The sequence below is a fragment of the Haliotis rubra genome, unplaced genomic scaffold (genome assembly GCF_003918875.1).
Source record: "Haliotis rubra isolate DU_JTF1 unplaced genomic scaffold, ASM391887v1 Scf552, whole genome shotgun sequence".
Lineage (NCBI taxonomy): Eukaryota > Metazoa > Mollusca > Gastropoda > Lepetellida > Haliotidae > Haliotis > Haliotis rubra.
Genome location: NW_025767249.1, coordinates 275,935 through 348,023, shown reverse-complemented (window position 1 = coordinate 348,023; position 72,089 = coordinate 275,935). Strand labels below are relative to the sequence as shown.

Sequence of the window (72,089 nt, the reverse complement as noted above, 5' to 3'; positions counted from 1 at the left end):
AAGACGGTTTGTAACAACATATAAAGTAATGACCCTCAATGTTGCATTACCGCATCAGTGTCAATATATACTGTAAGCCATTAAAAACGCAATTGGTATTTGTTGTCCTGAAACTTACAAAAGTTCTATTGAAGATTTTTCGTGCGATACAGAGGATGTAGGGATAAAAGGCTGTTATTCTGGCCCATTTCGAGTTCGAGTCCCGGAGCATTCCTCTCACATGAACTTTGATACTTAAAACTGAACCTTTGACATTTCTCGTAAACACAACCACATTCATGAAACACGTTGTGCACATGCATTACCTGCACCCAGGCCCTGTAAAAGCACAAGGAATTGTGGAACTCAATCACTTTGAGAAAATGCCACACTTGACACAAGACGAAAGGAATCAGGTTATCGGTATGGTCAGCCAAGGTGCTTCAGATGTGATGATTGCCAGGCACTTTAATGTGCATCGATCCACTGTAAGTCGACTCGGACAACGTTTTCGGGCTACCGGAAGTGTTGCTGATCGTCCGCGACCTGGTGCACCACCCGTGATAACAGCTCGACAAAACCGCAATATCCGAGTTTCACACTTGCGAAATCGGTTCCAAACAGCTGATGATTACGCAAGGAGGACAATTGGGAAAAGTCAACGTCATTTCAGCGCCCAAAAGGTGCAAGGACGCCTTGCTGCCTTCAACATCCGGTGTCGTCACCCGTACCGTGGTCCAACCTTATTGCATCGCCACAGACTTGCCAGACAGCGAAGGGCAGCAAATGGGGCCAATCATGGCAACATGACATGGCCAGATGTAATTTTTTTCAGATGAATCAAGGTTTAACTTATCCTTTGCAGATGGACGTCAACAGATTTATCGACGTAAAGGAGGAAGACTTGCGCCAAACTGTGTCCTTGAACATGATCGTTTTCGAGGGGGTGGTGTCATGATCAGACCACAAACCATCAGAGGCTGCAGACCATCCAACAGCTGTTCCTGAGAAATGTGTGTCTTTCAATGCCCAAATGACTGCGAGCATGTCTTGCAGCGCACGGTGGACACACATGATATTGACTGCAAGTGACCCCTCCTTTGTGTGATGTCGTTGTTGCGTCACTGATGTTGTTGTTGACTGGACATTTTCAGATGAAATTATTCACAGATGTTCACTTAAAACATATCTGCCAGTTAGGTTTATATATGTTGAAATTAGTGTGAGTAAAGAAAGTATGAATGTCAGATTGCATTTTTAATGGCTTTCAGTATATATGGATATTAAAGGAAAATACAACACAGCTTAAGTAGGTAAACGACGTCAGGGGATCCTATATATTATTCTAACAACAGCTCGGTCAGAATACCTTGTAAGAAAATGTTCAGATACGCTTTTATTTTTATAAAAACAATTGAGTCTTTGCATGAGTGAGTGAGTGAGTGAGTTATTATTTAACAATAATATTTCAGCCATATCGTGACGAAAACAATTTATACGATAAAAAAGTGAAATCATTTTGAAGATTAAAATCTGTCGACGATGGACAGTAAAAATACTAGAGAATCACAGCTATGAATATAAAACTAGCGAGCAAAGCTAAAACATTTCAATTAAATAAGACAATACAGTATAAAACACAGGCTATAGATCGCCAACAACTGAAGGTAGATCACCATACTAGGAACCATGGGGACTTACATTACTTTTGCTACCTGCATGGACCCTAGTTGGATTTACACCATCCCTTCAGCCGCTGGCGATTGTAGGAAAATTCAGCCGGCAAAACCCCCAAAGATACTACGTTTAAAATATGGTACATTTACATTTTACTTTGAAAGTTTTGGGACTCTCAGAAGGACAATAATTTTACAGTACTTTAACCCCCTTTGACGGTACAGCCACGAACAATCTAAGTTACTAATCTTAATTACCAATCTTTAAAATATAGCTATTTACAAAACACATTAATCAGAATTCATCAAATAAATCAATTTCTTTTAAAAACCAATAATTAAATACATATTAACAGTGGTTAAAAGATCCTTCATTGTTTTTACATTGAAATATTTATCCCTTCTGATGGAGAATTCAACACAGTAGTCTTTGCATGATATGTTCATTGGAAACCAAACACTCGATAACTAAAGGACAATAGTGGAGATTACATTACAGTAAAAAACACGAAAGCATGAAGAAACCTACATCACTTTGATATTTATAGTTTATGTTTGTGTCACTTTCCCACTTTTAGGGCACCGTGGGTTTCGTCATGTTTCTAAATGCCCAGAATCTTTGTAACTGTGAGCCTTCCTTTTACGGGAAAAAACGGATACATATGCGTTGACTTTGCTCCAGGTACGTTTTCGCTGGAATCCTACAAGATGCACAAGACAACATAGTAACACACAACTGACGCCTTCCTTGTCTTCAGTACTACGCGTTTTGGCTACAGTTTGACCTAGGTAATATATCATCAGTGGCAATGTGCCAAACGTCACTGCTCAGTAATCTTAATGACGACGAGACGGAAAGGCCCAATGATGGACATGAACATTTTGAACGTAAAACCGCGCAAGATGGATCCGTAAATATATTTTGTGAGGTAGAAATGTCAAACGTCTTCACAGATTAATGTGCAATGAGGTCAGGGGGGTTTACATTGAGGTCACCTGTGACATAGTGTCACGGAACTATGAGCCATTAATTCAGGGCGCCATTAAATAATAAGAATGTGGTACAATTTGTCTGTTATGCTTTATTAAACAGATAAATATAACGAAAGTAGGCAATCTATCAGATGTAAATTTTACAATTGGGAGGCGGCAACATGAGTCTTATCTCCATAGTACCAGAGAATCAAAGTTACTTAACCATCTTCAACGTAATGAATAACCTCGCCTACACATGTGAAATAAACTATGTCAAATTAATCTATGCGATTACATTATTTACAACATGTTTCCTACTGAACCCCAACTGAATATGTAGATGTCGAGCTGTGCCGGCCGTCGGACAGCAATGTGCGGAGAAGACATTACTATCTCGGGTCGTGGAGAACCTTGTTTTACAAAATAGTGACACATTGTGTACTGCTGTTGGTGATGGTACCCTGCAATATTTCTGCATGAGGTATTCCAAACGAGGATTAAAGAGAACTCACACAAGAATAAGGTGCATATGCCAATGACATAACATGCTGTGTCCATGTAAATTTCAAAATATTTGGTGAACAGTTGGATACATGTGTTAAAAACATTTCTCATTATTTGGACCTTCGAATTCATTGAGAGAGTAAATCGCTGTTTACCGTTGCGTCGACAAACCATGGACTATTAAATAGTCATAAAATAAATTTACATTAACAAATTTAGATAAATACAGTAAATCAGTTCTAGACATAAACTATATGAGATATACTAAATGCTTTGCCCATGCCTTTGCATGCAACATGTAAAGGCAAGGCAAATATTCCCGATTGAACACATGAATGTATGATACGAGTAAAATGCATGTAATTGCATTGGACATCGTCTTTGTTGTAAACGTGTAAAAACCTTATCCATGCTTCTGCCATAAAACCTTTAAATGAACTTTGCTATGAATAACCATTTTAACCTTTACAACAACTGTTGCACGGCTCTTTGAAATTTTCTAAGAAAGATTGTACTGATTATTCTTCAAAAGGAAAATTAGACATCAAGAGGCTGGTGCTTCTGGAATATTGCGCGACACACAGGGAAAGTTGACAAATGTAATGCTGAAGTCAACCTTCTTGTTATACAGTCTTGTGGATGGAATCTTTTTACATTGGCATAAGAAACAGATGAGACCACACCGATTCCTGATATTTCCAGCTGAAGGGGGTAAATAAGTCAAGCCATATTTACTTGTTGGTTCTAACAAAATGCCTTATCACCTACGGAAATGAACAGTGTGAACACTTTTGTCTGGTACATTATACACAATTTCAGCAGCAAATAAACCGTGGATCATCCTCATGAGGGACAAAGGTCTAAAGTTACTAATGCCAAAGAAAATTGTCATGGAAAAATCTGTTGTACCAACTGACTATATTATGAATCTAAGAATATATGTCAAATGAACCCGTAATCACATGGACTATAAATACAATAAACTACAGTTATATCGACCTCGAAAGGACCAGTATTTTGTGTTAATTATAACTGTAGTTTGTTATACACATTTTGATTAGAATATATCATAAGTGCCAGGGAAACAGTTCGTTATATATGTCAGGTTGTTAAAAGCGTGTTCGTTATAAACAATAATAATTGGAATATTGGAGATAAAAGTATTACTACAGCTGAAGGTAAAAGTTGATACCAGGTATCTATATTAAGTTTGTCTCCATATAATCCCCACTGCACACGCTGCAGTTTATGTAACCATGCTGTGGAGAAAATCAATGGCAAATCTAAATAGCGACAATTGAAAGAGCACAGCGGCAACTGGGTGTAATAGCTTCGGGGACATGGGGAGATGTGAGGGCGTACGAAAAGATGATCAACTCGAGATACCGTTGCGTGAGACACAGTTCAACCGTATTACAGAATCTCAGCCCAGTTGGTCAGTTTTGTCACTAAATCCGTTGTAATACCAGAATGAAGCACGGGCGATGTTACATGTATTATAATTGAATACATTATTGTTTATGGTCCTTCATTTTTAGACTGGGGGAAAAGCTCGATGGAGTCAGAAGACCTGCGGGTAATCCCGAGACCCACAGCCTGATGTTGATACATGCATTCATTTCGGTTTTCGAAGACTAGAGTGTGTATTCCAAACAAATATAAACTTGTACAAGCATTTTTAATAATGGTATTCTTATATATGAATCCGTTGGACAGAGCTTGATCATTTGGCAGTGTCTGATCCATCAAGATGACTACGGTCCCATTATGGTACTATCCTTCTAATCCTAAAATAAGCAGAATAACAATGCTGTGACAGACCACTGAATCAGAAAGGTATCACCCTAAAGGCTTACTCACTGGCCAATCTGACCATTGTGTTGATGGAGCAAAGGACTTGGTGATACATATTTTGCACCCAAAATAGGCTTTCTCACTGGTCAATCTGACCATTGTGTTGATGGAGCAAAGGACTAGACAAGGACTTGGTGATACATATTTGGCACCCAGCAATCTATTTTGCTTTGTGTAAGACTATGTTCCCCTTTTCGCGAACGACTGATATCATCATTATTTTATAGTGATTCACAAACATGATCATGATGTAGTCAAATCCTCTCTGGTCGAGATGTCGTATGGGTGTGGAAGGGGCTTGTCGCTTTTATTGTAAAGTTTCCATGAAACTTTGGAATTAATCCCGTAAAAGAATAGTACATGCCGTCAGTTTTTTTCAGATTTCATGCCTTGTGAGACTTGAAGGCATTACGTCTCTCTTTTTACTTCAAATCCAACATCAAAACCTTAAGGACACGCCTTGCCATTTACATCAGTCACGCGCTGGGTAAAAAAATGGAAAAACTGATTCCACTTCTTGTTCCCATTAGCTGTTAAGGTGTGTGGTCTCTTCGAGCTAGGAGGTGTGCACCACGGCTTTCCAATTGGCAGCTCCATCACTGGGACTGATAGGCAGCCACAGCACCGAACGTATCAAGATCACGAACCTGGAGCGCTGTATCCGTCAGAGACACTTTGAACTCTAAATCCGTACTATATGAACTGAAAGGAAGAAATAAGATGTATTAAATGTTACGTTTTTGTACAGCAGCCGAATCCGGTATTCCTGTAAAAAGATTCACGAGTGCATGTGTACAGTGGTAGCGCCATCCTCTGGAGCAAACTACAAAAGAACAAACCCTTTTATACCAACCAACGTTATTGTGGACCTACTACAGGATCTTGCTACGTATGATTTTTAAAATTCCGATGAGTCAATATGACAATACCACATTGATTTTTCTAAATTTGTTTCCTTTGCCTGACCACTGAAGTTGATTGATCATCGAGTACAGCACCCAACACAGAAAGACAACTCTGTATATTTCTATACATGCACAGATAGTTGTATGTGCAACACATAGAACTCCCGCAAAGGAATCAATTACCTTTATGCAAGGGAAACAAAAATCGGGCAAATACACTTGGTTGTCATGCAATGCATAAAGAGATCAGTGTCGTTTTGACCAAAGTCATTTTTTCACACATATATCGTAGATGGCTCCAGTTGTCATCGCCAAAACTGAAAGTAGATCACCATACTAGGAACCATGGGGACTTATATTACTTTTGCTACCTGCATGGAGCCTCGCTAGCTGGAATTACACCATCCCTTCAGCCACTGGCGATTGTAGGATAGTTTACCCGAAATTTAAAATAACAAAAATACTACGTTTAAAAACTTGGTACGTGAACATTTTACTTTGAAAGTTCTGGGACTTACGTACCCTCGCAGGGGGACGTATGTTTATGATGGATGAAGGCCATTTCCAGACTTGACGCATCAGTCAGAAAAATGATGACAGATGCAATTCTCTATTTTGTTTTGTACCATGCTTTCTCTTCAGATGTACAGCTGACATGGTACTTTTTGTTATTTAAGTGACGGGTGGTACTGGTAGGACAGAATTTTCTCACCATTACACGAACACCTGATGGAATCATTTCTTTCATAGCCATCGGTTTTCCCATATATTGTAATGTGACCCACCAGCCGTAATGTATTCTATTTCGGAGTTATCTTAACTTTTTATCAGCATCAAATCCGTGAACAGGTGGTCCCACTGACGTCGCTGTAACACGTGCATGCATCTGAAATATTGTTAACCTGAATGTGTGACCATGTTGATACGACATAAATTTTAACCGGAGTAATTAATGGTGAATACGTCCATAAGGTTTGTGGTGTACAAACACTGTTTAAAGATGGAAGTTGTATGGGAAAACAATATACTTTGTGTATGTATATGACAATAATGCTATTGATAAATTGTGTACACATGTACCAAAATTGCATCACACTCAGGGCAAAGATGACTGATTGTAGATATAAACAGCTTTTTTATAATATGGCTGCCATTGCAACAAACCCCAAACAAAACGGATGGAGTTCTGGTTTCTGGAGAAATGATGTCTACTGTGGAATAAAACGTATAGTGCACGCTGGTTATAATGCTCCTTGTCATAATGCCACCCTGGATATAATGCCATGTTTTGGCCAGAACAGATTTTCTGCCTATATAATACCCTGGTTATAGTGCCAAACTGGATATAATGCCATTTGCCAAATGTTTTTGGATCAAAAAGTCATTTTCCCCTGGCTATAATGCCAATTACACTGGCTGCATGTATTATAGTACCTTAATTGGTTCATTGACACGACTCAAATTAATTGACCAAACTCATTAATACTTTAAGTAGTCATTCAAGGCTCATTACAGGAGACATCAGCTCAATCACCTTGTTGATTGTCCAGGGCCTCTAACTGTCCTACCAGGCTATAATGCCATCCTGGATATAATTCCATGTTTCCTTCTGGACAAATGGTGGCATTATAACCGGGGTATAATAATCAAATAATCCAAGAACATGGTTAAATTGAAAACAGTACTGTTTGTGCCCCATTTCTAACCACACCTGCACATATATCAAATCTGAGTATATTCTAAAATAAATCTGTAGAGTATACTGAACACCATTTGTGACAGGCCAATTTCCTTCCGAATGCTAGTGAGATATTTCATGTCAAGGTATTTTTGGTGCTTCGCGCAAAGAATAGTAACTATTTTACTAAGAGCGCTTAGTAGAGCTGGTTATGAACATTGATGACAAAATATACACTGAGGCAGCCTGTAACATACATGCGTCAGGCAACCAATGTCAACATTTGTCGATTTACAGCTGGAGTCGATATGGTCGATTTGAATTTCATATTTAAAGACGATCATTCATTCCTGTTTGGGAAGTCCACCATTTTAGCACACCCCCAAAATAGTCAGCTTGACTTTTGAGTTACGCTGCAAGCCAACATGGTTTTCGAGATAAGAAAAGAAATTGTAGCTTTGTCCAGTAGGGAGACCGGTATTCTGTCAAAGTATCACTTTAACTCGTGGATGCCTGCCTAAGAGCTGGAAAGATGATGAAATCTTAACATTTGTTATAGCTCATGGATACTTGCCTGGAGGCACGGCAAACAGGGCAGATGATGAAATCGTTGTATGTGTTAGGTTGTAATACATAGAATCGTGGATTCAATACGATTTATTTGTCAGCACCACACATGCGATAAAAGATTACGACTCTCGTCCCGTTCTTAAACTTATATGGTTAATAATCACATCAGCATCCCAGCCTACCGAGTACCTGTTCACCTGTTTGTGACCAGGGGCAAATTTTAAGTCTTGGAAACGATGTCAAGTGGCGCTCAGCTGAGATATTGACAATTCTAGTAACCATAAAAGAAAACTAGGGGAAAACGAGCCTCACGTGCAGTTTGGATGACCGCAGTTATTTAACTTCCTCGACTTATTCCCTTCAGAAATAGAAATCCAGTTTCATCAAATGACTGACAGATGTGTATGTAAATCTGGACACAATTACGTAGGTATGACTCGAGGCAAATATATCAAACTTCCACTTCCCAAATCCTGTTTGCTTTGATGTCAGCTTTTCATGTGAATTATCCTTCCATCCAGACTTTCGCTTGCTTAGAATTGAAAATCTAGTGAAGTTCAGGTTGCCTGGTCATGGGAAGAGACAGCTAATGAGATGGCGTAATGTGAATCATCAAAGCAACTCGTATATCCGCGATTTGTGATACAGGTGAAGAGGAATGGGTGACTAGACGCTATAATCACTAACGTTTACTCTCGAGAGGGTGTGACAGAATATATGCTGCACAAGACCCTATTTCAGAATGACCTGAAACGTTGCTGTAGATTATGTTCAGCAAAGCGTCAGGAACACCCATTTTAAGGAACGTGTGTAGTCTTGCGGTGTATTGTCATTTCGTAAGTTAAATGTTATACATTCTATTTTGGAATGTGTACTTTAAAACGAAGGGATTTAATGTAAAGAGGTATTTTGAGCTGAGAAAAATGAATTAAATTAGCTGTCTGTACCACGCAAACACACATTTGTCATTTGACTAAAAACCGGCAAAACAATTCCACAATCTTAAGAAATTTACTTAAAGCTGCGTCAGTTAGACAATTTCGTTTGTAGCTTTCACCAAAGGAGCTTTTTGAATACTGCTCGTCACAAGATGAAAGCAGACTGCTGGACAACTGAAATTACTTATGTTTGGTTTTTTGTTTCCCTATGCGAGCAAAATTCTTATTTATTTGCATAAAACAGATCAGCGAAAAGGGGAGACACAACTGGTGCCCACTGGAATGCCTATTCTTGTCTAAAGGTCTTATTCCTACATTTCAAGTTGATGTTATTTCCCCAATTGTTTTCTAGGAACATTCCAGGGGCAGTGGATGTAGCCTGGTGGTTAAAGCGTCGGCTCGTCACGCCGAAGACCCGGGTTCGATTTTCCACATGGGTACAATGTGTGAAGCCCATTTTTTGGTGTCCCCGCCGTGATATTACCTGAATATTGCTAAAAGCGGCGAAAAACCATAATCACTCACACACAGAACATTCCAATCGCATTTGCTTTCACTGGGACGAATTGTCCTGAACCGTTAAAAATAGATGTAACTAAGTCACTGTCAGGACGTTTTGTACACAATAAGAAAATTCATTGAACAAGAAAAGGAAAACTTGTTTGTCAATTGGATGTTCAAAATAGGGAAAATGTCAAATTGAACATACTTCTATTCAAAGATTGCACAATAATATGCAAATCCTTTGTTGCTTTGCATATCCATATGGTGTTGTTTCCCCTTGTCTCAAATACTGTAAATATACAGAAAATGTCTGTCCTTTATTGTAGTAAGGAGTATGGTTGATCCATTGAGAAAGCGATTTGGTGGACCATACAACATATAAATGGATTTTCCATGGAATTTTGGAGTTCTTCATTAGCTAACATACAGGCCTCACTTGTGGCAGAATTTGATATTATCACAAAACTCTTTGGTCAAACAATTCTTGTAGTGATACTAAATATATACATAATAAGAATCTGTTATGAGGCCTTGTCAGTGGTAACAACTACTACCATTTCATATATAGTATGACCAGAAATTATTGAAAATTTTAGGAATATGTTAATTGGATTTCTAGTATAAACAACCGTGTCCAGCTATCAAGTGCTTGGTTTCATTCAAGAGAGACAACTCCGTTAATCCTTTTTCATTAGTTTGTGAAGAGTTGTCCCCCTTTGTTTACTTGCGAGCAGACGACATTTTCAGTGATCCTCAGTATGGATGATTTAGAGAAGAGGAAGTTGATTTTAGAGTATTATAACAAGGACATCAGATCAGCTAAAGTGATTTCAAGTAGAACAGGCATCCCTTTGTCCACTGTTTATTGTGTTTTGAAAAATATTGCAAATGGATATGGCATTGAGCACCAGGGAGGCGCACGTAGGCCCAGTAAATTGACTGTCGGTGACAGGAGGCGGCTTGGTATTCCTGTTTCTAAAAACAAACGAAGGAGTTTAGAAAACTTAAGGCTGGATATGATTGATAGAGGAACTGTGGCTGTCTGTAAGGAGACAATTAGAACTGAGCTGCATGCAATGGGTTGGCAGAAAAGTCGAGGAATTCCATCACCGATTTTTTCACAATCTTTAAATTCTCAATAATTTCTGGTTGTACTGTAAGTCGACTAGGCTACCCAACAGCCCCTAAATCAGTGATGACACTAGGTGTTTGCGAAACGGGTAATCATATACTGCCCTATAGTAAGCACACGTAGCTCACACAATTCGCAAATGCAGGCGCAGCAGCACTCCTCCCATTCCCTGGCGTCCTATAAACAAACCAAACAATCAAGTGGTGAATCAGGTAATTAAAAGACACGATTGCTTATGTACCGATCTTCTTATCCCGAATGTAAACACGTTTTGCGGGGGATATTATATTGGACTCCATCCGTCCGTCCGTCCAAATTCGTCTTTTCCGGAGCAGTAAAATGCACATAAAAACCGTTAATATTTCTTCACCACACTTTGCACATAGATAGGTCTGGTGGTGAACTGGTAGTTTTGGATTTCAGAATATAATATTCTTTGCCTTTCCATGGCAACCACTTTGACTTCCATTGAAATTGGTGGCAGTTCCCTTTTCTGGATCAGAACTTTAATACAATTCAATGTTTCTTCTCCAAACGTGGCAAATAGATATGGACTGGTGGTGCATTTTGATGGTGTTGGATTTCTGAATAAAATAACTTTTGCATTTCTATGACAACAAGTTTTACTTTGACTGAAATCGGTGGTAGTGCTCCTTTCAGTACTGAAGCACTCTGTTGTCTTCAGTCTGTTGATACCATCATGCTAGTATGTGAATAGTTTACATACGTATGTTTTCGTTATATCAGTGTGAAGAACAATGTAATATTTGACATAGTCATAACTAGTTGACATATTCATGAAGAGCAGTTCACCATTGCGGGGGATATTGATGACCTTGTCTTCTTCTTGAAACTGAAAATGTGTTGCTTTTCAGTCACGTCTCCTCTGCACGAGCTTATATATTCTGCTGCTGACAATTAATGGGAAAAGACATATTTTCGTCTTGTAAGGGGGTAGTCTCTGTCCAAATTTCTGATTAGTGATAAATGCTACTGAGTGTATGATAAATCCGGGGACTTCATAAGAAACATTGACCAAGTTCAAGTAAATATTGAACGTCAACCTCAATGGACAATAATGCTCCTTCATCTAACGAACCAGATTCCCTCAGGCGTAGAAGGGGAAATGACCCTTTGTCTGGTTGAACATAACCATTACACTGTTATTTTGATTTAATACACCAAATTTGGCAGGTGATTTTAAATCTGGCAAGTGCACCATGTGAGTATTATGGTACATGCTATTTCATCAAATGTACAATCGATTGTCTGTAATGTGATAACAGTAGATAATGTTTGCTAGGTTTATCAGCATGTGAGTTTCATCGATCTGGTACTGTCTAATACTCCCTTATTCAGAACATTATAAAACAACTGCAATAAATTTCGGAATATTCTTCTAGTTTGATAGGGGCGGTAGCCTAGCGGTTAAAGGGTTGGCTCGTCACGCCGAAGACCCGGGTTCGATTCCTCACATGGGTACAATGTGTGAAGCCCATTTCTGGTACCCTCACATGGGTACATTGGTGTCCCCCGCCGTGACATTGCTGGAATATTGCTAAAACCGGCGTAAAACCAAACTCACTCACTCTAGTTTGATATCATGACTATGGACTATAAAATATCTTACCTTTTTCATGACTAACACAATACAAAGCTGACAACCTGTACCTCTTGTTCAACACAAAAGGTCCATAACCATCGACATTATGATGGTTTTCTAACCCTTTTGAAAAAGCATGGTGAAATATTTAGTGGTATGGCTTTGAGACGTTTAGGCAATCCTGGCCCAGGATGATTCAAGGCAGCAACCACAGACACTGAATACAAATTCAATGACATTAGCCATATCTTCTTTTTTTCCTTTGGAAACTAGTGTTGATTTACGGAGTGTAAATTAACAGCGGAAAACAAATTGTTTGCAAATTCAGTTCTGGGATCACTAATGACGCGAGAAGTTAAGAATATTGACTTACGTGTTTTGACTTGCGTAGCCAAATGAAAAGAAGTAATGGTTGGTTCTTTGATACCTGTCAGACACAAGTGAAACAAAAAACACAGTTATTGAGATTCAGTACCGTCTTATTTCGTGCACACCTGTGAAGATCCGGGTTTTGATCTTCAGCAACCAGTGCTTGTCGTAAAAGGCGTCTAATGGGATCGGGTGGTCAGGCTCCTTGCCACATGTTATCTATCCCAAATGTTGATCACTGGATTGTCGATCTTGACTCGATTATTTACAAGCCGCTGCAATTTAGGTGGGATATTAGCGGCGTAAAACAACAAACAAACACATAAAACAAATTCAGTGCAATGATTGGACATGCATGAGTGACTGTTGTCAAACAAGGAATAAATTGTTAACGTGTCTGCGTCGATGCAATATTTTCATCCACTACTTGTGGACTTGCCTCTCAAAACTTGATAATTTCACGCAGATCGATTAAAATAGCACACTTAGATAGCTTCGTTGTATGAGTCCCTGCTGCATGGAATCATGGCATCTACTTATATGTGATGGTTCTGGGATCCCTCATACTGAAACAGGGTAAAGGAGATTTGACGAGCTTGATAAAATGTATTTCATTGCCTTACTTATGCCACAATAATGACATATATTTGCCTTTGTGTCTGTGTAATAGACTGTTTTAATCGTTAAATACATGATTTTTCGGATCCATTCGTATGAAGTTTCTGTTTGTTTGAAATAATCGATAATACACCAATTGTTTGTTTGTTCAGTGTATTTTAAAAATATGTTTAATAGAAAATACACATTTGAAAATAAAATATACATAATTGACATTTGTAGCAAACGACGGTTATTATCTAATATTATCTACAGAAAATTAAAATGTAGCTTACCCTTCATCAGAAATACGAGTTAATACGTCACGCAGGTGAAAGTTTGACTCGTGCTATATGTTCCCGTGTATTTGCTAATTCACTTGCAATTCGCATGTGTGACGTTTAGACCCTTCAAGACACATTTTAGCGAACATCACTATGATACACTTGTATCACAACTATTTGATAGTGATTCATAAACACACGCTCATAGGAGTTAAATTGCCCAATCGAGTTAACATATCGCCACTTCTGTTCAGGCACAAGGAGGAAGGAGTGAACTCCTAAATAACACCTGGAAAAATCTTAAGGATCCCTAAGTGTGTTGACCGTTGACAGAACTATGCTAAAGTTCAGCTTGTGTATAATGATACTTATGATCATTGTCACGAGACCTTTAATACAGTTGGGCTTCAGTTATATGAACGGTGTGTCTGTTAGACTGAGTACTGGCTGCACCAGAGGAGCCAATCAGAAAGCGTTTAGTAATGGGTAGTAAAATAAACATGGCTGACCCCGAAGAAATGTTCGTCTGACTTTGTATTCAAATACGAAATAACAACAAATAACACAATAATGTTCACTTGAGAAATTGTGCGCTTGGTGGAAGGTGTCTCCCAAACACACCCTGTGGACCATGTCCAGAAGTAACCCCACGAATATTCACAAGAGCTGTTTATGAACGTGCCACATGTCGGTGTGTAATATTCATGGTTACAGTGTTCAATCATTATTTTTTGCCACTATGCTACGAAGAAGATTATCAGATGACCAGGCATGGGAAATTGTTGGCATGCATAACTCCGGTATGTCCTTTAAAGCAGATGGTCGGGAAGTGAATGTCCACTACACAGTTGTCAGTTGTTTGGTCAGAAAATACAGGGAAACCAATGAGGTGAAGGATCGTCCACGTTCAAGACGCCCCAGGTAACGTCAGATCGCGAAGAAAAGACACCACTGAGGCTCACTCGACGACAGTCATTCCCCACAAGCACTGTTGTGAAGCACCACTGGTTACCATTTCGCCGGGTCTCTACGCAAACAGTCCGGAATCGCCTAAGGAGTCCCGGGTACAACTCTAGAATTGTGTCCTCTACTGAGCGATCATCACCAACAAGAACGTTTGGCGTGATGTTTACCACGGCAACGCTGGAATCTGAGAACTTGGCAAAGAATACATTGGTCTGAAGAAAACCGATTCCTTCTCCGTGAAACTGATGGACGCTTAAGAGTTTGGAGGCAGCGAAATATAGCACTTACGGAAAGATCATTCTACCAACTGTTGCCTTTGGTAGAGGTTCCGTCAAGGTGTCAGTGTGTGCCTCTCATGACTGTTAAGTTCACTTGGTGGCAATACGAGCGATCAGTATATTCAGGACGTACTGGGTCCAATTGTTGTCTTCCATTTTACAGGGGGTATGTTACGTAGGTTACAGGCAGTTATCCAAACATGTAGGGGGTACACTAGATATTTATTGTACAACGTTCCCAGGTTACAAATCACGTTTTTTCTCATCACATACACGCCATGTTCACTGCTCCTCCTTCTAGTTCCATACACGCAACAGCTATCATTTTGTGTCATATCCATTATTTAAATGTTGAACGAAACTGACCTTTTTGTGTTTTCTTGTAGACAAGGTATGATCTTATAGCAAAACCATTCAGCTTTACCAACATACTATGCGTGCACAGCACTGGGCCGAAATACATACCTTTGTAAAAATCACCTGTGGTGCTTAACTATTTTCCATTTTCTATTTTACTACGAATCAAAAAGGACTATCCTGTCAACTTTCTGTCGTGTTTTTATCGGCCTGATGGATCACCTTGGCGTACAATGTCACCCAATAAGACGCGAGAAAAATTTCTTCTTAAAAAATCTTAGATTTTTATGACAAACTCGGAACTATTCTGAAATTTGAGACACTGACGCTGACATTAAACGCAGTTTTCCCAAGTTGATTTTTACGATCACGTCCCGGCCCAAATCGTTGAATGAAGTCATAGTTAATGTGAGCAGTTTTGATGACTGTTTCACACTGACTGACCGCAGTCATCGAACGTGTGTGGAAAAAAATCTCCAGGTGTATAGATAAGGTATGTCAAGTACGAAGTAATTGATATAGTTCTTAACTCTGTGAAGATACCATTACCAAAGACGGAGATCAAATATGAGCAAACAAATCGAGCAATTCGTCATACATTGTAGATATATCCTCTCCCAACTATTTCACTTGAAAGATCAAATAGATACACTTATCGATCGTGTTCTCTATGGCACATAACATACAATTTGCTAAAATGTTTTGAACTCAGTTTGACGTTAAGATGGATGTGGCACAAACAAAGGCAATCTCTCAATGACGTCCTAAAACCTTCAAATGCAAATACAGTGGTTTAAATGTGGATACCGTTATTGATGAGGAATGTATCACAGATGAGATGCAATTTACAACATAAATTGCAAGCAGACTTACAGAGAGCCAAGTAAACACGCACGCCTCCAAGTACACAAGTGAGCTCACATTCTAGCCAAATAATGAAAAGAGAACAATGTGTTCGTAATGTGGCGGGGCGGTGGGACAGCCTAGGGGTTAAAGCGTTGGCTCTTCACGCTGAAGACCCGGGTTCGATCCCCCACATGGATACAATGCGTGAAGCCAATTTCCGCCGCGATTGTACTGGAATAAAAGCGGCGTAAAACTAAACTCACTCACTCGTAATATGGCGAAGATGGATCGCAGTAGTTTTAATTACTTTCATACTGATCAGAGATTATCAAGTCACAATAATACCCCAACCCACGTCACGACATTCTCTTCCCACAGAGGTTACTTGTCATATCTTCCTACGAATCTCTGTTCTAATACTGCCCTTTCATGGTGCGAGTGTTCAGGATTCGTGATTGGTTGCAATCAGATTTAGTTGTGCAATCAGCGACGTTGTTTCAAAAGTGATCATTCTCATGGCCTTGTTAATTTCCGTGTGCTTCGGGAAAACTAGAACCTCTTCCCCTGCGCGATGCGCAAACGTTTCGTGAAGACAGAACTCGGTCATGTAAATGGCGGATCAATGGCGTCTCCATCGCCCTTGTTGACAACGGACAAGCTAGCCATTAAATATCTCGTGTGTCACATCAACAAACCTTTCCTTTCTGCTGCTGGCATTGAGCTAGAACATATATCTCCTTCCCGTCTTCTTTCTTCTCCTCCTTGGCAATTGGTGAGGCCACAAGTTGACCTTACACTGACAACACTTAAAAAATCAGAAACTAATGAATTACAATACACACAAGAATATAATCAATTAAAACTAAATAGAATTCATACAAATCCTTATTTACGGATGGGTCCAAGGATGGTGGCGCAGTGGCTTGTGCCACTGTCATTGGATCCAGAACAATATCTTCTCGATTACCAGATCACAGCTCAATTTTCACAGCAGAAGCAAACGTCATCTTAACAGCCTTAAAATATATTCAAAGACATCCTAAATGCAAACAATATATAATCTATTCAGATTCTCTTTCGTGCCTTGAGGCTATTACAATCTTTCTTGCAAACATCCACTTTCAATTGAAATTATTGAATTATATAATGATCTTGCTACTGGCCAATACGACATCGTCTTTTGTTGGTTACCCAGCCACGTTGGCATTTCTGGGAACACAATGGCCGATCTTGCTTGCCAAGGCAGCACTCAACAAATCTGTGATACCACTTCTTATTCCATACTCTGATTATAAAGCTGTCATCAGATCTTATATCCGTGATCTAATGCAGAAAAAGTGGGACACCCAAGTAGGTATAAATAAACTACATGAAATAAAACCCTACATTGGTTACACCTACTTGGGTTGTCAGTCCAGATTTGAAGAGGTCATCATACGACGATGTCGTATTGGCCACACAAGATATACACGTGAATATTTGCTTAAAGGTGAGGATCCTCCGTTTTGTATCCCTTGTGATGAAAGAATCACGGTCAAGCATATCTTGCTTGACCGCATTGAATATTCCATCACAAGGGATAACTATTTCAAATCACGAACTATGAAAGATCTTTTTAATAATGTTAGTTCTCATTTAATTATTGCATTTTTAAAAGAATTAGATTTGTTAACTAATTTGTAAATAGATAAATATTTTATTATTAGTAGTTTAGAATAGCAACTTAGACTGTTAGTGGTTGTACCCTCAAAGCGGGTTAAAGTACTGTAAAATTATTGTCCTCCTGAGAGGGTATGCAAGTCCCAAAGCATTCTAAGTACATTTAAACCTACTGTTATTTTTAATCGTAACATATATCTTGTTTTAATTTACGGCTAAATTGTCAAAAATTGCTGACAGCTGAAGGGATGATGTAAATCCAACTAGGGTCCGTGCAGGTAGCAAAGGTACTGTAAGTTCCCATGGTCCCTAGTATGGTGATCTATCTTCAGTTGTTTGCGATCTATAGCATATTTCTATTTTGTGTTGTCCCCTATAGTTAGAATGTTTTAGATTTAATTACTAGTTTTACATGTATATATCTGTGATATTCTAGTTGTTTTACTGCCCTTCGATGACAGGTTTTTACGTTATACATGTATTGATTTGCCTATTGATATCAACTGTTCTCGTCACGATATGGCTGCAATATTGCCGATGTGACGTTACATTTTAACTCACTAACTAGTTTTATGTCCATATATGTGATATTCTAGTATTTTTACTGTCCATCGTCGACAGGTTTTACTCCCCAAAATGTTTTCATATTTTATTGTATAAATTGTTTTCGTCACGATATGGCCGAGATATTGCCGTTGTGACGTTAAATATTAACTCACTCAGTCACTCAGAGTCACTTGACAAATCTTCTGAGAAAGCAACATCTTCAGATTTATTCATTCATATCATCCCGATCCTGTCAGTGTATTCTATCACCATTTCATTATGACATACATTAAGGATCCATTCACAGCCTCGATAAAGACAAACATTATGGAAACAACTCTCGTGATCAACTCTCGTACTCTCTTGTATCGCTGTCAAGCAGGAATAAAGAAGTTGTTACACATATAGTTTGTCAATGTTGTACTTCCCAACTAAAATGCCACTCCAACAAGTCATTTACCTCATCTCACTTTGATTGGTATCACTGTAAAAATAGTCCAGTAAAAAACAGTGGTATTCCATGACTTAAGCAGACAGCAATACCACCCACATTTGCATCACCTTTGCATACCGAGGCAATGCAATGGAACGTTTGATGGAGAACAACCGGCTCCATGCTGATACCTATACCGATTCGTCTTACGATACCTTTAAATATGTCACTCAGATGACCGCGATTTTGAACGAAGCAATTTGATTACATTTTAAATTACATCTCCTGAGCCATAGACGTATTGTGACAAGAGAGGTGAAGTTTTATTCAAGATATGGTGGCCTATATAGGCAACGTATTCCTCGTAGCAGAAGCAGATACAATGCACATACTAATCGAAGATGCTTCATCATGTGTTTAAAGGCTCAGACAGTGAAGCTTTGGTGAACCCCCGCTCGGGGATATGGTGCATATAAACCGAGAAACACAATCAGGGCCAATTTGGATTTCGAACCCGTTATCATTGGTTTTGCACGCCTTGGGGATACTACTCACACCTAATTACATCACCTTAGATGAAAGTACTATTAATGAAAGTAGAACATATGTAAGGGATACGAATACTTTCTTTCCAATACCACACATATATCATGGTCTTAATGACACATGACTGTGTTGAATTCTCCATCATAAGGGATAAATATTTCAATGTAAAAACAATGAAGGATCTTTTTACAAATGTTAATTATCATTTAATTATTGGTTTTTAAAAGAAATTGATTTGTTTGATGAATTCTGATTAATGTATTTTGTAAATAATCATATTTTACAGATTGGTAATTTAGATTAGTAACTTAGATTGTTAGTGGCTGTACCGTCAAAGGGGGTTAAAGTACTGCAAATTATTGTCCTCCTGAGAGGGTACGTAAGTCCCAAAACTTTCAAAGTAAAATGTAAATTTACCATATTTTAAACGTAGTATCTTTGTTCTTTTACCTGCCGGCTAAATTTTCCTACAATCGCCAGCGGCTGAAGGGATGGTGTAAATCCAGCTAGGGTCAATGCAGGTAGCAAAAGTAATGTAAGTCCCCATGGTTCCTAGTATGGTGATCTACCTTTAGTTGTTGGCGATCTATAGCCCGTGTTTTATACTGTATTGTCCTCTTGAATTGAAATGTTTTAGCTTTGCTCGCTAGTTTTATTCATATCTGTGATTCTCTAGTATGTTTACTGTCCATCGTCGACAGGTTTTAATCTTCAAAACGTTTTCTCTTTATATTGTATAAATTGTTTTCGTCACGATATGGCTGAGATATTGCCGATGTGACGTTAAATATTAACTCACTCAATCACTTAATGAGACAAAAAGGTTTCATGAGTGACGCAAGCAGGAAAACACCAGGAAACATTTGTCATTAACGAGAAAAACGACTATAGGTGAATGTTTCTGTGAGGACTAATATATAGTCCTCACGCAGAAGGGATTCATGCCATTGGAGAAACGGATCCGTCAAAACGAAGTCGAAGTTACCGTAGTGCATCATACGTTCCACAAATGACATCTGTATGAGATTATCTTTATTCAAGGCCGTATTAGGTTAGAAGGCTCAACAAACGTAAGTAGCCTATGAAAAGCAGGAAGGGAACAAAGCTTGTATTGTGAAGTGACACAGAAAACTGCAATCATGAGAACACGACTCACTCTTTTCGCGAACAGTTGCTATTATGAATAATTTTCAGTGGTCCTTTATAATTTTCACTATTGTGTTTACTTTAACGCCGAATTAAAGGTTGGAAAATAATCAAGATTTAGTATGTTTTTGGAGCTGATGTTAACTAGTTACATATAGACAGATTGTGCTATGCATTTTACGCTACTTCCAAAGAGTATGCCTGTTCTTTTTATTAACCACCTGTCTGTCTCGTGTACACGGGTTCAAAGAAGAAACAGATCGATAGAAATGGTTTTCTGCTTTCATGATGAACACGGAGAGATTTAATTTGCGATCACACAATTCTAAACAGATTTAGGAGAAAATGCCATTTCCTGAGTTCGTCGACAATACAACTGGTAACGATCTAGATCTGATTGTAACATATTTTGTCCACACAAAACATATAATGACCTCTATTGTTTAGAACCTTATATCTTTAATATATATTAAATTGGTCCCATGATGGGGATTCCAAGATGACAGTGGAAACATAATAATGCATATGACAATAACCTCAAGTTGTTAGCTGAAACATGCCCAGTGAAGTACAAGTTTGAAGCGGCTATGATTTCGCATCAGGATTTGGAAAACAGCCAATGATGAAGAAGTCTCAATCACATATTTGAGTACACTTCGTGTTGCAACGTTCAGATACATATATTCATCTTTGCTCAATTATCTACTCCATGTTTTCAAATTTCAACGCGGTACCTTGCTTGACAACAGTTCAGAATTTGCAAAAGCAGACTTTAAACCTTCGGATTGTAGCATGTACCATGTTTGTTTGATGGCATTTTAGAAGTTCTTGAGGCAATAATAAAGCATACGACTTGTAAACAAAATTGTTTGAAAACGGTGTAAGAATCTACACCGAAACGTTGTTCTATGCAAAAAACAATATTATGTTACCCATTAAGTCGTATACTTAAGAATGTACAATGGTAAATAAATAAATAAATGATCAAATGACAAATGTATTTGTTTGGATCCGGAAATCAGAGCAATCATTCATAACTGGTACCGGTAAACAAGATGGCATTAGGAAAGTAGGAAAAATCTTCAGTATTCAATAGGATTAACAAAGACAATAATTCTGACTGAACATCTTCATTTTGTTTGGATGCTGACAAGTGTTAGACAGTGTGCAAAGTGACCCATATCAACAAAGACGTCAAAGTACACGCAAGTAATTGAAGGTAGCGTAATGGGGATATGATATGATAGGTGATCATTCCGTCACAAGTGTGTTTATGTGAGGTCGTTCCATTAGCAGTGCTTATGCTAATATGCTTGTATCCACCTGAGATCCTGCATGCCACGTGTCTTTAAGATTTTCTCAGAATCAACGACGAGTATACCGCTATACACACTGTACTCCCAGCAACTCGAAACTGAACCATATCTGTGTTTCGTGCACAAATGGTGGAAGCACTTCTAGTGCTGTGCACAGTTCATTTGCACCGGTTTTCACGAGAGTTTCAATGGTCATTTAATAAGCTTTCAGGACAAAAGTGGGCATGCGCACCCCTGCATCCGCCCTCTGGGTCCGCCTATGAATTGTTCGTCCAAATCCCGTTTCAAGGTGTCTTTTTTGGAGGGTAACGGCGAGTTTTCGGGCCGTCCTGTCTCCGTTTTCTAACAAATGCCTTCTAAATATCATTTGATTATTTGCGGCAATAATATCGGTCCTTGCCTCGGTACCTACCAATATGTTCTGGGCGACTACGGGTACGACTGCAAGCCTACTTGAAGACTGCGAAGAAGTTTCATTTCCACTAATTCTCGGTTTCTTTGCTATAGACGGCTCACAGGTATTGTCGATAAGCTCAGATACTTTTTATTGTGACATAACGGCAGCGACAAAGCTATCTGCTTCGTTGACAGATTGGACAGTTTTGAATGACGATTGTGTGTCGTATGTAAACCACCAGATTGTCAATGTCCAAAACAAGTAGTAAAATATCAAATTTTCTTCACCGTATATTGCTGAGGTACAAATTGGTGTTTGTTTTATTAAATATCAATACCTTTGATGACGGATGGTTGTTATTTTACTTGAATCACGTCGATTTCTTTTTGTTCGACATGAGGGGTTGTGATCGCACGTTTTATCCCATATCCGGAATGTTGCTGACTGCCAAGAACAACCAAAACGTAATATTTTAAAATTGTTAACAAAAGTCACTAGAATATGGCTTGCTACTGGCAAATGCGACATCGTCCTCTGTTGGTTACCCAGCCACGTTGGCATTTCTGGGAATACAATGGCCGATTTTGCTGCCAAGGCAGCACTCAACAAATCTGTGACACCACTTCTGATCCCATACTCTGATTACAAAGCTAGCATTAGAACTTACATCCGTGATCTGATGCAAAAGAAGTGGGATGCCCAAGTAGGTATCAATAAATTACATGAAATAAAACCTTATATTGGTTACACCTACTTGGATTGTCAGTCCAGATTTGAAGAGGTCATCATGCGACGATGTCGCATTGGCCATACAAGGTATACTCATGAGTACCTGTTAAAAGGTGAGGATCCTCCGTTTTGTATCCCTTGTGATGAAAGAATCACAGTCAAGCATGTCTTGCTTGACTGTATTGATTTTGCCATCACAAGGGATAAATATTTTAATGTCAAAACAGTGAAGGATCTTTTTAGTATTAATTATCATTTAATCATTGAATTTTTAAAAGAAATAGAATTGCTAGAGAAATTTTGATGAATAGTTTGTAAATAGATATGTATTTTATTATTAGATGAGTAACTTAGATTGCTAGTGGCTGTACCCTCAAAGGGGGTTAAAGTATTGTAAAATTATTGTCCTCCTGAGAGTGTACGTAAGTCCCAACACATTTAGAGTAAATTTAGGCTTGCCACTTTTTTAATCGTAGAATATGTGTGCTTTTAATTTATGGCTAGATTTCTCTTCTGTCGCCAATGGCTGAAGGGATGGTGTAAATCCAACTAGGGTCCATGCAGGTAGCAAAAGTAATGTAAGTCCCCATGGTCCCTGGTATGGTGATCTACCTTCAGTTATTGGCGATTTATAGCCCTTTTTTATACTGTATTGTTTTTCCCCTATAGTTACAACGTTTTAGATTTAATTACTAGTTTTAAATACATATCTGTGATATTCTAGTTGTTTTACTGTCCTTCGTCGGCAGGTTTTTTATAATATACATATATTTCATTTCAATATCAAATGTTCTCGTCACGATATCGCTGAAATATTGCCTATGTGACGTTAAATATTAACTCACTCACTCACTAGAATATGGTGGGAGCACTGTGCACTTCGAAATGACAAAACTGCATCTACAATTTGACCCAAACAAACGCATGAGATACATTTTACTTTCCGAATAAAGTCTCGATTTCGTACTAGGCTGTCATCGTTGCCACTTTGGTCACCATTTTAGATGGCATACTTATATATGCTTGTAACGGGATCGGGTGGTCAGGCTCGTCGACTTGATTGACACATGTCATCGTATCCCAATTGAGTAGAGTGATGCCCATACTGCTGATCACTAGATTGCCTGGTAAAGCCTCTATGATTTACAGACTGTCGCCATATAGCTGGCATATAACCGGTTGTGGCTTTAATCAATAAACAAACAGATGACACTCGATGATATCTAAAATAGAAATGTTTCCTGGCTCTGCCTACACCGGATATATTCCACTGTTACAGCCCAAAACGCCAATGTCAAATATGAGTGAGTCAGTTAAGATGTATGGTCACATCGGCAATATGTCAGCCATACCGTGATGCATGATCACATCGGCAATATGTCAGCCATATCGTGAATTTAAAAAGTTATAAATTAATGACAAACGCAATCAATTTATAAAAACAACTTGTCGACCAAAGACAGTAAAAAATCTAGATTATCACAGAGGGAGATTTAAAACTAGATTCTAACTTTAAAATTAAACAAATATTATGGGCAATACAATATAAAAACGGGCTGGATATCACCAGCAACTGAAGGTAGGTCACCATGCTAGGTCAAATATGATAAATCAGCTGACAAATGTAGCTGACAAGGGCATATTGACATACTGTTAATCGTATTCAAACATTTTGAATAATTTTTGGTGTTGTCATTTTGGGATGAAGTAAATGACGAGTCAGCTCATTCATCTCCGTCTCCGATATCACGAAATACTGAGATGATTTATGAGCACGATCTAAATATTTACATAAGAAATCATTGCTCAAAGATTATGGAACGTTATGTATTGGATCCCACAAACGCACAGGAAATGTTATTTACATTGTAAACGGAAATATCTGCAATAGCCATAAATAAAGATTCGGCAACTGTGCATCTGGGAATAGAGTCAATCGGAAATGTATCGTTAACAAAAGAAGTTCTTGTCTTAAGAGGAGACTAACGGGATAGTATGGGCAGGCACGTCGACGTTGATGCGTGTCATCGTATCAAAATTGCTTAGATCGATGCTCATGATGCGAATCACTGAGTTGTCTGGTCCAGACTCGATTATTTGCAGACCGCCTCCATATAGCCGGAATATAGCTGAGAGCGGCGTAAAACTAAACTCACTCACTCACTCACTTAGACAACAAATAAACAGAAAACTATTGTTTAAATGAGAACTAGGCTCGGACCAGTTTGTAATCGTAACATGACTAATTCACGTCTATCAAATGTTTGTATTTATGTAAATCCTTGTTCAACTGTGCACCAGTTAAGCAAAGACTTTCATTAAGTGCCACCGATGGCGCATTATGTGTTCACCTTTTGCGAACACCTGGTGCCATCACTGTTTGAAAGCGGGGCACAGGTGGCCCAGTCGTCTAAGGCGCAGGGGGCATCCCCTTGGTACCCCAAATTTCGTGGGTTCGAATCCTGGTTAGATTCGATTATTCCTTAGATTTGCCAGCACAATACCCGTAAATCTTGGTTAGCTTCCACTATACTTTTAGATTTGCCAGCACAACACTCGCGAATCTTGTTTCGCTTCGATTATATTTTTAGATTTGCTACATTTGCCCGCGATTAGTGGGTTTACCAAAGCCTGTCTGCATCACTTCCGACCTTCCTCGAGCATGAAGCTGACACGCCGTTATTTGATTGGAACACTGTTCATAAGAAACGTTACATCAAAGGTCAATAAAGTTATAACGATTTGATAGTGATTCATAAACACATGAGCATTGCAAAGTCGGAATCGTATAACTGCCTCTGCGTTTAGGAGAAGTGAGTTATCAACATGGAAAAGGTCTTGACGTTTTGTCAAAGTCGTGTAGACTTACAAACAGACTACGGAAACACACCAGACGATGGAGTGAACATGGAGATCATCAAATCGTCCTCTTCTACAAATATACCCTGTCTCTGCCATTAGGTTTCAAGGTCAATCACGATTTGATAGTGATTCATAAACACATGAGCATTGCAAAGTCGGAATCGTATAACTGCCTCTGCGTTTAGGAGAAGTGTGTTATCAACATGGGAAAGGTCTTGACGTTTTATCAAAGTCGTGTAGACTTACAAACAGACTACGGAAACACACCAGACGATGGAGTGAACATGAAGATCATCAAATCACCAGATAGCAACAAATTAGAAAATAACATTAACAAATACTGCAGACAGCAATATCAAATGTCAATAGAACTAATCATCATCGTGCTGTGATTTGAAAACATCATCTGAATAAAAGATAAAAAATATTTCGTCGTATAAAACATTGATTACCTTGAGGATGTTGAGCTTCCAAAGCTCTCAGCTACCCATTGAGTTCATCATTGGTACTTCTTAAAGCCCTAGTTATGTTTTGCCCTACTCGAAGAAGCTGAGTAGGGGAAATCGTGCATTAAGCTTAATCGTAGCCAATCCGTAAAGGAAATGTTCTTCCGCTATTGAGCCGCATGCTCACTTGGTGCCGTGGATTGTTCCTGATTTCATATCTCAATAATGACACTTGAAGTAATACTTAAGGAGAAAATACAAGTTAACTAAATGAACAATGTAGGATTTAAATCACATATTTTTAATTCAATAATAAAAAAAAATGTACAAGTGTTTCAGAGAAACTTCTGGAAGACTTTCATTTTAACAGCGGAGTGTTACAGTATGTTTTAACGAATAAATGGAATCTTATCTTCTAAAAACTCAATGATTGCCTGAAGCCAACAGCTGTATACATGATTGCGTTAAGTTTGTTAAAGACATTTCCTTTGGATTTAATGGAATCACGCGTTTTTTCTGTTGCTCATGCCGATGTCTCTGAATTGAAATAATCCAGGCATCTTGAAAGGAGACACAGCACGACTGATAAAGTTTGAGAATTTTCAAGACTTTACACTTTTTTGTCATCAAAGGGAAACGAGTGCAAAGTAAAATATATTGGTCGCTAATCTGGCATCCATTGCAATCGGATAAAATTAAAGTTTCACGTTGTAAACTATTTGATTCGGCATATTAAAGAACCAAAACCAATTAAAGGACCAAGACAGACATTTTGGACTACTGAGATATGGGCATATTAGAAGCAGTGTGAATGTGAGTGAGTGAGTGAGTTAAGATTTAAAGTCACATCGGCAATATTTCAGCCATATCGTGACTAAAACTAGTTCTAAATTGATAATACATACATATAATATATAAAACCCTGTCAACGAAGGACAGTAAAACCACTAGATTATCACAGATTGAGTTAAAAAGTGTGAATGTGAATTGTTTACACCTTTTGCAACTGGAACAATTAACATTATTACCTAGTCTTAACGCCTGTATTGTACAGTTTATGAATAGGTGGACACTTGCTGAAGTACTTTGCAGAATCTATTTCTGCATCATGTGAGTTTCGTATTAGAGTCATTCAGGTAAAATATTTTCATTAGTGAGAATTGCAGGATTTATGGGCCTGGGATCACCAAGATGTATAGCAATATTAAATTCGCACGGATGGTTTTACGGATGATTATATAAAGACGATTATTGATCTCTTGTCTCCGACGTTCTTGACGTATGAACTTCACAGAGGTGAGGTAAGGTGAAATTGGGTTTAACGTCGTGCTGGAGAATATTTCGCTCATATGACGACGTGCATGCGTGTGTATGTGTAGGTGCGGCTGCTTGTACTAGCCCCGACTTAAGCTGGTTTTATAGTGCTAGCCCACTGAGATACCATGCCGCAGTGAAGCATGAATACCCCATTCAGACACATTATACTGACTCCGAGCCGACCAGTCCTTGTTGTACCCATTAATGCCGAGCGCCAGGCAGGGACCAACAAGTACCATATTTTAACGTCTTTTGGTATGACGCGGTCGGGGATCGACCCCACGACCTTCCACTCTCCGGGCGGACGCTCTAACCACTACACCACGGAGGCGGTCGAACTTCACAGAGACTTTTTAAAGCTACATTATGATAATTGTATGCAATTAATTACTCTGTGCGGGAGTAATGCCAGTAAACGCCCTCACTTCCGGCGAAGGACCACTGTCTAAGTAGTTCTTTCACATTGACTGACTAATATGAATGGTAGTAATTAGACGTAGCAAGGCAGACCTTCTCAGAGTTGGATAAATGTTATTTTACACAAATGAGTGAATGATTGTGGATCTGCCTGGTGCAATATCTCAGTGATCAAGGGGAAGGACCACATTGTAACAACGTGCAGAGTTGTGCGTGCGCTTAAACAGTTCAGTTTCTATGACATCCTATTTGTGGATGTGCTGGTGCCAAATCTATACACCATAGGTAAAGTTATATCAAATGTAGAACGTAAGCGCAAAATTATTCCCCTACTTGATGATCCTCAGAAAAACATCCGTTTTGTGCAAAGGGATATTTACCTGTGAAAAGTACATGGATTTATCACTGAAAATCAGAGATGCCAACTGTTTGCGAAGGGTAAGCATTTCCTGTTCCTCCGCTAGCACCCGTATGTTTATTGTTTAAGTCTAAGTATTTAAGTAAAATATAAGTATTTTGTAGCCTGACGCCACACAGCAGTCTTCATTCCATTTCCCGATTGCTTTGTTTCGTACTGCAATAGTGCTAGAAAGTGATAGGTACTCTCACACTGTCATTTTCGTATGAAAATAATGTAGAATGCTAATGCTGACATATTTGCACTTTCACAACTTGCCTGTGGTTCTCATAATCAATTATCTTCCACTCGGACAACAAAGGTCTGATGGTCCATGCAGAGACAGGATTAATGCACTCCCAGTAAATGCCGCGTTGCTATTTCAATACCATATGTTCAAGGCACGCCAACATGGCTTCTTGTGGCTGTCAGCATCGTTCCCAGCGAACGCTAATGAGACATAGCATTAAACAACACGTCTAAGAAGACGTCTTACTCTGTCTTTCTCAGTCTCTAACAACTTCAGCGCAGCATTATTAAAGACGCGGAAGAATTGTAAGTGAATATTTTCACGAGAACGCCGCATTGCATCGACGTTTGGATCAATATTTATGCTGTAAAAGGTATCCAAAAGTGAAGGAATGTTTATCGACTTTATTTAACACATTGGTTAAGACAGTACTTCCATTATAGCAAAGTCTTCGTTGTTAACTGGCCATATGCCTTTCCTATAGAGCTTTAAAAACTGCATTTTAACTGTAGCTTACAGTATTACGTCAGGTAACAAGATATAGATTAGGTTAAGATAGTTTTATTGATTGACGTTACTTCTGATGATAAACAGGGATCGTATATTGTCTACCTCACGTAATCTGATTCAGGAGATGTGCACTCAGTTCCGGATGTAAATAAAAGCAGCATAACCATAAAGTTTAAACCATGCTAAAAATTAAAGTTGATTGATGACCCAGTCTGTGAAAAAAAGCACGTTTTTTGATTGTCTGGCCCAGACTCGATTGTTTTCATACCGCGTCGTACAGCTGTAATACTGCTGAATGTCGCGTCAAACAAGTGAGTGAGTGAGTTTTGTTTTACGCCGCATTCAGCAATATTCCAGCTATATGGCGGCGGTCTGTAAATAATCGAGTCTGGACCAGACAATCCAGTGATCAACAGCATGAGCATCGACCTGCGCAATTGGGAACCGATGACATGTGTCAACCAAGTCAGCGATCCTGACCACCCGATCCCGTTAGTCGCCTCTTACGACAAGCATGGGTTACTGAATATTACGTTATGGCTAAATCTGACTACAATCGCCAACGGCTGAAGGGATGATGTAAATCCAGCTAGGGTCCATGCAGGTAGCAAAGGTACTGTAAGTCCCCATGGCCCCTGTTGTTGGCGATATATAACCTGTTTTTATATTGTACTGTCCAAATTGAGCTATCAGTATTAACTGTACATGCTAGTTCTAATTCTAACTGTGATAGTCTAGTTGTTTTACTGTCCTTTGACGACAGGTTTTATAATATACACACATTCATTATCAACGTTAATTTTGTTCTGGTCACTATATGGTTGAAACATTGCCGATGTGACGTTAAATATATGCTCACTCAGTCACTTTAAACCAGCGTGAACATTGCCGATGTGACGTTAAACATATACTCACTCACTCACTCACTTTAAACCAGCGTGCACTGTTAACTCTAATCACTGTCATTTGGCTCTCCAGCTTATTCTGTTCGGAGACAATCCAATTTGAGTGGGTTAATGCGGTACGGATACTGTCATGATCTGTCATCACTAACCTAGTTTCTAACAAGGTACATTCGAACTGAGTGAGTGAGTTAATATTTATCGTCACATCGCAATATTTCAGCCATATCGTGACGAGAACATTTTATAATTATATTAAAGATGAATAAAGTTAGAAATTCAAAAACCTGTTGACGAAGAACAGTAAAACTACTAGTGCATCACAGATATCCATTTAAAACTAGCAATTAAATCTAAAATATTGGAACTATAAATGACAATACAATATAAAAACAGGCTGTAGATTGCTAACGACTGAAGGTGGATCACCATACTAGGGACCATGAGGACTTACAGAACATTTGCTTCCTGCATGGACCCTAGGTACATTCGGAAATAAATGGACGACGTTAGATATTCCGTCTCACCTCTACATGTGTAAACGTAATTGACTCTCTCTCTCTCTGGATGTGATAACCTTGTTTATTGTTACCATTGTCCATCAACTGACCTCTTCTTTTATCTCTCCCTTGTTAATTCTGCATAGTGTAAACATTATCCTTACTGTGTGAACAGCCAACATACTTTGTACATAAACCTACTAGTCCACTGTGTATATATCATCAACATTATCAGCCTGTACTCAACTGCTAAAGGTTACAAGTGATTCTCGCAGCAGCCAAAAACTGCATAAACCTTGACAAGAAGCTGAATCAAATCGTCATTTCTCACTGGGTAGACCATATACTACGTGGCTATAATATGTTACCAACAACGTATTCTTTTCTGACAGATCACTTGGTCATCCCAATGGCGTGAGACGTTGCTCATAATAAAATATCAATTATTTGTTTGACTGGTTCCCTTACAAACAAATTACACAAAAGTCAATATCAGAATAAAACAACATTGTTGCTGGCAAAAACACATTACATAAAATCCGTCGATGTTACCGAATCAAAGATTCTGAAGTTGGTTTTAATTACGTATGTGCGTCAAAGATGAGGACCAAACGGCTACCTTCAGCGATTTGCTCGAAAGGAGAATTTGAACCATCAGAGTAAATGAGGACGGTGCTTGGAACGAGGTTGATAATGGTGCCGGGAGATTGATACCTCCCCTGCCACTCGGAAATTTTTATACATCGTTACTTGTGCAAGATCAAAGATAGCCACATATCGATCATTATCAGTAGAGGATTTCTTTCAGGGGTACATACAATTTGTTGACCCGTTTGACGCTAATCACGACCATTACAGGAGGAAAGATGAAGGAGAATACTGATGGAACCAACAAAGGTAACCTCTGGATGACGAGGTAGTGTTCACGCCTTAAGACGCAGTTGTTTTGATCATCTAATAAACGTGCAACAAGTACTGTCGATGCTTGTAAAACTGATGAGGCGGGCGTAATGATGTATTCATGCGACTGTCAAGCGAGTTGATAGACAGCCTTGCAACCGTATATAAACAGGAACAGTTAATTTTACGCCAACCTTTGAACAGCGCATTATGAGATGTTTGTTCTGTTGGACAATACAGCATTTTAAGGAAATGATACGCTAATAATAATTTGAATCATGGATAGAGTAACTAAGGTTTCATTGTTCAGCTCCACACTGTTCCAGCTATATGGCGGCGATCTGCAAAAAGTCTGAACCAGACTCACGCATGAGCATGCATAACTAACGTCATACATGAGCAGCTCAACCAGCGAGCCTGACCATCCGACCGTGTTAGTGGCTTCTTAAAACAAACATGTCTCTGCAGAAGGTTTGAGCTGTCTTTGCCACAAATGTACTTTTCAAGAGCACAATTATGCTTGAACACGTTTCATAGCTCATTCTTTATCATCAGCAATTGAATGTAACAGATTTAAATAATACTTTTAAGTAGAGAAGAAAATGACAGGATTTCAGTTTTGTTATTACATTCCTTTTCAAACACAATTTTGAATGTTTCTATGTTTACTTTAATGCAGTGAAAACTTTGATGCTCAAGGGATACGTTTTCGCTTTCACACAATTAGTAGTATCCCTATGTCCAATGTTAACGCATGAATGAATTCGTTGTGATAAAACGTTGTAACATTTAAATTAAACGTTTTCGTTATTTTTATTGATTTCAAAATATTTAAAAATACACTTGATTAAGGACAACATTTCATTAATTTTTTTACTTTTTACATAAAAGGCTGACTCATGTCACTAGTGTTACTATATGATAATTGTTACAACAGCTAACAATCTGATATCGTTACTTTCGAAAGTGTTGATGTTATAACCTACCCACTGGTCAACGTTTAATCCTAACCGTAAAGGCTCGGACTGACAACTTAACGTTGGTCATGTGTGCCACCGACGGAACAGGATACAAGCAACGATACACGACCACCTTGTGTCAACACTAACATTGCCTCCTCTTGATAAGGTCGGAAGTCTTCAGTGGACTCATGTACTACAGACGTTTATTGCGGATACTGACAGCGTTCTGTCGTTTTTATTTAAGATCTTTGACCATCTCCATCATATGATATGATATGGGTGGTGCATGAGGAAATTCAGTATAAATTCATTTAACTAACTTACACACACATACACCCAGACTCACGATTACATCATTTCGCCAGGACAATGATACACATGAATCTGAAGCCGACAGTCCCTCTTAACCCCCTCCCCACCCCCAAACTAAAGAAGCGTAATTCAGGAAAATAAAGTGAAATTAGACAAACGCTGAGCTACACTATTTTCCTAGGTCTAAGATCGGCTGCACACAATGGTGAAATGGTTTAATTTCATATACTTATCAATTTGCGTGCAATTGATCAGATTGTCGTGCTGCGCGAAACCGAACAAAGACAAGACGAGACGAATGAATGCATTTGCGTTTAATTACAAGCCATCATAGAATCAGAATGGTTTGAAATTTCAGCCAGCCTACAACACCATGCCATATCGAGTGTATTCAGCCATGTTAAGTCTCATTCGTGTCCTTTTCGCGGACGAGAAACATCTCAGTCTAGATTCAAGACCACATAGTTTACCTATCGATCTCTGTGCATGGGAAGCGTTTTGAAAAATATGATTCCAGATGCATGTACTTCTTTACAAAAAAACTGATCACGCTTGCAAGTACAGGGCCATATTTATCATCGAAAGACAGACATTAATGTTTTAAATTCTAGTAAATTCTGTTCGGAATAAGGTAACCCCATTTCAAGTGGAGTTTCTGTAATGAAACAATTCCCTTGGGAACCAATATTGATTGCTAGAAAATGGCTTACTTCGAAGGAGGTAAATGAAATTGAATCATTAAGAACCTTTGTACGTTAACAAGATCCAAGAAGGCCTCTAACGTGACCTAATTTTGTGTAAACTATACAACCACACATTTAATAAGTGATTATTCGGGTTCTTTGGTAATCAGCAATGCGATGAAAGGTCCAACCTTTCCGAACTGAAACTACCCTTGAAGTTGCTAAGCAACGCGTTTCATTTTCGCTGTGATATTGTACATGTGCTGTCAGTTTGCTGAGCTACAGCCAATATTCCAGGTATGTAAATGAAATTTGGACCAGACAAACATGTGTTAACGCTTGTGTCCCCCGGTAAACATTCACACGTTGTCAGTTAAGTCATTGTTCCACCTAACCATTTAAACGTCTCTTACAAATAATGAAGTGGAAACCGCTTCACTGCTGTTGGTAACTGAGTGCGGTGTGGGCGATTGTTGTAGCCTCATCGTCGCTCACATGAATGCCTCTGAAAATCAGATGATTGCATGCCCGCAGCTTGAAGTAAAAATATGCATACCTTGATGAGCTGGCCCTCATGGCATGAATATTAATGGAACACGATTCGACTAATCGGTACTGTAGAATGCGAGGGAGTTGGGTTTAACTGAACCGCTCTTGACATAATTCCTGTTTTAAAACGGCGTGTGAGCATCTCCCGTGGAATGAGTGAGTGAGTGAGTTAAGATTTAAAGTCACATCGGCAATATTTCAGCCATATCGTGACTAAAACTAGTTCTAAATGCATAATACATACATATAATATATAAAACCCTGTCAACGAAGGACAGTAAAACCACTAGATTATCACAGCTTATATTAAAACTAGATTATCACAGCTAGCATATATCTTTAAAAGTAGAACATTATTTCTGGACAATACAATTAAAAATGGGCAAAAGATCGCCAACAACTGAAGGTAGATCACCATACTAGGGACCATGGGGACTTACAGTGCCTTTGCTCCCGCGGAATGAAATGCCAAGTTATGCAGTTCTCAGACGTGTATTACCTTGTATGATGCTGACACACCTAGAAACCTGGTCATGGCGAACCGGGATTCGAACCCACAGTCATAGTTTGTTTTCGTGCCAAGTGTTTGCAGGTCTACACAGCTAATTGCAATGCCTCAGACGAGTGAGCCACGAGTCCCTCCGTCAGTACAAAACCATGACATCAAGGTATCGACTTTTGATCATGTTCTTTCAAAGGTACTTTGAACAAGGCATCAAAGCTACTTTTGTAATTCTTAGTAGAAAATCATTTTGTGAGCAAATATCAAGATGAAACAATTCTATACCATTAAAGAGATGAGGTACACAGACCTGAGGCGTTAAAAGAAGTTTTTGAGAGGTCGACTCGATAATAACCTTTGGTGCGTTTGCAATTATACTGTGACGTCTACAGCATGTCCCAGAATAAGACAACACCAAGTTAAGTGTAGACACTTACACAATCTATTGCGCTTCGGAGCTGTTGGGTTGTCAGATGTTCAGGCTAATGAATGGAATTTGAACTTTTCTCCGCTGCGGAGGCACGTGTTCTTTTCTTACTAAAAACTGTTCAGTCATCCGAAATCATTATCGGATAACCGTGAGAATTTCACATGGAAATGAAAAACAGCACCCTTGAAATGACTCCTTTTGAAATTGAAAATTTCTCAGTTGTTAAGATTAATGATTAAGCTTCTAAATCAGGCTCTCTGTTAGAGCTTTAAGTGACACCCTTACTGACGTGTGATCTATTATGTAAACCGTTCACCCTCATGTTGGCTTGTGACCTTTAAGCACATTAACACTTATCGGATTGTTTGCTGTTAAGGTTGACGTATCTACCATCTGACTTTCGTTCATCGTTATCGTTCACTTACTTCCTTGAGTGTAGTATTTCAAACTTGCTGAACTCTTGACTCCCTGAATGAAACAGCCTGTCACATTTCTACCACATGAATTGGGTTGTAATCGGAAGTATCACTGTTGTTAGCGTTATCACATGCCACTTAGATAGCACTTTGTTATCTCTAACCTGAAGTCTAATTTGATGGATGTCGAAATTGACAAAAGCTTAAAAATTGACATGATTACTATAGACTTTTTCGATAGGCTATCTTTGCCCATCCAAAGGGTTAAGTTTAAGATACAACGATCACAGCAGCTTAAGTCGATTCAACCTTGTAAACTGATGTTAGGTTTACTCAGACCCGTGAAGATCCGGGTTAGAATTGATATTGAGCAACCCATGCTTGTCGTAAAAGGCGGTCAGGGATCGGGTGGTCAGGCTCGCTGACGTGGTTGACACATGTCATCGTATCCCAATTGCGTAGATTGATGCTCATGCTGTTGATCACTGGATTGTCTAGTATTATTTTCAGACCGTCGACATATTGCTGGAATATTGCTGAGTGCGGCGTAGAACTAAACTCACTCAACCACTGTCAATGACCGCTTACTTCAGGTCGATACTGTTTTCCTTGTTTATGGGCGTAGACAGTCATATTACAATTTTATCACAGCGATAAACAATCGAGTCCAGAAAAATGACACAATAAGATTACCTAACCACGCGATTCAGGTACAAGCAGTCATTACCCGTAACCTCAACAAGTCTGAGATGGCAGTTGTCTCTCAAATGGCATTTAACCAACTGAGTCACCGACCATATAGCAACCATATAGCATCTAATGCCTCATTTTGACTTATAAATATTTACGGAGTCGTAATATTTCTACAACTTTATTATGTTTCAGTCCCAAATATTAATTTCCAAAGGGATTGGAAGATACGATAATATCCTTTCTGTCATTCATCCCAACGTCTCTTAACTACATCTGATTACTTTTGGAGTAATTCCAAGACGGCTGACAGGGATGATTGATGAAAGTTTGAAATCGTAAAAGCCTCTGTCAGAGCCTTAGCTTGAGGATTAGTTTTGCTTTTTAATGGTTAATTTCTTGATCCAGTATTTTGAAGCTTAGTTAATTCAGAGACACCTTTTCCCACGTAGTGCAGTTTTGACTCCATAACAAAACAAGTAGAGGCATACATAAATATTGCATATGATCTGCATGAAGGAGTGTGTACTTACATATATTTTAAATAGTTCCATAAGTACTGAAGGGAAGAATTTATGGAGCAACAAAGTTTCGAAAGCAACAAACATAGAAAGGTTTCTGTATTCAAAGACATTGCAATACATTTTAAATAGAAAAAGGCGCTTTGCTCAATGAACGAAAGAAATTCATCGATGAACAGAATTTGATTGACCCATGTATCGATATAAAAAACCCCACATTTTAAAAATAAATGCGTGGTAGTTGAACACTTGGACATACATCCTAAAAACAGAATTTAGAGAGGCAAAATTAATATCATATGTACCCTCCACACTACAGGGTTGAAAAGTTGGTTTTTACAGTATTTTTGCTCCCACAGCCTGTAGCTTCATGTTTACCTCGTTGGTGGAACTCAACACCACGGGACTGGTACAGACAAATCTGGAAGTATTATGGAGGCAAGTCGGGATTCGAACGTACGATCATAGGTTTCTGCTGTGTTTATGGGACATAACTCTGCACATCGGATGACGGTGCCTAAGGTATGGTTTCAAGCAGAGATGCTTCCTGGCTATGGAAAGGGGTTTTACCGCGTTTGATTAGACGGCTTAACCCAAATTTCAAACTCAACTAACATTTTGAACTTCATTTGTAAAGTTTGAAAGATGAAAATGTACAAAGGACTAGAATGACTATAACACAGCATGTGCCTTTGTCAAATCGTTTGCGTTTAATGTATTAATTTCGTCATGTCACTCACAAGTAAACCGGTATTGTAAAAACATCGGGGTTTTCCCATGTGCAGCTAAAGCTATGAATACAATTATATATTTAGTCGGGAATTTGGTCACGATAGTGTCGTGAAGGATACCAGTGCTAATTGTGATCCCCAACAGTACTTCCTTGACCGAGGTGACCTATATATTTCTGTCGTGTCAAGTGAGCCACTTACATTTATTCATTTACCACTGAGTTGAGAAGGACCATGGTTTATGGTGACATACGAGAACTCCACTCACAATAAAGGTCAACTGATTACCAGAAAACTATTTTCGTGGACATTTCCAAATCATCAGAGCATAATCAGTCTCAGTGGGACGTAAAGGCAAAACATTGAACGGTATTGATAACTAAGCACCGACTGATGAGTCCCCGTCAGTGCTTTGTTAATGATTAGCCCGCATACGCAGGACCAACAAGGGGCGGTGGGGTAGACGCCGAAAACCCGGGTTCGATTCCCCACATGGGTACAATGTGTGAAGCCCCTTTCTGGTGTCCCCTGTTGTGATATTACTTGAATATTGCTAAAGGCGGCGTAAAATCATACTCACTCACTATACTGGTCAAGAGCATACCAGAGCCGACTGGCAGTATTCGAGTGGAGTGGGTGCACCCACGCACGTACACACACGCACGCACGGACGCACACACACACACACACACACTAGAATTCTAAAAATCAAATTAACAGACACACATGACATCGCCTCCACAAAAATAGACGAAGTTAAAGTTGATGGATGTACTGAGACAAGACGCAAGAGCGTGCAGTTTGTCTAAATCTACAACAAGGTATCAGGAAACTGCCACGACACCAGTCTAATTTGATCTACAGACAATTTTTCAAATCAACCCAGGTATACTAGTGACACGACAGTTATTTGCAGACATTTTTTCAAACAACCTATCTTTGAACTCTTACTTGCAGTGACTACGGTCTTTGAACCTTACTTAAGTACGAACACAAGTGTATCTAAAGGAATGGAAGCTATTGCAATAGTCACTCTGAATGTTCTGTTATTCTGAACGATGTGGTTAGCATGGCGGACATGACACTCTACTCAAGGGAGTTCACTCTACTGCCTTGTTTTACATTGACATACTACGTTCTGGCAACTATATATATGGTCACAGTGAACCTCTGTTAGTTATTACAGTACATGTCATCAAAGGTTTATCTGTCGTGGGGGCGACACCGGTGGACGTCGGAGTAGTTAAACTCGGTTCGGGTAGAATTTTACTACACGCCGCAAACTAAGACGATGGAGAACTTTTTTACAGACGCTAATTATGTACATGATACTCACTTTGAAATAAAAGGTGACTAAATACCAGATCGAGTTTTGTATATTTGACAGATCGCATTCCGTTGATTGTGAAAACGTCTAGAAAAACTGAGTTGGTTGAGGATACTTGGCTTGATAAAGTATTCTACCCCGGATGTAAATGTAAGGAGGCAAGATTGAATAGACAACATTAAATTCCGCTGGATATGTACATTGGCACTGCATTAGATACGAAGCGATAAAGTAATGTAAAGGAGGCAAGATTGAATAGACACCATGTTGCTGACCCTGCATGTACTGCTGCATATGTACATTGGCACTGCAAATATGTTTCTCGCCATGGGTTGTGAATTTACATGTACCTTTGAGTGAGTTAGTGAGTGAGTTAAAATCTAACGTCACCTCGGCAGCATTTCAACCATATAGTGACGAGAAATGTTGTACATACACAATAAATACAAGTAGTTAAATAACCAGTCATCGACGGACTGTAAAATAACTACAGTATCACAAAAAGAGTCAAAACTAGCTAGCATGTATTTTTGAAAGAAAACTATTTTAGACAATACAATGTAAAAATCGGCTATTGATGGCCAACAACTCAAGGTAGATCACCATACTAGGGACCAATGGGACTTACAATGCCTTTGCTACCTGCACGGACCCTAGCAGGATTTACACCATCCCTTCAGCTGCTGGCGATTGTAGGCAAATTTGGCCACAATTAAAATGACAATAATACTACGAGTAAAAAGATTAAATGTTTCTTCGAATGTTTTGGGACTTACGTATCCTCTCAGGAGGACAATAATTTTACGGTACATGGACCTTTGAATATAAGCGCACAATTCATGAACAGAAACATAAGTAGGCGAGACATTATTTAAAGTAATAGTGTATTCTTCACAGTGTATGGCGAAATGACACTGCACTTTTGAAACAAGAAAACCTGTTAAACACATTGGTTTTCATTAAATCATAATATGCATCATATGGATTTAAAACATTGACTGACAACCCGTGAAGATCCAGGTTAGACTTGGTCATCGGCAACCCATGCTTGTCGTAAGAGGCGACTAACAGGATCGGGTGGTTAGGCTCGCTGACCTGGATGATAACCATGTCATCGTTTCCCAACTGCTAATGCAAAGTGATAACTGGCTTCTCTGGTCCAGATTCGACTATTTACAGGCCGCTGTCAGCAATTTAGTTTGTTCTGTTTACTGTCAGTGCTGTGGTTTGTGTTACTGAGTTTCATCTGTTCCAGTTTCATCAAGGCGCGTCAACATCATATGGGAGTAACGCCCGTAGAGATGAAGGTCACCGCTTAAGTGAATCCTTCCTCTAATTGTGACAGGGATAGGAATTTGAGCACCCCTACTGAATAAACTACTTATTCAGATAGTTTGCATTTTGAAAGAAGATAAGGAAATACGTCAAATATATATAATGCGTACACACTTCTTAAATATGTGTTGCTTGTTACAGATTTAGGGAGCCTTCACTCACAAAATATAGTCAATATGGATGTTAACGTTCCCTCTAATATTCACTAGCTACACGTACTGCCGTATGAAAAACACGGACTAGCGTTCAGATTTCTCAGGAGCTTTAATCTATCTCCTTGCCCCCCCAAGATCTTAGCCAATAACTTAAAACAGATAAAACCATGAAACCCCACAATATAACAATGTCCCTAGCGGACCATCTACACTGCTGATTTTCTTACACTTCTTTCGGGAAAGGCAATTGGGCATTCACCAATCACATTTCACACGGACATCCATCAACCAAGGCTCCTATATCTACACAGCAATGGACAGATTGTAAAATGCATTTTTCCTTGCGGTGTACATGTAAGTGCGATACTGCGATCTGACAAAACAGGTTCAAACATGTTGTGTTACATTTGTCTGTGTTGATGTGAGCTGTGAACAGAAACTTCAGGACACATTGGATATGAATCTGAGCGAGACATTTTCGCTGTCGTGAGCTTACAGACGTTTAACATTTTTAAAGTCAAGTTCCAAGGTGTCTGACAGGGAACCTCATTACGCGAATTTCAGTCAAATTGGAAATTAACCCTTTGACATCTCGGTGAGTGTCTTGTTGACTTTCACTCAATATGTTTTTACTGTGCATGCTCTTCAGACAATATATATGGGGCGGTGGGGTAGTCTAATGGTTAAAGCGTTGGCTCGTTACGCCGAAGACCCGGGTTCGAATCCCCACATGGGTACAATGTGCGAAGCCCAGTTCTGGTGTCCCCCGCCGTGATGTTGCTGGAATATTGCTAAAAGCGGCGTAAAACCAAACACAGTCAGTCAGTCAGACAATATATCCACATCCCCAACTGTTGTTGTTAGCCTTTAAAACAAAGTTGTACCGTGGCAATACGACCGGCTCATCTTTGTCCTTCAGATAATGAATGAATGAATTGTTTCCTTACGTGACACACATAGTAAATATAATTTGATTTAAGGTTAAACATGAATTAAAAAATGCATTGTCTGCATTGCCTGCCAGCCCACAGACAACAATAAACTGTAACGTATAACATGCCATTCGTCACCACTTCATTGGTTTCTTCTTTGATGGGCATTTTAGAAGTTGAGTTGATGAAGAATAATGACAATTATTATGGATATACAACTTCTTTTATTCTGTGGAGGCGACGTTTCGACATAGGTTCTAATGTCGTTGTCAAGCAAGTGACACATCACTTGCTTGACAACGACATTAGAACCTATGTGGAAACGTTGCCTCCACAGAATAAAAGAAGTTGTATATCCATAATAATTGTCATTATTCTTCACTTCGTTAGTTGTTAAAAGGCAGCTTGAGAAAGAGACCCCCATCCCCCCACACACACCTTACAAACACGAATAAATATATCCTAGGGTAGTCCCCGGCAGCAATCGACGAACGTTAGCTTTGGCCACGTGTCAGTAAACATTGAACTGACCTAGTGCTTCCAGTAGGGCATGTTCATCTTTTTCTCGAACTTACTTGCAGCACTATACAACGATATACTCATGATATAGTCAGACTTGTACAATTGACTCTGCCTCTAGCAGATATTTCCTACAAAAAGGGAAAGGTGTTTTTTTCGTCTCTGTTTAGAATAACCCCCAAATCAAATCTATGAGCAAATAGAGTTACGGTGGAACATTGCGTGACTTCAGGAAATTTTATTTGTGTAAATGTGATCAGTATGGCAGTAGCAGGGACAAGGTTACTTCGTTATCCTATTATATGTCTGAAATGGGGTCGTCTCAACAGAGATCTTGATAAAAGAGAGAAATAAAAACTTTATAACTCGGTCCACATCCATAAGCAACCTCTGCCCAGAGCGGAATCAAGTGTATGGTTTGTATGTTATGAGCATATGTTTGTGAATCGCTGTCAAATAGTGATGATGCCAAGTGTTCAGGAAATAGAGACCTAAAATCACAAGAAGAGTGAGTGAGTGAGTTAATATTTAACGTCACACCGGCAATATCTCAGCCATATCGTGACGAAAACAATTTATACAATACAAAATGAAAACATTTTGAAGGGTAAAACCTGTCGACGATGGACAGTAAGAACACTAGAGTATCACAGATATGAATATAAAACTAGCATGTATAACTAAAACATTTTAACTAAAGAAGACAATACAATATAAAACACGGGCTATAGATCGCCAACAACTGAAGGTATATCACCATACTAGGAACCATGGGGACTTACATTACTTTTGCTACCTGCATGGACCCTAGCTGGATTTACACCATCCCTTCAGCCGCTGGCGATGGTAGGAAGATTTAGCCGAAATTTAAAATAACAAAAATACTACGATTAAAAAGTATGGTTGAGCGAAATTGACGTTGAAAGTTTTGGGGACTTACGTACCCTCTCAGGAGGACAATATGTTTTACGATGCTTTAACCCAATTTGAGGATACAGCCACTAACAAACGCCGTTGAATCACAAGAAGATATGGCACAAGTGAGATATGGTAGTTAAGAATGTCATCGGACATTATGTTCCCTACAATCATAAAAACATTTCAATGGAAAACCCACTTTCGTGCCCTCCTTAAGCATGAATATTTCAGTTTGCAACACAACGGCTTGTATGAGCGGTTTGAGGCATTGGGTACCTCCTGTTTCTGACGTGCGGGAATGGCAGGCTTGTTACGAAACAAATTCCACTCATCGATATCCTATAACGAAGGAAATATATTGTGCCCTTCTGATACTACAAAAATAACGATCGATAGCATATGTTTTTGAGGGCTCTTAAAGGGAAAATGCGCTTCGGGGATTACACTTATACAAGGATATCGATGAGTGATCATGAGTGAGTGAGTTAAAACTTAACGTCACATCGGCAATATTGCAGCCATCTCGTGACGAGAACAGTTTATATCAATATTCAGATCAATAAATGTATAACGTAAAACCTGTCATCGAAGGACAGTAAAACTACTAGTATATCACAGCTCTTAATTTAAAACTAGTACGCTATCATAAAAATATATCACGAGAGACAACAGTACAAGAACGGGCTATAGATCACCAGCAACTGAAGGTTGATCACCATACTAAGGTCTATACAAGGATCAAATACATCTGGACAAACGTTGGTGTCCTTAATATCTTACCAGTTCATCGGCACTGGAAGGACCTGTTTCACTCATCTAAATCTGAATTCAACAAAATAATGTCTTGGACTGCTTACATATAGTGTTGTGTATTTTAAACAACATAAGTATTCATAAAACGTCATTACCTAGATATGCTCTCTAAAGGCACACACTTTCCGAAGAAAGTATGTACACCGAAGAAATAGGGAGATTGACCACATGAAGCTGAGCGTTAAGGAATGACATTTAGAAGTGATACACATAAGGGGACAATTGGATGGAGGTCTCCTTTTGTTATTATTAGGTAGACATTCGGAGTCTATACTTACTTTTCTGTCAACTGTGCCATTTACCTGTACATACTATCCGGGTTAGAATATTGATCTTCAGTAACCTGTGCTTGTCGTAAGAGGCGACCAACGGGATCGGGTGGTCAGGCTCGCTGACTTGGTTGACACATGTCATCGGTTCCCAATTGCGTAGATCGATGCTCATGCTGTGTTGATCACTGGATTGCATGGTCCGGTCTCGATTATTTACAGACCGCCGCCATATAGCTGGAGTAGTGCGGAGTAAAACTAAACTCACTCACTACCTGTACATACTCACGTTAAGCTCAACCTAATCTATGGTATACATTGTTGAGCAACTATATATGAGAGGACACATAATGAACCAACTTACTGAGTCTCACCCACAGATCCAATCCCGTCGGCCTGCCACCTCGCTTTCCCTGCCCCCTCACCCCGATTCAATTCAGTCGTCAAGTCAAAAGCAATTTTAAAATAAATGTGTCCGTAATCCTTTCCAGCCGAATTAAAGTATCCCTTGAGGCTGCCCTGGCGATGGATGTGCTCACAACATTATTTGCTGAATAACATAAAACACTCATCAGGAAGACGTGTCCGATGCTCTCCGCGAACAAACAAACTACTGTCAGTGTTACATTTAAACATGACATCGAAGGCACGTATTCTTCACAAAACACGCGCTTGAAAATTCAATAATTAAATTCAAGATCATAACGAAATTCAAGGCTAGTCAAAAATCATTACAATCACTTTACCAGTAGCATCAAACATCAACACAGAGAAAATTCCAGAAGTGGATAAGCACTGGAGTATGAATTTGCATTGTCAGCATTTGTTTCTTTCTCTGTTAATGAGATCTGACTCTTAACCGAATGCACACATATGCAGTTTGCCTACGCTGGTATAGAAGAATAAATTTAAGCGATGCATACGCTTATACCCTTTGTTTGTTTGCTTGTTAAACGCCACACTCAGCAATTGTCCAGCGACCTGTCAATATTCGATTCTGGACAAGATAATCAAGTGTTTGACGTCATGCACATCGTTCATACGCTTTGTAGCTCTTATGGAACAGATCTTGATGTGGATAATGACAAACCCAACTGATACACCTGCAGGCTTGTTAAGCACCAAACCCTCTTACATGACGTGTGTATCTTTATATCGAATTGGTGGAACAGAGCTGATGATTTTCCATTTTCTGCGTCTCATGGGCAAGGCCACTAATGTTGCAAATATTTCTTATGATACATGATCGCTAGCGCATATTGGAAGATAAATAGGTTAGCAAAGATTCACTGCACATTCTGACGCTTAACATGAGCACAATGTCGTGTCTATGCAGATCTGTTCATTGTAAAATGATAGGAAGCGTCCCCTTTGGGGATAAGGATATCCACATCATACGACGCAAGAGCCTTTGTGATACAGATACTAAAACTCATTTTGCAAGGACTCATTATGAAAACTTGTACATTTATGAACCAATTGTGTGCTGGCAGTGAAAAACTAAAATGTCAAAGCTGAAAGTCAGCTCTCAAATACTCCCCCAGGGCTAACACGCTATTTGATCAATTATCCTAGCTATAACTTTAAAACTATGTTTGTAACTTGTCATCAAGGCGGCTGCTATCAGTTGTGTTTCAATCCATATGTCATGTGCTGATTAGATGTAAAATGTATGTCCCTCTTCAAGTGGTTTGAAACACAATATCAGAAGACAGCATTCGTGAGTCGTTTATGTCTGTTGTGAGTGTTTCTATACAGTTAAGGCCATTAATTATATTCAGATATTAAGCTGCAAGTGAATATGTTCCGCAAAACGGTATAGTGTATTAAAAATGAATATCCTAGTCGATGTTTAGCAGCTGAACTCTTGTCCATGGTGAACATGACTCTAAAGCAGTTATACAAATTCCATGACTGAACTACTTCTAAATGACTTCTGGACTACTTCTACTATGTCAGAATGAATGTTTGAATGTTCAACTTACTGCATATTTTATTTTTTCAGATATGACCTGTTTGCGTACGCAGTAGGCACTGGAGATCACTTCAATGCTTACTTTCAGATCAACAACAGCTGGCACAAATACAACGGCCTCGTCAATCCTGAGGTGTGAGAAGTTCGTAGTCGAAGAGAGTATACGTAGTCGGTGACGGTCTTGAACGTTTGCATTCTGCTAATAACGTTGCCAGAAATGGCATATCCTGTTTCTGTGGACGTTAAAGAGTCGTACGGCGTCATGTTGAGGTGTACCAGTTTCAATCATGCCAATAGCTCTCCATCTCTCATTTCCAGTCAACCGTCTCATATTGATGTGAAATCAAAATGCAATAATGACTTTTTTATAGACTACAGAGTCTGTTGACAACGATGAAAGCGCAAATGATCCGTGATCCAGAGTCATAGGTTTTATAGAGTTCTTGTGCATGCATGCTCTGCTAAAACAAGTATCTTCACAGACTCTACAAGCAAGCAAAGAATGGCTGTGATTGTGTTCTGGTTATGTGCATCAGTCATGTTAGTACAGTTTGAATTCAAAGTCAGATTTCCAAAAATAATAATGCAGAAAAACGTCAGTCACAGTTACTTTTGCCTCTTAGTATAGTTTATCAGTTTCACAGGTTATAGTTCCATATAACCACACACACCCCCACACACACACACACACACACACACACACACACGAACAATACAACAATGTCCCTAGCACCTACATGACACTGCTGATTATCTCTCACTCCTTGGTTGTGTAAAGGTTGATTGCCAATCACTTTGTACATGAAAATCCATCAGACGGTGCACTGTTTATAACATCATCAAGGTACACATTGGATTAGAATTTGGGCCAGACATTTTCGCAGTACTGACCTTATAGACAATCAAAACCTGTCAAAAATCAGAGTAACAAGGCGTGTGGCATGGAATCTCAAAACACGAGTTAGAGTCGAGTCGGGCAAACAACCCTTTGATATGTTATTTTTTAAAATTGATAATTTTTTGTTCGTCCTTCCCCTGTTACAGAAAAGGCCGTAGAGCCAGGGAACTCTAAGGTCCTTTGCAAGAAAAGTTCATTGATAACAGGAAAAACAGGATTTTTTTCTAACAAAGCACAAAACAAGAACACAAGACACCACAACACATTCACTCACCAATCACACTTACAAGTTTCAAATATTTACAGTAAGTTTAAAGTTCAAGTTCATTCAGCCTATATTGTTCATTAGGGAGCACGAAGAAAGAATTCAGAAAATCATTTAAAATTTGCAAAATCATGATATAACATCCACTTGTTATAAAACTTATCTTGTTCACTTTTACTGAAGGATATATTCTTTTCAATAAAATACCTATCTTTTAAATAATGTCTAAAATGTTTAAAACTAAGAGTAGTTTTTAATACCTTACATTTGTATATGAAGAATTTAGCTAACAACAATATTAAATCAAACACATCATCAGAATATACATTTGTTCTCATTCCAAACACGGTAAGTTGTAGGTCCAATTTCATGTTGTGAACATGTTGACATTTATCATTCAATAATTCTAGAAAACATTTCCAAAAAGCTTGCACATGTTCACAATACCAACACAAGTGGGGGATTGTTTCAACCTCACATTGACAAAAGGTACATAAGTTGCTTTCAGCTAATTTGATCTTAAATAGAAATGAATTAGTTGATAGAATACCATGTATAATCCTGAACTGAAACCATTGAAGTTTAGTATCCCTTGTAGTCTTTAAAGGTTTTAAAAATATTTTTCCCCATTCGCGTTCAGCAAGCAGCCAATCCTCCCACTCATTCATGAATTTTAAGTTTACATCAGATGCAGTCAAAACATAGTAATAACACTTGGCTCCCCTCTTAACAGACATCATTTTTCGATTAACTAACTGCTCAAAAGAAGTAAGTTTCATTATCTTTAACTTAGTTTGATAACTTTTAATAGCCATGATAAGGCCATTATAATGGAGAAAATGTATGTCAAGTTCAAAAGTGTTCTGAAATTCCTCGAGAGTACGATATGTTCCGTTTAAATTGATAAAATCACGAATCTGACTAACACCGCTCTCAAACCAAGCAGAACCAAAAATAACTTCTTTACCAATTTGTAAGTGCTTGTTATAATAGATTGGTTTTGTGATGAATTCCTCAAATGAACAGGGATGAATCTTATGTGCAAACTTGTCAAAAGCAGAAATACAATCAAGCCAAAATGCATTCTTAATATCTTTGGAGAGTGTACCTGGAAAAGAATTACCAAATACAGCTAAATTTTTCCGTTTTGGGAGGAAGCATAGCACAAACATTTCCATTTGGATTCATAGCCAATATCCAACAACTTTCTCATCCAAGACAATTTTAAAGAACTAACATAAGAAGAAGCTTCAACCATACCAAGTCCACCCTCTTTAACATGCTTACAAGCAACCACTCTTTTGATCTTATCAGGTTTACCACTCCTGAGAAATTTAAACAGTACTTTGTTTAATTCATGCATGGACTAAGCTAAGACCGGGTTAAGAGAGGCCGGATAACAATATAATACATCTCTAAGACAAGAGAATATCCAGGGTCTATTTTCCAAAGAAATATATTCCATTTGGACAAAAAATTAAAATAAGTGATGGAACCAGTTAAGGATACCTTGGTTCATTGGTAGCACCAGATTTGATAAATAACATGTCTTTGTTGCATGGAACTGCACAGCAGCTGGTGACTGCAACTTTGGAACATTTTCCTTTTCATGTTGAGCAGTGTTTAATCAGTTCAGTCTTCGGTGTCTACGTTTGAGCTGCAATCAAGCATGCTCTTTCCACGCAGTTTTAAAAGAGCGAGAAATGAGTTTCATACTACGGCATCCATGGTCTCAGTAAAGCTTACGTTATTGTAAGTATGGTCCAGACTCGATTATTTTCAAACCACCGCCATAATGCAGCAAACTAACTAATCCTCCGAATGTTTTGTTTGGACACCAGTTTGGAAACATTAAATTGCACTCATCTAGTGCTGCCAATAGGACATGCTCATCTCTTCCTCGAACCTATCTGACGCTTTTTGCAGAGCACGTTCTTAATGAAGTGTGTCCCTAGTTTGGTGATCTACCTTCAGTTGTTGGCGATCTATAGCCAGTTTTTATATTGTATTGTCCAAATAGTGCTATGAGTTTTAATTTTCCACACTAGTTTTAGTTGTAATTGTGATATTCTAGTTGTTTTACTGTCCTTCGTCGACAGGTTTTTATAATATACATCTATTCCATTTCAATGTCACATATGTTCTCGTCACGATATGGCTGAAATATTGCAGATGTGACGTTAAATAATAACTCACTCACTCACTTAATAAAGTGTAGTATATTGCTTGCACACTATTATTTGCCTGATATGAAGGTATAGACATTTCTGTTTCGGACATGAAGTTAATCTTCGCGAACAACCTTGGTTTAATATAGTTCCCTGAATCAGACCCAGTGAGCAAATAATGTTACGATGGGATGCTGGATGACATGGAAATTTGATTTCTGTAATTGTGATTAATTATGGCAGTTCGTTGACCTCATTACAAGTGTGACATGTCTCCGTCCGGGGTCGTAAAAACATGGATGTCTAACAGAGATGGATGTCTAAAAGCGACCAAACTCGTTCACACCCACATTAAACCTCTGTCAAAGTCGATTGTATTATTTCTATTATGTCATTAGACTGTCATGTTTATCAATCGATATCGAATAGTGATGATTGATATCAGGTGTTCGCGAATGGGTGAGCTTATCCTGCCTCACAAGTGCTTGTTATTAATTAAGTGTCACATACTGTTCAACTTAATTTTAATGAAAACGTCCACTTGCATGCAATCTAAGTGAACTCTTTGAGTCTGAGAACTTTTATTTGGGAGACAACGGTTTGTTTGACTAGTTCTAGGTATTGGGTCAAACCTCAGCTTGAATAAAAGGCTTGGTACAAAACGGATCCAACTGATCGACATCTTGTAACGAAGGAACACTGTTGTGTAATGTCGATAATACGCAACTAATGACGGTTGGCATATTGTTTAGACAGCTTTGCAAAAGGTGAAATGCGTTTCAAGGATTACACTTATACCAGGATGAAACACATCTGGACTAGCTTTGTTAGTTGGTGTCCTTAATATCTTATAAGTTTTATTGACTCCAAACTTAAAATACCTATTCCGCTCATCTAATTTTGTATTCAAGAAAATAATCCCCATGGGAAAATTACTTGAACTGTTCATATATGTTGTTGTGTATGTTTAAACAGTTCTACCAAGACATACAACCCGTGAAGATCCGGGTTAGAATTGTTCTTCAGTAACCCATGCTTGTCGTAATGGGCGACTAACGGGATCGGGTGGTCAGGCTCGCTGGCTTGGTTGACAGATGTGATCGTATCCCAATTGCGTTGAATGATGCTTATGATGTTGATAACTTGATTGCCTGGTCCAGCCTCGATTATTTACACACCACCACTATACAGCTGGAATATAGCTGAGTGCGGCGTTAAACAACAAACCAACCAACTTAGACATACTCTCAGAGGCTGCACGCTTTCCAAAAGGAAATTACTAAATAAATGAAGAAATCGATATGCTTATATGATGAAGCCAAGCGTTATGAAATGACATATAAGGGAGAGAATATTTTTACTTCTCGGTACATATTAAGAGTATATACCTACTCCTTCGCCAATCTCTATCATGTTGGCCAGTTCATAATTGAGTTAAGCGCAAATAAGGCGATGGTGTAATGTTTTCAGCAACTATAAGAAGACACACAATTAACCACGTTATTGAGTCTGACCCTCCAATCCAATCCGGTCGGCCTAGCACTTCAATTTAGTCGTCAAGTCAAAGGCAATATAATGTTGGTGAACCTATTTTAACTGGAATCTCCAAAGCAATATTGGCAGTTCTATTGACATACGAGAACACATAATTAAACAACCCTGGTAAAGGTATACACTTCGTTTCACCTTCGCACAGTGTCCACAAGCTTTGACATCTATATATCAGTCTCGGTTATAAGTGATTGTACAAATGAAAAGTGTCGTACTTAGCGTTATTCAAGCTATGTCATGCAACATGCGAATGGAGAGTGAGTGAGTGATTGAGTGAGTGAGTTAAGGTTTACTGTCACATCGACAATAGTTCAGCCATATCGTGACTAAAACAAGTTTTAAATTCACCATAAATACATGTAAATTATGAAAAGTATGTCAACAAGGGAGAGTAAAATCAACTAGATTGTCACAGGTATGAATATAAATCTAGTATATTAATATAAAATATTTAACCCACAGAAGACAATACAATATAAAATCAGGCTATTGATTGCCAACAGCTGAAGGTAGATCACCGTATTTGGGACCATGGGGACTTGGAGTAGATTTGCTTCCTGCATGGACCCTAGCTGGATTTACACCAATTGTTGACAATCAGGCCATAAATCAAAATAACATATATACTGCGGTTACAAATAATAGTATGTTTTGGGACTTACGTACCCTCACAGGAGGAATGGAGCAGAAGCAACGGTCCACACTGTGAAGGTAACGAGAAAACCAACCTAAAGTGACCATTCCATGGACATTCTGATAGACTCTTTTATGAAGCAGGCGACAGACTCCCAAATGAGTGCTTTGTTTTCAGCCTAAGGCCAATGTTCAACAACATCATGGCTTTCAAATCCTGGTACCAACTCGTCTTCAGCAACACATGTTTGTCGACTGAAGGGAACTGATGGCCACGCTCGCTGACTTGGTTGATGCATGCTATCGTATCCCAATTGCCTAGATTGATGCTCATGCTGTTGATCACTGGATTGTTTGGTCAAGACTCGATTACTTACGGACTGTCGTCACGTAAACAAAACAAATATTAAAACCATACATAACTTTCAAACTGATTTCTTGTAAAATGAATTAGCGGCTTGGAAATTACATGCAAGTCGGAAAAGGATCATTGGACCCCAGTGGCGTTCAACCAAAATGTAAATTACGGGATACAAGTGGAGACTTCTTGGATGTATGCAATAATGATTCAAACAGAAATGGTTAACAGCGAAAACTAAATGTGTCCGTAATCCTTTCCAGTCGAACTAAGGTATCCCTTGAGGCCGCCCTCGCGATGCATGTGTTCACAATTTTGATTGACGAAGGCATAAAACACTCACAAGGAAGTCGACAAATAACTACTCACACAAACACAAACACTGCTTTCGCTGGTATGCTCGAATACATGTAAGCGGTGGGGAAGCAAGTTTGTTTGCTTGTTGAACGCCGCACTCAGACAAATTCAATTTATATGACCATGACTTATCAGTAACCGAGCCTGGATACTCAAGATAATCAAGTGATTGGCATCATGTACATCGGTCATATTTGTAGCGTTTATAAAACTGATTTTGATGTTGAACATGACAACAAACTGATACACCTCAAGGCGCCTTAAGCAAAATGTACCCTCTAACATGGGATTTGTATTTATATCGAATTAGTTGAATAGAACTGGTGATGTTCCATTTTTGCGCTTCATTGGCAAGGTCGTTGCTCCTGCAATTATTTCCTGTGATACCTGATCGCTAGCGCATATTGGAAGATAAATAGGTTAGTCAAGATTCACTGCACATTTTGACGCCTGACATGAACTCAGTACCTTGTCTAAGCAGATCTATTCCTCTGATTTGATGCTTCCCCGTTATGGACAATGCCATTCGTATCAAACGATGCAAGCACCTTTGTAATACAGATACTAAAACCAGTTTATAGTTGACATAAAAGAAGGGACGGAATCACTGTGAAAAACGGCTCTTAAGGAAATCGTGTACATGTCACATTGTATCCCGACAGTGAAAAACTGAAATGTCAATTATTTGCGTTAGATTGTATTAACTGATTATCATATTGCCATCATGGCGACTGGTGTCAGTTGTGTTTTCGTTTATTCTACCGTTTGATGATTAGATGTAAGATGTATTGCCAACTTCAAGAAATGGCAAACCAGCAGTTAGACTATAAGTTTCTCCCGACTTCACGTGGTGGACGTTATCTAGTTGTTGAAGGCTTTGTGTTTCGATTGAATCGAAGACGCAACGATGCTTCATGGGCATCTTGGAGATGCCAGGAGAAGACATGTGCTGAGACTGTCTCTACTGTGAACGACATCATCACCAAGCATCCCAGCCCACATAACCATGGACCTGTCCATAATGAGATAAAGGTATGTTGTGCGTAAATGTATCTATAAATTATAATATTAAAATGGTATAAAGCTCTGCTACATTTGTTCATTATTTGCACAATTTTAGACAAATGTGCTCGAAAAGCACTTCATTAGATTTATGCAGCCATAACATTACATTAATTTTGGTTATATCTTATTTACAGGTCAGAGAGACACTGGACAGGATGAAGATGGTGGCCAAGTCATCTCTGGGTCCGATACCGACGCTGTACAACGAGGTTCTGGCCTCAGTGAGCGATGGTCCTTGGACGGAAGAGAACAGGTCGTTCATCGCAGAAATGCCGACGTACGACACCGTCAAGAACAGACTGTACCAGGCCCGAAGATCCACCTTCCCACCCATCCCATCTTCCCGACGAGAAATCGTGATCCCAGACGAGTTCAAAACAACCAACGCTGGCGAGCCCTTTGTCATCATCAACGATGGCGACGACGATAAGATCCTTGGCATGACGACAACGGTGAACATGCAACATCTTTGTGCTGCCGAAGTTGTGTATGGTGACGGAACCTTTATGTCTCACCATCACTCTTCCTGCAGCTGTACACTCTCCATGCTATGGTTGGTGGTCAGATGTTTCCGCTGGTCTTCTTCTTGCTGCCAGACAAGGCGACTGTTACTTACGACCGCGCCTTCCGTCTCCTGAAGGAAGCAGTGGAAGCAAGAGGACTTCAGATGTCACCTCAACACATCCAGGTAAATTGATTTACATAACTCTTAATAAATGATAGTCAGTATTCATGTAGTTATTCATTATTATTAATTATATAATAATTTATTCAATTAACTTATCATTATTTGTAAAACATGGTAAACGTATTCATTATTTCCACATTTTAATCATTCCAGATGGACTTCGAATCTGCAGCGAAGAATGCCGTCTCCGTCAACTTCCCTGATGACGCTGTGGAGGGGTGTCTATTCCACTACACACAGTGTGTGGAAAGAGACACAAAGGGGTTGGCCTTCAGGGCGACTACAACCACGGTAGAAGACATCACCCGACGCCTGACGAGCTGCATCACCCGCCCAGTGGGTGGAAGGCGTGCAGCGTGGAACCACTACCAGTACACCGGTCCAAAGCCTTTGGCATGGTCGCCTTAAAGAAATTATGATTTCTAAGTTGTCTTCGAGATGTTGTCTTTCCTCAGAAAGAGCAGAAACTGAACGAAATCAAGCTTGTTCAGTACGCTGCTGGGAGGAAACCGCCAACTTCAAGTTATCTGAAATACAATAATATATGTAAGAGATACCATTCTTGATTCGTTTAGGTTTGAAAGAATGTTTCTTTAGCAGTTAATGCGTGTAATGATATTCGGATATGAAGTAGCAAGTAAATATGTTGCTCGAGAGTGTATTAAAAACTGATTTCCCTGTTGATGTTTGTGTTAAATGCCATTCTGGTTGATAACAGGCTCTTTGACTTGGTGAAATTTGGGTTACTGCCTTACTATGGGAAGGCATTAAAACATTCAAATAGAAAAACCGTGATTTCTTTTAACTTGGTAACATAGAAGCATGTCCCATTTGTTGACAACTCAAAGTTCCATCCCATTTTCCATTGGGATATCGTGACCTACCTATGATAACAGATCTGAGTGAGTGAGTTTAGTTTTACGCCGCTTTTAACAATATTCCAGCAATACAACGACGGGAGACACAGAAATGGGCTTCACACATTGTACCCATGTGGGGAATCGAACCCGGATCTTCGGCATGACGAGCGAACGCTTTAACCACTAGACTACCCCACCGCCCTCAGTGAAATCTGAAACGTTAGGTGAACTCGCCTGAATACAAGTCCTTGTGTGTGCATTGCCTACCTTACCCTTAAAACTCCCCATTCAATTTCCACATTGTTTTACAAATTGAACGTAATCCAACAACTGGATAGCAGCATGGTCCTTCCGAAAACATCAACCAAATTGCTAACACAAATCCACCTTGAAACGTCCAGAATTCCACGCGGAGTCGTTTTGACAAAGATCATGTCGGTGTGGTAGAATCATTTACCGTACCAACTGAAATTGTTTCTTTCCCTTTCATCTATGAAGTTTCCTATTTCCACAGATTGGTCTGTCGGGTCCAATTCTGTGTCTGTGTAAAGGCGTACCAAATGAAGTGCCATGGTCATTAACTTGGAGAAAGGAGCCAGTCGCCTTACATGTATACAAGGGCAGTACACAGGTAAAAGTAAAATCTGACGGCTTAACATCAAAGAGGTCTCCTGACAATACCACAGGAACAAGAAGACAAAGTCATCAATATCCCCCGCAATGGTAAAATGCTCTTCATGAACATATCAACTAGTTATGACTATCTCAAAGGTTACATTGTTCTTCCCATTGATCTAAAGAAAACATATATATGTAAACTATTCATATACTAGCAGGCTTGTATCCACAACAACCTGCCTGAGTGCTTCTACGGTTTGATGTACCTCAGTAATGTTGATACTGGAAATACAGTGGCACTGTTGATTCATGTCATTAGGTTCTTGAATACCCACAAAGTAGAAGGAGAGTATTGAAAAGTTTTTAAGTTCGGCTCTGGAAAGGAGCACTACCACCAATTTCAGTCAAAGTGACACTTGTTGCCATGGAAATGCAACAAAATACTTTATTGAGAAATCCAAAACTACCAAAAGGCACCAGGCCTATCTTAATTTGTGCAAACATTTGGTGAAGAAATATTGAACGGTATTTATGTTCTGATCCGGAAAAGACGAATTTGCACGGACGGACGGCCGCATACATGATATCCCAGAAAACGGGTTGCGGGGTAGAACAAGGGAGCCCACCACGAAACTCTGTAAGGTGTTTAGATTCCCATATTATCTTTCAGTTTCTGGAGCTGCACTTTTGTCCATTTTGCAAGCCCTAAGATGGGTAGACTTAACATGACCACGAAGCAGTTATCTTCATTGATTATATGGCATCAAAAGTAATGCTCAAGAAGTCGATCTAGAGAAATGGATCCAGACATGACACTGTATATGAGATAATATAATTGAATATATTTCTAAACATGTATACATGTACATGTGTCCAAACGAATATGGATTATGCTCTTTGTTCATATTATCATTAAAATTTTGTTCTCTTTATGACACAATACCTTATGATTCTTTTTACAGTAAGTCAATGTGTTGGGCGTAAATAGGTCTTCTCTAAGCTTAGAGAAATTATAATTATTATAACGAGGGAAAGATAATCTTGGTTATTGTGTTTTCATTACCCATATGGGAAAGAGGACAAGGCTCGAAAATTACGTAATTAATTTAACTCAGGAAAGATAATGTCATGACCCGTCACTCGTTTGTTATTGTCTAAATGACTCATACCAGGTTTCGATCTAAAAAACCCTAAATTGAACACAGTATTCTCTATAAGGAAACCCCTTGTGTGGAATCCCAATTTCCCTACGTGTTGATATGATGTTTTATTTTCTGAAACATCCACAGGGACTTACAGGAAAATTTCATCCTGTGTCCTCTTTCCCATATGGGTAACAAAATCCTGTATGACAATCCTGACAACCGTGTAAAAGCTGGATTGGTTGAAAGAAAAAAAGAACATCAGGACGAAAATCAGGATTGTCTGAACAACTCACCCTGGGGTCTGTTTATATCTAACATTGCGTTTAATCTTATGTACAAACTTAACCAAAGGCTGTGGGAACTAAAGCGTTGCCAACATGGACCTATGTATTTCGACACATGTCCTGGGATACTTAAAACACATTTTACCCTTAACCGGACAATAATTTGTCAGAAATGATATATGAAACAAATGAGTATTTTAGGGTCGTTTTGGATTCCTTTCTATATCGATGATTGCAGTCTACTAAATGGAAGTAACGTGACCTTGGGTCTTTGTGCTCCTCCAGAAAACTGACAAAACCTATCTAGAAAACCAAAACTTCAGGAATGGACAACTGCCAACTTAAAGTCAGCTGATACACAGTTGTAAACAACGTGTAAATTGGTAAAAGATAAAACACGACTCCGAGGTCTTGGTCGGGATTGTAAAACCTGAGAGCAGCAGGGACGGAGCTTGTAAAACCGAGGGTTATGAAATGGTCGAAATTTAACCTGATATGACGTTTTGAAAAGTGTACTTCAAAACCTGGGTTTAGAAATGATCGGTGCAAACTCACGGCAGAGGTGTACCCGATTCTGGAAGGAGACAATTTGAAACCCACATGAGTGAAGCACACACACACACACACACACACACACACACACACACACACACACACACACACACACACACACACACACACACACACACACACACACACACACACACACACACACACACACACACACACACACACACACACACCGCTGAATTCGATGACTGATTATTTAGCAACTTTAATTTATTGTTTATATAAAACATTTCTCGTCACTATATGGCTGAAATATTACCGATGTGGCGTTAACTATTAACTCACTCACTCACATACATACATACATACCGCTAAAAGGCGCTTTGGCTTCAGTGAAGAGACAAGTCTTTAGATTTAATCAAAAACAGCTAAATCTGGTTGTGTTCTGAGGTGAGATGGGGGATTGTTCCAGAGATGACGGCCAGCCATCTCCAGTGACCTGTCACCATAGTATTGCTTCCATTGTTTTGCTTTGATATTGTGATATTCATCCAATCTTACACATTAGGAATGGAAAAGGTAATCTTGCGATGTTGTGTATTGTGCCGATTGGTTCTGCGCGACAAAGCAATGGTAACATTTTACCTCAGTAGAGAATCACATACATGAATATGTTACTGTCATTTGTGACATTCAAACATTTCTACTTAAAGTCTAAAATCTAACACGAGATTCTACAATCAATGCTTGATGTTAATAAAAGAAAGAACCCCACAAAAGTTAAAGTTCATTTTGAAAACTTTGAAGAGGTGACATTTACAGAGCTAAGGGTGACTTGGAGAGAATTTGAGAGCTTAAATAAAATGTCATTTGTCATTAATGGGAAAAACACTAATATAAGCACTTCCTTGTTTGAAAATAACTGTCAATATGGTTGCCTTGGCGTTGCCAATTATATGGTATTTGAACCTCTTTTGAAAAATGTCTGTGAAGTTGGAAACTTCAGTGGTTCCGAGGAGAAAATGTTTATACACGCAGTTGTCTGTGATGACGATGACGACAGCCTGACTTACGAGTAGGCATAAGCCCACTCGACTCTCAGTCAGGTAGGCAAAAACTTGCGTATTCTTGGTGATCCAGTGCATTTGATGTTCATGCATTTGTAAATAGAGAATACTCAACGACCTTCCGTGTAATACCATTTTTATTAAACGAATTAATTTGGTATCAAACGAGCGAAAGCGAGTTTGATGCTGAATAAAATCTTTCACGAGCGTAATAAAATTGGTATTTCACGGAAGCGAGTTTAGTATTCTGTTTATTACTCTCCAACATGAAATGACAGAAACTGCCTACATAGTGTGATGACTGAGCTTTCCGCAAGTCAAGCAGGGCCTAATATCATTATGACAGAGGTATTAGTAATGTGACGTCATAACTGTTAACCATTATGACGTCATACGTCTAGCGGTAATACACTAGTTTAATATCGCCGTATAAATATTACACTGCAGTATCTTCCACGGGCGAGTAATATAATCAGGGGTCAATACGACAGTTTACTTAGTTTAACGCCACACTGAACGGTGTACCAGCTATATCACGGCGTGTCACCGTGATTGTTGATGAAAGGCCACAGTTATGCAAGTTTCAGATTGCCAAAGTGATACAACTCAAAGCGAATGGTTTTAATCTCAATTGAAATCTGAAAGTCAAGAGAACTTATGGACTAGTCATTCATAAACTTCTAAGATACAATTATACCAAAACAGCTGAAACCGTTCTGGAATAGAGAACGTCTTCTTCCGAATGCCGTTTCATGCCGGACACGGTGCCTCGAATCCATTTTCATGACTCTCTGACAAAGCTGTTTATGACCATTACTTCGTCAGGTGTGTTCACCATGGAATTAAATATGTTATGTGGCGGAACGTGTCTATTCCAATTTGTTGCGATACTTTTATTTTATCCTCAATCTTATGTAGCATATGTTATATTTGGGATTACACTGTCTTAGTAAAGTACAGATTCTAGTACTTTTTGTTGGGTTGTGTGCCATCCGGGATTCGAACCCACACCCTCAGAGTCAGGCACCTAATCGCCAGCACACAACGTCAGCCGCCTAACCCGCTCAGCCACCGCGACTGGCACAAATATGGAAGTTGGACAACTGGTTGTCCAGACTGCGACTTTGTGTACCCCTCTGATAAGTGTAAATTGGCACGGCTTTACACTTATCAGAGGGGTACACAAATCTGGACTTCACGATCTGTACTTTACTAAGAAAGTATAATCGCAAATATAACATACGTTACATTTGACTTCTTTCTAAATGGCATTGTGTAATCATCCTGAATCTTACTCATGTACTACGTCCATACTGCAAGCTGAGACTTTTGTGGATACGGAGGACATTACAGTAAGGATATCTGCCAAACATCAAGACTTCACAAAACGTAGATCTATGGATATTGCAAAATGCTGTGTAAACATTAAATCAGTATACATCAATCGTAATTGGGGTTTGATAATTGGAATCTAGTCAGCAATTTCAGCCTTTGATCCATACTACAAATTGCTTTCAGGCGATCAGCAATTCTTTAAAGAAGAGTTTCATGGCGTCTGATGGGGATTCTCCTCACACTGATTTAAGTCAAGTTGGAAACCAACTCTTTGATATATCGGTGAGTGTTACATGTGTGGTTTATTATAAAGGACGTGCAACCTTTCTACTTTGCATGCTCGTTATACGACCTCCCCCTCCAAGTCGCATCAAACGAATAAATATGTTTACCTCAGTCCCTTTCGCAAGTCAGTCTATATAAATCCATGCAGGTAGCAAAAGTACTGTAAGTCCTCATGGTCCCTAGTTTGGTGATCTACCTTCAGTTGCTGGCGATCTATAGCGAATTTTTATATTGTATTGTCCAAATAGTGCTGTTACTTTCCACACTAGTTTTAGTTGTGATTGTGATATTCTAGTTGTTTTGCTGTCCTTCGTTGACAGGTTTTTATAATATGCATCTATTCCATTTCAATGTCACATATGTTCTCGTCACAATATGGCTGAAATATGGCCTATGTGACGTTAAATAATAACTCACTCACTCGCAAATCAGTCACATTGTGAGTGTGTATGGGATGTATGGCAACTGTGGAGTAAACGCCCGTGACGATCCGAGTTAGAAATTGTCTCCGGAAGACCAAGCTTGTCGTAAACGGGGATCGGGTTGCTCGGTGACTTAGTTACTACATGCAGTAAAACTGGAGAGCAAATTAAATACGTCAATTGGGCGTAAAGGCAAAAATAGCTCAGGATAGGACCAACAAAAATCTGTGATGACAGTTAGTAAGGATACCCTGACCTACTGGTATCACACAATTTGATATATATCATATCTTCGTTGCTTGCAACCGCACAGTAGCGGGTGACTCAATGTTTGGAATATTCTACTTTTCATTTATGTCGAGCAGTATTCCATCAGCTCCATCTTTGGTGTCAAACGACCACGCTGTTTCCAAAGAGAGAGAAAACAGTTTCAGCATTAATTTCTGTACTTGAGATGAGTATGATATTAGCTTAATTTAACAGCAAGGCTATTTTGTTGAACAGGGGAAAATACAAGTCAATTAAGGAATTGCTGTGCACTACAGTTTTGTCACAGTTTCTAAATTTATGTCACGTTTTGTTTTACTGCATCTTAATGAAAAAAACCTCCAAAACAAACAAACACTACCATTAAATCAAAGTGACCGCTTTGAGCTTTAAGACGTACTTGCGAGACCACGGTTTGTACGACAATTTCTAGGTATTTGGTACTACCTCAGCTAAAAACTCTGAAACTCTGAAACGAATCCCATCCATCGATAAGGAAAAGTATTGTGTGATGCCGATAATACGAAAATAATGATCGTTGACATATCATTCCCAAAGCTTTGTAAATGGTAAAATTCAGGGATTACCAAATATACCAGGGTGAAACACACCTGAACAAACATTCTTAGATGGTGTCCTTAAAATCGTATCAGTTCAAAGGTGAAATGACGTGTTCCACAGATTAAATTCAACAAAATAATCGCCATGTGAAAATGTCTTGAAATGCGTACATAATTTGTTGTGTATGTTAACAGAATGTACATTCATGAAATAACATTCCTAGATATGCTCTCTAAAGGTATAGGCTTACCAAAAGATGGTACTAACTCACTGGAGATATTGATAGCGTTATCATATGAAGCTTAGCGTCAAGTCATGGAATGGCATGTAGACGTGATACACATAAGGGAGAGAACATATGAATGTATGCTTCTTTATTATTAGGTACACATTCGGAGTATTTACTTACTCCTTAGTCAGTCACTATCATGTTGACCAGTACAAGTTAAGCTCACATTTACTGATGGTATATATTATTGGTCAATTATAGAAAGATACATGATTAACCAACGTGTTAAATCTGATTCACCAATCCAATCTTTTCGGCCTGCCACTGTGCCCCCTGGTTCCCCTGCCCTGTTCCATCGATTTAATTTAGTCGTCACGTCAGAAGCAATATAGAGTTGGTGAACCTATTTTAGCCCGGGTCTGCACGGCAAGATTGGCAATTCTATTGATATACGACAACAAATCATTAAACAACCGGCGTAAAGGTACACGTTTTTATTCCCCTTCGTATAGTGTCCGAATGGTTAGATATACTAGCATCAGACTGTTATTTAGCGAAGTTGCAAATGAAAACTGTTTAATGCCGAGGTTAGCGTTATTCCAGCCATGTCACAGCGACATGCAAATAAACACGTGAACTGAACAGAAACAACGATCCACATTGTCAAGGTAAGGAGACACCCAATCAACCTTTCCCTAAAATGGTAGACTCTTTCGTCAAGCATTAGAGTACTTTGTTATGAGCATAAGACCAATGTTCAACAGTAGCACAGCTTTCAAATTGCCTTCAGTCAAAATGCATTAGCGGACTTGGAAATAACATGTGAACAGGGAAAAGTATAATTGGTGTCATATGACGGCCAACCAAACTGTAAATTACGGAATACAATCGAAAACATGAAATACTGGTTCAAGCTGATATGGTTAACGGCGAAAGCTAAATGTGTCCGTAATCAGTTTCGGCCGAGCTAAGGTATTCCTTGAGGCCGCCCTGGTGATAGATGTATTCAGAACCTTATCTGCTGAATGATATATACAGTCACAAGGAAGAATTGACGGATGTGTTGCAACAACTTCTCTCCTCGAACAAACAAATTACTCTCAGTATGACATTTAAACATGGTAGAAAACGCTATTTGCTGAATGGCATAACACACTCACAAGGAAGAATTGACGGATGTGTTGGGAACAACTTCCGCGAACAAACAAATAACTCTCAATGTGACATTTAAACATGATAAAAAAGGCACGTCTACTTCAGAAAATATGCGCTTTGAAATTCGATAATTGCATTTAAGATTATAAACAAAGTCATAGTAAGTCATCATTACAATCACTTTCCGATATGCATCAGCACAAACAAACAATCCGGAAGTGAATTAGCATTGTAGTGTTAATTTGTCGACATGATGTTCTCTGTTGATATGATGTGGCTCTGACACACGCGCTATCTGTGCAAATATTTGCGTTATAAGTAGTTTTGTAACATCGCCATCAAGACGCCTGTTATCATTTGAGTTTTGTCTTTTGCTAATGAGATACAAGAACAATGACGTAGAAGATGGCATTCTTGAGTCGACTGGATGATTAATTTGTTAAGCCGTTAATGACTTCCAATTATTTGACTGTGTAATATACAATGAATCCAGCAATTGGATAGGAGCAATTTCTTTGCCGAAATATCCACCAAACTGACAACATATATCCACCTTGAAACATCCAGAATTCCACGCAGAGTCGATTTAACAAGGCCATGGCGTTATTGTGGAATCAACTACAGTACCAACGCAAATTGTCTCTTTCCCTTTCATCTATCCAGTCTCCTATTTCTACAGATTGGACTGTCGGGTCCAAGTCTGTGTCTGTGTAATAGCGTATCAAATGAAGTGCCATGGTCATTAACTTGGAGATTGGAACCAATCGCCTTATGCATTCACAAAGGCAGTGTACAGGTAAGACTACAATATGGACGTGACGTCATTACACTAAAGATCAAATACATCTCATGACAATACGATGTTAACAAATGAGCTCAGCACTATGCTTAATGTTCCGGAGTTGCTCGGGCTTATTGGATACTCGATTTCTCGATGTGTAAAATGTTAAGATTCCCAGATTATCTCTCAGTTTTTTGCAGCTGGACTTTTGTCTATTGTGCAAGCCCGGGGATAGGTAGACGAACATGACCATGAAGCAATTTACTCTTTACAGATTCCATGGCAGCAGTTGAGATTGTAGAAGTTGGTGGAAATGGATCCTTCTTTGAGTGGCATTTTAGAAGTTGGGAAGTACAATATAGAACAAACTTTATGGGTAACAACTTCTTTTATTCGTGAGTGCGACGTTTCGATATGCATGTGATAATTAAATTACATAAACTTCTAAAGATTTCTGACCACATATGTATAAATGTAATTATGGTATGGTTGAGCAATTCCACCATGTCAAAGTCGTTTTGGGAGATAAAGTAGTCGTGAAATCTCAATGCCAAATAGCAGTGAAACCCCTTACTACAGAACCCATGAAGATCCGGGTAAGTATTGGTCTTCAGCAACCCATGATTGGCGTAATAGAACTCGGGTGGTCAGGTTCACTGAGTGGTTGACACATGTCATCGTATCCCAATTGCGCAGATTGATGCTCATGCTGTTGATTACTTGATTGTGTGGACCAGACTCAATTATGTACAGACCGCCGCCATATAGCTGGAATATTGCTGAGTGCGGCGTTAAACAACAAACCAACCAGTCAACCATTACTACAGTTCAAATGCAAATGCAATTAATAGTTACTCTTTAGATAGACACATACATGTATATCTAACTGCCATCTGTGACATTCAACCATTTCAGCATAAAATCTAAATCCTAACACAAAATTCTACTTATGTATGATTTCAACAAACGAACAGAAAATTGCATAGAAGTTCAGATTCCTTTGGGAGACCTTGAAGAGGTGATATTTACAAAGCCAAAGGTGCCTTTGAATTCTAAGAGCTTTATAAGAAATGAAGAATCAACATTTCTGATTTGGTGAAAAACAGGATTAAAAGCACTTCGTTGTATGAAAACATCTTTCTATACTACTGCCTTGGCGTTGCCAATTATATGGTATTTGAACCTCTTTGAACAAATTAGTGAGGACAAGCCTGTGAAAGTGGAGCTTCAGATTTTCAGTGGATTCCAAGGAAAAGATGTTTACAAACGCAGTTGCTCCTGACGTAGATAACGACTTCCTGACTGACGAGTACGGCATAAGCCGTCTCGACTTCAAGGTAAGCAATTAAATAGCGGATTCTTTGGTGACGGAGTGTTTATGCATTTAATGTACATGCCGTTTAAGATTAAGGATCAATACGATCATTCGTTTGGTTGGGTTAAACGCCGTATTGAACAGTGTGCCAATTATGTCACTGCGTGTCACCGTGATTTTGGAGGAAAGCCCACAGTCATGCAAGGTCAAATAATGTTTGAGGTCGAAGTTATGTAGGTCTCAGATGTTAGGCGATCATGATTGTATATCAAAGTGATACAACTCTACACAGCGATTGGTTTATAACTCAATCGAAGACTGAAAGTCAAGAGAGCTTGTTTATTGGTCCTTCAGAAACGTCTTTTTAGATGCAGTTTGCACAGAAACGGCTGAAGCCGTTCAAGAACGTTTTTTTTTACCGGCAAGTGTTTTATGCCGGTAAATAATGATACCTCGAATCTTTTTTTTGACTCTCTGTTTATGACCATTTGTTCGTCGTTTGTTGTTCACCATGGAGTGCACTGTGCTATGTGCACATTAAGTAGAGTGGCGGAACATGTATATTCCGGTTTCCGATATTTATAAAATAAATTCCTCAGTTTGACCCATGCACTTTGTCCATACTGCAAACTGAGACTTTTGTGGATACAGTAAAGATACTGAAGACCCTGCAGTAAGGATGTCCGGCAAACAGCAAGAATTAAAAAACGAAGCTCAATGATGTCATAGAAATATGCTGTTCAAACTGTTGATGAGGGGAGATCAACTGTATTACATGTCGTCCTCCCATCAAGATATAATCAAGCAATATACCGTGTATTAATTACAATCCAGACACATTTTACAACCTTTTGATCTGTAAAATTTGTTTTCACTCCTCGCTGTCCATCTACGGTTGATGTTAACATCAAGTGGCTGCGTATCACAACATACAAGGTATATACAGTCAGCTCTCGTTAATCCGACACTCATTAATCCGACAATCACGTATACATCTCACTGTTCTGTTGTAGTCACTCTAGCTTGATAACGGTTTTAGAAGTGACATATACCATAAATAAGTTATATATCCTTGAGCTGGAGTTGATATTATACTGTTTGACATGAAGGACAAGTATCAATAGGAAGAGGTTAAACCTCATGGCAAAGTGCTCATGTTGTAAGCAATTAACGTAGAAACAGTTAGCATTAGAAGGGTAGAATAGTCATGCCACCCACTTTAAGCCTTAACTCATATTTCATACATTGCAGACAAATTGAAAAAGGCAGAGAGACTAAAATGCTGGTTCAAAGCGCTTCTCACAGCTGACACAAACAACCAGTGGTCCCATGAATATCAACCCCTTCAGTATTTCTTACAGCTATAAAACAGATACTAAGCTTGTCAAGGTCATTCAATACAGCATAACCAACATTGTCGTTGGCATTCAAAACAAAGCAGCCCTGTGCCAATGCATCCAGCTCATTGAGCTCTTTGTACTTGAGATAATTCAGAGATAATACATACCACTTAATAACTTTGACACATCGCATTATAGCATAGCAGACAATTGGGAAAAGGTTCAAAACAATTGGTTTGGGGAATTTTAATCGATAGAGTAACAAATGGTTCATGGAATTAAAAAACCCCACACTATTTGATTTCCAAATATGTTCTCTGTACTGACCTTACAGACAATCAGCAACTGTTAAAAGTTACTAGGAGTCTGGCGTGGATTCGCATAACACGGATTTGAGTTAAGTCGGAAGTTAGCTCTTTGCGGGTGTTTCCCCGTGATATTGTTGGAACATTGCTAAACGCGACATAAAACTAAATCCACTCACTCCTTTGGTATCTCGGTATGTGTTACGTGCGTATTAGTCTGCAGGACTTGCAATGTACATCGTTCGTATACATTTATGTATACCAATCTTCCCAATGCCTAACACCAGGCTGGAAACATTTCTCACAGCTGGCACAAACAACCAGTAGTACCATGGAGTATCAACCCCATCAGTATTTCACATTGTTCACAAAGGCGTGTTCTACTTTGTACGCTCTTTAAACAATATAACCCACATTGTTGTTCGCCTCCTGAACAAAGCAATCATTGTCTAATGTGTCTGATTGAGCTCTTTGTACTTCAGATAATTCAAGAATAATAATAGATAATATATATTCAATACTGCATTGTCCACCACACAGAAGACAAACCAGCTTTAATGTATGACACCTCATTCGTCATCACTTCCGTCTGTTGTCAGTAGGAAGCTTGAGTTAGAAAGAAGGATTATTAAAACGACTACCTGTCTCATGTCATACTTTCATATGTTCCAATTACTTGCTCCAAGCTCCATTCCAGTACGTCACATCGAACGACAAGCAAATCCCTGGGGACCTATCAAGGAATCACCATGGGGTCGACATGGTTACGTGATTACCTGTACAACACAAACAAATGAGCGAGTGAAGTGGGTTAAACACTGCTTTCAGAAAGATTCCAGCTCTTGTAACTTGTTTGATTCACATAAAACTGATAATGAAGTTATGTGTACACATAAAGTAAACTAAACACATTGCAGACTTCGACTATGTTCAGTATGACATCCTCGAGCGTTTTCGTTTCGGATATATTTAGCGAGTAATTAGCAAAAAAACCCTGGTTTCGACTATGTCACGAACATGTCCCCATGTTTATATATCACTATTAAATACTAATGATACAAGGTGTTTGTGAACAGGTGAATTTATCCTGGCCCACCAGTGGCTCTTGTCAATAACATAAGCAAAGGTTAGTCATCGTTTCACTTAAAAAAACAAAACAGAAAATACCGTTCAAGTAAAATTAACGAATCGTGTCGCACCGTTCAATAACGAAAAAGAGCCCGCTTCCATGCAATGTAGCGTACTCTTTGAGTCCGATGACTTTTATTTTCGAGACAACGGTTTGTACGACTACTTTCAGGTATAGGGTCCCACGTCAGCTTGAGTCTGAGGGTTGTTACGAAATGGATCGATATCCTTTAATGATGTAAAAATACTGTGTCATGCCGATAATACGAAAATAATGATCGTTGGCATATCATTTAGAAAGATTTGTAAATGGTAACATGCGTTTCAGGGATGGCCGTTATACCAGGATGAACCACATCTGGACACACTTTGCCAGTTGGTGTTCTTAAAATCTTATCAGGTCATTGACTCCAATCTTGAAAGAATCATCTATTCCACTCATCTGGATTCAACAAAATAATGGGAAAATGTCTTTGTGTATGTAAATTGTTGTGTATGTCTAAACAACATTATACATCACTGAAACAACATTGCCTAGATATGTTCTCGAAAAGTGCATGCTTTACAAAGGGAGGTACTAATTCAATGGAGAAATGGATATGGTTATCACATGGAGCCAAGCCTCAAGGAAAGACATTTAGAAGTGAAACACATTCGGGAGAGAAGCTATAGATGCCTGCTTTTTCATTACCATGTTCACATTCGGAGTATATGCTTCCACTTTTGTCAATCTCGGTCATTATGACCTGTACATAGTTAGACTCAAACAAACCGATGTTATACATTGTTGAGCAACTATATATAAGATGACACATAATTAACCAACTTATTCAGTCTGACCCCCCGATCCAGTCTGGTCGGCCTGCCCCCTCACCCCGATTCAATTAAATCAAGTCAAAAGCAATATAATGCTGGTGAACCTATTCTAACCGGCATTTCTACGGCAAGATTGACAGAATGACATATGAGATCAACTCATTTAAAAACCTTCGAAAAGGTACACGTTTTCATTGCCAGATAATATATATGGTACGAGTGTACATATGTGACCAATGTTTAATGTGACAGTTATTCCAGCTCATCACTTGCTTGGCAACGACATTAGAATCTATGTCGAAACGTCGCCTATACAGAATAAAGGAGTTGTATATCCATAAAAATAGTCCTCATCCTTTTATTCCGGCAAATATACATGTGAATGGAGCAGAAGCAACTATCCACACTGTGAAGATAACGACATATACAATCAACCTTCTCTGAAAGTGACCACTCCATGCACATTCTGGTAGATTCCTTTTTCAAGCATCAGAGTTAGGCGACACAGAATGAAGGAACAGACTCCACGAGTGTTTTGTTATGAGCATAAGAACGTTAACAATAGCACAGCTTCCAACTGCCTTCGTTCAAAAAACATTAGTGGAAATAACATGCGAACTGGAAAAGTGTGATTGGTCCCAAATGACGGCCAACCAAAATGTAAATTACGAGATACAAGCGAAGACTTCTTGGATTTATACAATAATGGTTCAAGCAGAAATCGTTAAAGGCGAAAACTAAATGTGTCTGTAATCCTTTCCAGCCGAACTTAGGCATCCCTTGAGGCCGTCCTGGTGATGGATGTGTTCACAACACTATTTGCTGAATAGCATAAAACACTCACAAGGAAGAATTGACGGATGTGCTGGGAAAAACTTCCGCGAACAAACAAATAACTCTCAATGTGACATTTAAACATGATAGAAAAGGCACGTCTTCTTCAGAAAATATGCGCTTTGAAATTCGATAATTGCCTTTAAGATTATAATCAAGTCATAGAAACTCATCTTTACAATCACTTTCCGAAATGCATTAGCACAAAGAAAAATTCCAGAGGTGAATTAGCATTGTAGTGTTAATTTGGTGATATTAATTTATCTGTTAATATGATGTGCTTTGACACACGCGCTATCTGTACAATTATTTGCTTTATAACTAGTTATGAAACATTGCCATCAAGACGCCTGTTATCATTTGAGTTTTTGTCTTTTGCTAATGAGATACAAGAGTGAGTGAGTGAGTTACTATTTAACGTCACATCGGCAATATCTCAGCCATATCGTGACGAAAACAATCCATACAATAAAAAGTGGAAACATTTTGAAGATTAAAACCTGTCGACGATGGACAGTAAAAAGACTAGAGAATCACAGATATAAATATAAAACTAGCGAGCAAAGTTAAAATATTCCAATCAAAGAAGACAATACAATATAAAATACGGGCTATAGATCGCCAACAACTAAAGGTAGATCACCATACTAGGGCCCATGGGGACTTACATTACGTTTGCTACCTGCATGGACCCCAGCTGGATTTACACCATCCCTTCAGCCATTGGCGTTGATGCTGAGATTTAGCCATACATTAAAAACACAAAAATACTACGATTAAAAACCTGGTACAATTAAATTGACTTGAAATGTTTTGTGACTTACGTACCCTCGCAGTAGGACAATAATTTTACGCTACTTCAACCCCCTTTGAGGATACAGCCACTAACAATCGAAGTTGATAATCTGAACTACCAATTATAAAACTGTATCTATTCACAAAACATATATCAAAATTCAGTTAACAAATCTATCTCTTTTAAAACATCAATGATTAAACGATAATTAACATTACTAAAAAGGTCCTTTACTGTTTTGATATTGAAATATTTATCCCTATGAGATACAAGAACAATGACGTAGCAGATAGCATTCGTGATTCGACTGGATGTTTATTAAACCGTTAATAACTTCCAATTGTTTGGCTATGTAATATACACTGAATCCAGCAATTGGATAGCAGCAATTTCTTTGCCAAAATAACCACCAAATTGCCAACATACACCTTGAAAACATCCAGAATTCCACGCAGAGTCGTTTTGTCTAAGATCATGACGGTATTATTGTAGAGTCAACTACCGTACAAACTAAAATTGTCTCTTTCCCCTTCATCTATCCAGTCTCCTATTTCTACAGATTGGACTGTCGGGTCCAAGTCTGTATCAGTGGAATAGAGTACCAAAAGAAGTGCCGCGGTCATTAACTTGGAGAATGGAACCAATTGTCTTATGCCTACACAACGGCAATATACAGGTTAGAATACAATATGGACGTGACGTCATAATACCAAAGAAGAAATACGTCTCATGACAATACGATGGGAACAAATGAGCTCACCACGATTCTTAATATTTCGGAATTGCTTGGGCTTATTGGATTCTCTATTTCTCAATGTGATAGGGATTCCTTGCTAATCTTTCATTTTTTTGTGGCAGCTGGACTTTTGTCCATTATGCAAGCCCTGAGATTTGTAGACGAACATGACCATGAAGCAATTTACTCTTTTCAGATTTCCATGGCAGCAATTGAGGCTCTCGAAAATGGTGGAAATGGATCCAGAGATAACTTTGTGTATGAGATAATATAGCTGAATGAATTTCTACACATTTCTAAGTGTATTTAATGTGATGTTGTTTGGATTCGTGCGCATGATGGAATACATGACATAGCAGATGATTGTTTTCTCCACCTCTGTATTACAATATCTTGAAGTTGACTTATTTGAGATTGATCAAGCCCTAAATATTTTGAAACTGCTTCTTAGAAATCTACTTCAAGGAGCTTGGAACAATTGAGGGATGCTGCTAGTAATAATAAACAAACATTCGATTATCTGTTTAAATCTTGTAATAAAATTCGGTTTTGTAAAAGTGTGCTGAAGTCATTTGGGCACTTCTCCGACTTTGACACTCTCCTATTATTCTTCCAGGAGTATCCTTTGTAAATGTGACCATGTCAATGCTGAGATGCCTGAACATGTGGAACTTGATATAATTAAATGTCCTAATATAATACGACAAATCCCGAAGTGTTGTGCTTGAAGTTGATGATACATTTTCTTAAGTTACAGGTTGGGTTTTGTCCCAACATCATCTACGACTGGCAGTTTTAGATTTTGTATTGCATCTGGAAAATATGATATTATTTAGATGGGCTATCAAATGGATCAAACAGATTTAGTTCTATGATTTAAAATATTTTATCTTTCTGTCTTGTTGATTTACTACTTCTTAATGAATGTTTCGGAAATGATTTAGAATGAGAAGCTACTGTTCTGGTTGGAAGAATGAAGAATATCAGGAAGAAATTCCCGAGCGATTGTGTGAGCAAAACGTACTGAAGGCCGGGTCAGGTTACATCATGGTTGTGTTCAAGGTTCAACGAACGGTTTTATACACAAATTAATCCAATTGCAACAGGAACTAAATTCTCCTGCCATTATGTTGCTAGGATATTGCAAACACTGACTCAAGTTTCATAATATGATAACACAACTTTTCCTAACAGCTGTGTTTTCTGAGTCTGCAGTGACGTTTCTGAATGAGATCATAAAATCAATTTTCGAGAAATGTTCGAACATATAAATGGCTGATGTTAAGATGGAATTATCATCCAAGAAGTGCAACTAGACTGAACCAAACTTTCACCTCTTTTACAACATGGAGATACAACGGTCACGTATTTAGCGATATTAATAAATTGGGACTTACGTACCCTCTCAGGAGGACAATAATTTTACGCTTCTACTTCAACCCCTTCGAGGATACAGCCACTAACAATATCAGTTACTAATTTAAACTACCAATAATAAAATATATATCTATTATTTACAAATCAGTTAGCAAGTCTAATTTTTTTTGAAAAGGCAATAATTAAATGAGAACTTATATGACTAAAAGATCCTTCATAGTTGTTTACTTTGAAATGAAATATCCCTTGTGATGGAAGATATTAATAAAGAATGGCTTGTCCCATTGAATGTCACAGTGCTCCGATGACGTGTATCGTTCCATGTGTTTTAGTAACTGGTTTACAGGCTCATTTGATACATCAGGAGGCGTGATGGGGAAGCCTCGTTGCCATAACGTTTGCTCGTGATGCCAAAGACCCGGGTTCTATTACTTACGGGCACCCATGAAGGGCCACCTCCTCGTGGTGGGTGCTGGGTAACGCTAAGCGCCCTTCAACCCACGTTGTGGACCCGGGGCATATTTGGTCCACCAACCCGTTTGCCGTGGGTTGCGCCCCTGTGTCGGTGGAGGACGGGAGGCTGGTGGTTGAGGGCACTGGGAGCCTGGAACCG

The 72,089-nt window shown here is 38.9% G+C and overlaps 1 protein-coding gene across 1 annotated transcript; it reads left to right on the top strand.

Annotated features, from left to right (window-relative positions):
* The first annotated feature begins 52,361 nt into the window (after positions 1-52,361).
* On the top strand, positions 52,362-53,718 carry LOC124253792. Its single transcript, XM_046687639.1, has 3 exons — positions 52,362-52,589; positions 52,757-53,182; positions 53,464-53,718. The coding sequence occupies exons 1-3, from the start codon at positions 52,362-52,364 to the stop codon at positions 53,716-53,718; spliced, it is 909 nt and encodes a 302-aa protein (XP_046543595.1).
* Positions 53,719-72,089: the final 18,371 nt, after the last annotated feature.

Bases quoted from the DNA above. Each gene is read 5' to 3' on its own strand.
- LOC124253792 (XM_046687639.1), top strand. From the start codon at position 52,362: ATGGCAAACCAGCAGTTAGACTATAAGTTTCTCCCGACTTCACGTGGT. The intron at 52,590-52,756 runs GTATGTTGTGCG...TCTTATTTACAG, and splicing joins CTGTCCATAATGAGATAAAG to GTCAGAGAGACACTGGACAG. The intron at 53,183-53,463 runs GTCAGATGTTTC...TAATCATTCCAG, and splicing joins TCTCCATGCTATGGTTGGTG to ATGGACTTCGAATCTGCAGC.